Consider the following 72,089-nt stretch of genomic DNA (forward strand, 5'->3'; position numbering starts at 1 on the left):
TTCCAACAGTGATATATCTGGTGAATGTTTCTTCTGGAGTGCATTGGTGGTTTCAGTTTCGAGTGTCCCTTTTACAGTCCAATGACAGTTCTTAAATGTATAAAATTACATTGTAAATTGAGATAGCTACTTCTCCATGGTAGAACTTTTTTATTGTATGTATCATAATTACTTCAAAATTCCTTTGAAAAGTTATAACAGGGAAGAAAGAAAAAGAAACAACTGAAAAAAAATACATTGAACTTTGCACCTTTACCTAGCACATTAGTGCTACATAGGAAAACATTTATTTTTAAACTATTTTGAAAAGAAATAACAATAACTTAGCAAATATTTATACTCATTCTACTTTTAAATTTATTGCATTCATTTCAACAGACATATCTGTCAAGATAGCTTTTTGGTTTTCCTCTCCCCTCTCTGTCTCTCTTAATCTCTTCCATTCCTCAAATCTGAAAAGTTAAGATCATTTCCATTTTTCCTACTGTTGAATTAAAAGATGGCATCACATTCATGGTTTGAACAATACTTAATAAAAGGTCCTGCTCAACTTTTATTTGCTGTTCATGAGCTAATGCTACCATTCAGCAATAAACTGTTGAAAGTAATACAGGATTTGGGAGAACAAATGAATAGAGTGCAAGAAGTAGATAAGAAGCTCTGAAGGTAACCTACCTGGGATAATCACATACTCCAGATCTGATTAACAGTCTCCTGTCATAATATCCCCATTGCATAGAAATGTTTTGATATTAATTCTGCAAAGAACATCCTATTAACCTATCAGGTAAGCTAGGAAAACTATGTATTTCCTCTTACTGTTACAATAGTTTAAAAATGTAGTTGCTTGTGCAGTGGCATATGACAATATGCTTATATGGATATACTTTATGCATGACTTTGTCTTATTAGACCTGTAAACTAAATGTGTTTTTACATAGAAAATCAAAGGCTTGGTTCCGTATCAATTCTAGGTCAAGACTAATGTTTTCACTGTTGCGTTCTACATCAAGCATAAAATTTGCAATACCTCTTCTCTTAAATAAATAATACTAGAATTTACAGACTAACTAATTACTACTTGTTTTTCCTAAGAAATCCATATTCAGGATTGTAAGCTGAAAATTTTATAAATGAGTTGCAGTCTGGGAAGTATCATTATTTTTTGTCTTGACATTGCTCTTTGTCTGAATTCTGGGGAAGGGTACACAACACAAAACAAACAGCAACTTGTCTTTTCAATGGTAACAGTTTTTGCTTTGTATTAAGCTGACCATCTACAAACACAAACTCCCAAACAGTTATTATTAACTGAAAATCTAATTTTATAACTGTATTATGTGAAATTACTTTATCCTGACGAGCAAGGAAAACTGCATATCTCATATTCCATTTTCATAGCTTCTCTGGATAAGTTACTGTTATATATATATATAACTTATACCACAGAGTACCACAAATATTTTCATAAATATAGAGAATATTCATAAATATATGAAAATAGTAGTTGTGTTTGTATTTGCTTTCAGTAAAGAATTTTGACACCTTAGTGTACTGAGAACTAAATATGACAGGAAACTTCAATTTTTAATAAATAGCAGTCATTTTTTCTTTTTTTTTTCCTTTTTTTTTTTCTCCCTGATATTTATTGATAGCCATGGCTTTTAGTTTTAATAGCATTTTCTGTATGTTTTAACATTAAATACATAACAACAGATACTTGCCCAGATTTTTTTTCTAATTGCTTCATTCTTCCATTCTTTGTGACAAAACTATTGTGAAAAGCCTTCAACTATAGTCAGCATTTTTTTTTCCTACTAAAGTTTATCCTTTCCCAATAACTATTATCATTCAACTTCAGAGTAATTAATCAGTGGTGATATTCTTGCTGTTTCTGAAACCATTCAAATGATGCAGTTCTGCTAAAAAATACTAAAAATGGGAAGTTGGTGTGGTGGTTTTACCCTGCAAGGCAGAAGAAGTCTACCACAACCACTCTCTCACTTCTCCTCAGAAGAAGAAGAGGGGGGGAAGAAAGTATGCTGAGGAAAAAAAAAAGTGTTTATGGGGGGGTCACGCATTGAGATAAGGATAAATTAATAAAAGGGAAAAGGGAGAAGGAAAAAAAAAAATAGGTCATGTGAAAACACACAGAGAGAAAAAAATCTCTGTTTCCCATCAATGAACTATATTCGTACATGTGGAAGGAAGGCCTCAATAAACATCTCAGTTGTTTGTGAGGACAGACATCTTCACAAGAAGGCCCCCTCCCTCTCCTTCCTGTTTCCCACCTTTCATTGTCGAGTGCAACACCATGTGGTATGGAATATCCCTTTGTTCAATTGAGGTTGGCTGCCCTGGTGATGTTCCCTGCCCACATCTTGCCCACCCCAGCCTACTGGCCCTTGGGGGGTGGATTGGAGGAAGGGAGTTTTGATACTGTGCCAATATTGCTCAACAGACAAAACAGTGGTGTGATATCAATATTGTTCTAGATACATGTGCAGAGCACAGCACTGTATGGGCTACTGCAGGGAAAGTAAACTCCATTCTAGCCAGGCACAGTACAGCTGGTCTTACGTGTTATTAAGAAGAAAAAAAATGAAAATATTTGAATATTTTGACCAATATTTTCATTCAATCTTTTTTTCAATATGGCAAAGCTTTATTTTAAAGCTATATGAAATAATTTAAAGTTTTTGTTTATCACAAATATACACATTATCAAATACTTGCAAACTTGGTAAAACCTACTATTATTCTGCTGATATAATAAAATTAAACAATAATAAAAAGGTACTGTTGAAATTTTAGTACTTAAATAGTAAGTAATTCATCATTCTAAAATTTCTCTACGTTATTTCTTTTATTATTTTTTTTTTCAGTTGGGGAAAATATTTATTAATGTGAACCACTTTGGTTAACTGTAAAATTAAGTTAAAATTAACTACTGCATGGAAGGTTCAGAAGGCTTATTTTAACAATATTCATAGAATACTTCCTAATAAAAAAATAAAAATAATAAACAAAACAAAACAAAACAAAATAAAATAAAATAATTTTTTGCAAATGCAAATGTTCTATTCTCTTTTATGCATCCAGAAAACTGAGTCCACAGTTCTGTAGACCAAGAATAAGATGATAAGTCATGTGAAAACAATTCTACCTTCCTGGAGTTGGCTGTAACTGGTGGGAAATACTATAAAAGGACTCCAGTTGAGTTCATTATTTGGAATAAACTATACTTGGTGCAATGATTGTTTGGAGTTTATAAGACATTGGTATGAGATAGCTTAAAGATCTTTACCTACTTTGTAGGGCCTGTGCTCCCCTCCTTTTCCATGGGTATATGATTGAAATGAGGATCACCCAGACATGATTCCAACCTACTGATTCAAAGTGTCAGTGAGCTGAAAATGTCAGAAATTAATACTTCAGCTATGTTCTTGGGAAGACAGAAAATATTGTGTTAAATGGGATACAGTTGTCCAGAATTGTACTGAATTAGCAAGATTTGGTGTTTAGTACTAGTGACATTTTTTTTCATTTCTTCTAAGAATCTAACCGCAGTGTGAAGGTACCCATAGTTATCCTGAGCTTTGAGGGGAAGCTGCTGTCCCTTCTCTCTAAAACAACTGTCTTAGAACTCTAGAAGAAAAGTTTTTACTCTCTAATGTTTTCATTATTTAGAAAAGAAACTACAATAACAAAATTCTTTAAATAAGGAAAACTTGTATATATTTGGTGGAAAAGAGTAAAATTATAAAGAATTAAAAACAAAACAAAACACCATTTCCTGACTTCTTACAGTGTTAAGGAAAACTTGTATATATTTGGTGGAAAAGAGTAAAATTATAAAGAATTAAAACCAAAACAAAACATCATTTCCTGACTTCTTAGAGTGTTCTTGTGGGCTTACAGTGTCCTTGTGTTATTATTGTTGTCTCTGTGAAGTCTAGATAGTATCAGAACCCAGAAAACTCTCTTGCTTTCTAATTCACTGAGGTTTGTCTTTGTCCTAGCTCTTTTTTGGCAATGTCTTAGTGTATTCTCATGCTGCTGGCTTCCCCTCATTTTGTTTCTCAGTCAGAATGCTTCATGATGGATCCAGAAGCCTTCTCAAGCCAAGCCTACTCAGTTCTTCTCATGAAAAGCACACATACTTATCTGCCCAGACTCCAGCCCAGTGGGCAGAGGAAAGAATCAGGCAGTCTGATTTTCTGCTGCTCATCTGAACCTGGAAGTAGAATAGGAATTCCCTCTTTTGCAGCAGGTATTGCTTAGAAAACAAGAGCATATGGCCATGTTCCTTAAAGCTTTGGAGCAATATTATTAATATTGCATACAACCTGGCAAGGGAGAACATGAAAACTTATGTCAAGCATATACTTAAACTGCTTTTGCATTCCTAGCTGGAAGTAGGACACCATGTGTACCTCATGTAAAGTCTTTCACCAGAGATGAATCATCTTCTAGTACAAGGGATAACAGTCTCAGTATGGGTCTGCTACACTTCTTTCTTCTCCCTCCATCTATTCATTATCTGATTTTACTATTGCTGTAAGATACTGTATCTTTTGACATTTACTCTGTATATTTCGTAAGACAAGTCGTGTACTTTACTTATAAAATGAATGTGTTGAAAAACGATCGCAATCTTTAGGAATTTTAGAAATACAGCTTTCTGTATTTCCAAAGTTCCATCTCATTTCACATTTTTCTTCCAAAAGCCATGATGGGGTAGTGGGGCTGTATGTGGGGCCTAGAATGTGTGAGGCATCTTCAGTGAACTATTGATTACTGTGAGAACTGAGATATTTTGTACTTTCAAAGGGACAACCTGGACAAAACTCTAAATGAATCTGTTTGTAATTTCATTCATATTGATTCCATATGAAGCCAAGATCCTTTCATTATTTGTCACGTGTTTATTCCTTTCTAATAAGGTAATTAAGATAAGTAAGGCCTGCAATTGCACAATTTTTACTCATTGCATTCTCTGCTTAAGATTTTCAATGGGCAGTTAATATTTTAAAATGTAGTGCTTACAGTTCTTCAGACAATCTCCATATCTGACTGAATCTGTAGTCAGACCAGTTGGAATGATCCTGAGCTTTCAAGGAGAGTTAGATTAGAAGATCACTTAAAATGAACATATCATGTACAATCATTTTTGTTTCCTTTCATCTATTCATGTGATTTTCTCCTAAAATATTATTTTCTAAGCCTGTCTTTGTTGAGTTGTGCCAATGAAAGGAGAGTAACAGATACTCAACCATTTTATAGTGTTTATTTCAAAATAAGTAATGACACTGACATTTCCTTTGTGAAAAATTATTTCTAACTGTATTGTCATTGCCTTTGGAAACACACTAATACAGGTGCAAGGCAGGGAAAGAGGTGCAATGTGAAAGTTTTCAAGTAAGGTACTAGCACTGACTTTTATAGATAGCCAAGACTGTCCACACAGGTTTGACATGGAAGTAATTGATATGTAACTTCTCCAAAAATGATGAGGCAGATACCATCTTACTAAGAAATCTCCTTACTCTCTTTCTCATACTATTTCTCAGGTTTCTATAAACATTTAATCTTTTCTGTACAATGTGACAGAATGCCTGCCTGGGAGTCTCAGTGAAGGCTAGAATATTTTACTGAAGCAGCTTACGTCATGTAGCAGCTAAAGAATCTGTTTGCAGTAGAAGTTTCCTCTGTACTTTTATAAAGCTTATAATGATATTTTAGAGGGATTGCAGAAAAAAAAATAACAATGATAAAAAACAAACTTACATATATACTGTTCTGAAGGGTCTTTTTTTCGTACTGAAGACAAATTGTAAATGAGTTTGGTTGAAAATATCTTGTTGCACTTCCTAGGAGAAGCAACATATTTCACATATTTTGAATAGAAAGAACATATTTCACCATATTTTGTTAAACATAAATCTTAGATCATGCAGTCTTGCTCCCATTTCAGTAACATTATTTTGCGTTCTGATGTATTTTTGTATTGGCCTCCAATTGTTTGTGATTTTTGAGTAAATCCCACAGTATCATTCACCAGAGTTTATTTGCAATGCATGAGGATGAGACAGCAGAGTACCTGAGTTGGTTCAGAGCTTCTTAGCAGTACAGAGGAATTCAGTTTTATTGGTCATGCATTATTAGAATATTCCTTCCAAAGGAAAGGAAAGAGAAGTCAGAGGCAGAGGTGACTCAGGAAAGGGTAAAAGTCTTACAGAAGTGATCTTACTGCTCACACAGCTGCTCCATAAAAAGGCTGACCACTCAGAAGGATCGGTTATGCTGATCATCACTTTCTGCCCACCACTTTCTGTAGAGTTTTGGGGCTTTCTTTTTCTTTTCTTTGGGGCTTTAGTATCAGTATTTGTGGCAGTAACCATTTGGCTGTCTTTGGAAGCCCAGTGCCTCAGGCGAATTCTTTCTATGTCTAGCCCAAGAAATCTCTCCAGATTTCTCCTCCCATAGGATATGAACTAGTTGGCAGACTAAAAGTTTCTTTAGGTATCTACAAACCATGAAATAATAAATCTTATAAAACAATGTAGCTTCTATATCTGCAAAGCATTCAGGATACAGAACCACAAAGGAAACATAGTTTTTGTTTTTCCTAATACTGATGATGAAATAGAGAATGTTTACTTTTTTAATATTGAAACTCTTTTCAGCTTGAAAATTACAATTTGAAAACAAAAATGTAACTGACAGGGCAGGAAAAACATTTTACATTGACAAAGGATAGATGAAAAGAGAACTTTCTGAAACCTACTGGAATTTCATTTCATTTATTTATTTATTTAAGAATACTTTTAGAAAGTATTAGGGCGGAATTTTGAACATAAGGTAAATCAAGGAATAGCAGTTGTCAGGAATCCTAGTACTATGTATCATATAGTAGCATACTGTAGTCATCACACATGTAATGAAATGTTTCCCCAGACAAATAAGAATTTCACGTTTGTTTGGGTTAGCTTTGAAGAATGAAGAGTTTACAAATATATGCAAAAGCTCTGACTAAATCACCTCTTTCAATAAGGACAAAGGATGAAAATTACCTTTTGTAAGATTCTGTGCCCTCAAAATATGTTTGAATCTTATACACATGAATTATAATTCCTCTTGACAAACATATACAAATAAATCTGAATTTCTATTTCCTCACATATTAATAAGAAAGATTAATTTAATCAGTACAGGGATTTGAGCACCTCTATGCTTATCTCAGGCATAATGGAAGATCTTTCATGTTACACTGTTGGTGATTTGACAGCTTTTGTGGCTGTGGAACCCTCATAAAGGCAATTGTAAGGCAGATGGAAAGTTTTTAACATTTTTCTGACAAATAAACAGCTGACAACATCCCTTGATGGTTATGTTTATGACATGGATTCACCAAACACTGTCTCATTTTCTTGAAAATGTCAGCAGCTGGCACTGGGAACAAGCTGCTGACTAATAAGTCTAAATTAATTGCAGCCATTAATTTTAATTGGGATTCAAAGTGTTCCAATTTGGTGTACATTTAAATTACTAATTAAGTTTCATTCTGCATATATCTCATATGAAGCAATTACTGATAATTCATCTCTGAGATAAATAACTCAAAAGAAAACAGAAGAAGGCTTATGATTTCCGTCTGGAAATATGCATTCAAATTTGTCCCTCCTTTTATTTGTCACTTCTTAGTAAGACACTGTAAGGGCTTGACTGATTTGATTGATTAAAATAAAATCATTATTTGTATAAAATTAGAAAATATAAATACCCCATTTTTTGGTAAGATATATAATAATGCTTAGGTGTTCTTTTTGTTGTTGTTGTTGTTTGTTTTTTTTTGTTTTCTTTTGTTCTTTCCAACATTTTTGCAGTGTGGTGTCTCCTAAGTCACCTAAAAGTGACTTCATTCTTTTTCACCCTTTTGGAAAAATCAGTCATCCAAACATGGAGCAGAAACCTCTGTAACCTAGATGACTATTCAACAGACTTTGAATGAGAATATAAAGACAAACAATGTTTGTGAACAGTCCTCTGGCTGAATTATGCTCAGAAGAGTGTCTGAAAAACATATTTAAATAATAAGTAGAGCAGAAGATAACAAAGACTGAGATTTTCTAAACATTCCAGAGGCTTTAGTAATATGTTTTGTCCAAACAGTGTACTTGTATAAATAATAGTACAGTTTAGCACTGCAAACATCTGATCATATACTTTTCGTAATGCTGAGAAATGGATGAGTTACTTGAAGAAACCAACTAAGAGTAAAAAGGCTTCAGGTCAAGGCTTCAAAATGCTTGAAGGTATCTGGAGACACTCAGTAGAGCTAGTAAATTAGAAAGTTTTCCTTTCAGTTCTAAGTAACATTCAAACAGTAAAATCACAATAATCACTATGTACTGGATGACATAAGCCACCATATTACTTGCATATGGGAGTTTTATTTTATGATAAGGTATGGCAGTCAACCAGTTAGTCGTCCTCTTCAGTTTCCCACATGACCATTTTCTTATTTTGGAATCAAAACATATTTTATTTTTTTAAAAATCTTTTTTCATTTTATCTAGCAGGTCAGCTAAAAAATGTTGGCTGTCAAGCTAGATTCAGTCAAGATCTATAGGGCAAGATCAAGAGAGCAGTCAACATCAAATATCATTTTTCTACTTAAAAAGGAAGTAGAAGGAACTATCTACTTGCAAGTTTTTTTTTTTTTTTTTCAGTCTGTAACATTTACTAGAAAGAATGTTGAAAAATAAAACTTAAAATTAAAGAGGCTACAGATATCAATTACACATTCAAATTGTAAATATATTTGAAAAGTAGTTTTATTCCAGTTTATCTTCTGATGCTTATAGCTGGCAAATTATTTTGTTCTTTAGACAATTTTGCTACCTGTCTACATCTGTGGTGAATCCTTTTGAAAGTAGCCTATACTCAGCATTTACATCAGCATAATAGCAAAGCTTTCAATATTGTCACCTTACAGACAAGTCTGAAACAGAAAAGGAATTTTCATTGTTTTAGCAAGTAGTAGTCTTGACTCTTCCACAGGTACTAGCCTGCCACAGACATGAGAGAGGCATAACATATGACCTGTTTTTCTAGAGTGGTCTGATGTCTGTGATAATCCACACTTTAGTCTGTACAGTTCTTATGAGAGCTGAATAAAACAGAGAATATAGCATTCAATATCCTCACTTGAATTTTACATTTCTATATTTGTTTTAATTCTAACTTTCCTGTAACTCTTAGAAAAAGTTAGATGTAAATAAATTTATGCAATGATTTAGTACAAGGAATAAATAAGAACATATAGGAAAAATGAATAGAAATATAGATAAAAAAGGAAAATGTACAGTTTACAAAAGTTTCTCAGAGATGCACAAAATAGTTTTGTGACCAACACAGCACTAAAATAAATATAATTTCTCAGTCTAGTGAGTGCTATAGGAACAAAAATTTGAGTCTTTTCTTTTTTTTCTTACAGTATCTCTTCTATATACTCTTGAGTTAATGGTAGTTGGATTTAAGGAGGCATCTGGTCATGACAGTGTTTTCTGTCTTTTTTTTTTTTTTTTTTTGTGATTGCAGAATCATCTTTCTAGAACATATTATTTCTATACATATTTTTGATAAAAGCAGAAATTCCAAGCTTCAGAAAATTCTAGGGAAAAAAGATTTTTGTTGTTTTGTTTTTGTTTTTTGTCCTGAATGCTCAGTCCAACACAGTGCATTAGTAATTATTTCTTTATTACACTCATGCATACTAGAAATAAATGAAAAACTAAATGAAATGAAATGAAAAATATTATTAGAAATCAGATAAGAAACAACAAAAAAATTAATTAATTAATTAATTAATTTTAATTTAATTAGTTTTTTTAAAGTAATGCATCCTGCTAGCTGCAGTAAGAAATTCTGGTGTTATGTTAGATCTACTGCCATTTATGAACTCCTCAGATGTTGTTTTAAATCAATAAAAAGTACCTGAATAAATGCATGATAAATCAGAAAAAAAAAAAAAAGAAAAAAAATCACCTCTCAGTAAAATAGAAACTTCTGTTTGTTAAATATTGAGTCTGATTTAGATGTAAATGAATGGATACAAAATTAATTGTACTCAAAGGTCAATATATATAAATCTGTCAGAAAGATTAATCTTCTCTGGACTATGCAATGCCTTGAGGTACCAAAGTACCATAATACCAAAGGTACTTAGTGCCACTGGTACTAAAACTGTGGTAATGGTATTAATTAATTATACATTCAAATAGTGGCAGTGATGACTGTGAGTGAATTTTGTCATTATTCCCAATATACAATTTTATATTCCATTTCATTATTACATGAATTGTGTTTAAAACAGGTTTAAAGTTGAATAGTCAGAATTTTGAGGGTATGTAGGCGCTGTTTAACTTAGCACTGCAACACCTGAACAAAGATCTAACTTTTTTTTTTTTAAGCATAGAAACCCAAATTTTTATGTTGTTGTCACATCAATTTGTTTGTTTGTTTGTTTGTTTGTTTGTTTGTTTTTACAAAAGAACATGCAAAGTGCCATCAAGAGTTGCTGACTTTAAATCTTAATAAATCTGGACCCAGAACTCATGGTTTATTAAGTAAAACTGTGGAAATGGGCAGTAGCTAAGAACACTACATCAGAATTCATCCCATCATGTGATACAAGCTACTGAGTCTGAAAGATCCAGAAGATATTTGATCCAGCTTTGCTAGAGACTGCAGTGATCTCAAAAAATTTACTGCACTATTAAGCCACTAATACTGGCTGTTGTACTTCACAGAGTGCTGAGATTTTTTTCAGTTCAACTGTATGGTCTTTGACTGTGTTAAACTAATAGGAAATATCGTTTATTGTATTTCATTTCAACCTACATATCAGAAGGCTTTCAGAATTCATATGCAGATACTTTTATTTGCTATGGACACAAGCAAAATGCTATCTCCTGTGCACAAGATGCCTAAGGACCAGTGCTTCTGAGAGTGCTTTAAAAATTTATGCATTTCTTGGGTTGATGTTTTCTTGTATTTCTACAAGATGGTGCCTCCAGCAAAGTAAGGGCATGACTGCTGGTGGGAAAAAGAAAAAAAAAAAAAAAAAAAAAAGCACACAAAATATGGAGATGTTAATTTTTTAACAGCAGGGTCTTGCTTTGGAATTTATATCTACTTTTTAGAAATGTCATATGAAGGTGCCAAGGCAAAGTGTATGGTACTTTTATTACTCAGATAAACATTAGAAAATTGGTTAAATCACAGTTACAGGCTAAAACAAATTTCCTGTCAGACCCAGACAAGTCCAGAGGGGCCCAGAGGCTGTCCATAACACAAAGCCTGCATTCTGTCACAAGCAATATCAACCAACAGACTTACTAGGCTACAAGGCTACACCCGCTTTTGCTCTGCTATGTAAATCCCTATTCAGAAATGTTGCTTTCAGTTTTCTTTAGTTTCCCACAGATTAATTAACTACTTTGTTCTCTGCCTTGTCTCTTCAGTCCTTTCCCTGAGCCTCTGTTCCTCCCAGCTCCCAACACAGGCATACCTGTGCATGGATCTTTGCTTTTGAAACCTGCTGCTTGGGACAGGATGAGCTGGTTGTAGTGTTGATGCCCCTTCTTCCTTTTGCCTCTGTCCACACTCTGGACTGGATAGGTATTGTCTGCAGTTTTGGCAGTTTTCTAGAGCTCTAATTAATGTGTTCAGTAAGAGCTGTTGGATAACAGAATCAGTCAGTTCAGTCTGTTGATATTCACTATTTCTCCTTGGTAAACATTGGAGGAAATTAACTATGGTGTACGTTCAGCATTCAGTTTGAATTTTAATTTTATTTTTTTTATTTTTTTTCTGTACAGACATCTTTGACATTGGTATTACTGACAGAATTAAAAATATATAAATATATAATTTTCTTTCGAAGTGTAATCATTTTAGAAATCACCTCACAACATTCACTTATAAAAACACAGTAAGAATAACAAATAAGAATCTTACTTCAAATTTAATATCTTAACTGATATCAGTATAGAACTGGGAGTGAAAAATGCTAGCTACTTACAACTGGTCATCTCATATGAGTTGAATTTCTGGTTTATTTATTCAGTAACTCACTTTTTTTTTATCTCAAAGTTTTGAAGTAGAGGAATTTTTAATCAAATATAAGAACTAATATCTGATCCTGCAACATATTTTTAATTTCTTTGGAGCTAAACAAAGTATAGAGTAATTTTCATTATCAATGGTTAAATTTTGATCTTCCGGGATAAGTGTACTTGAGGGCTGGAAATCCTTTCAGACTATAAAAATATGTCTGAGGATTTTATATCTTGTATTTCTAAGTGTCTCATTTTAGTGACTGCAGACCCTTAAACACTTAGATCAGATAATGTTCTAATACTTTGGATAATTAAGTAAACAATTTGAATCTTCTGAGTCTGAAAAAATAAATGGAAACCGTAAGTGTTTTTTTTTTTTATTACTATTATTTTATTATTTTTTAAAAATATTTTTAAAGACTAAAATATTTCTAACTTGTTTTTTAAGTGAGTTCAGTGTAGAAGTCTTTTAGGCTAACTGAATATCTCTCAGGACAACATATGTATACATATATATATTCACATATATATGGACATATCTTTGAGAGAATAAGCAGCATGACCTACTGAGAGTTTCTCCACCCTCATTTTTCCTATAATTCAATTTTGGGCAACAAAGGATTTATTTATCTATTTATTTATATTATTTTATTTTATCTGAATTTCTTACTCCTATGTGAATTAGCAGCTTTTAGTTTCTGCTTCCTTAGGGTTTTAAGTGATATAAATAATGAAGGAAGTGATATAAATAATGAAAGTCTTAAAGATTCTCATTTTGGTCTTTCCACTACCCAGGATATGTAGCTTTACTTTTAGCCAAAAAATACAGAATTTACCATGATTTAATTTATATTTGCCTTCAGTTCCATAAATTATTTGACAGAAGTATATGTGTGTATTCCACCATTCTTCAAGGGAAAGAAAAAAAAGAGAGAGAGAGAGAGAGAAAAAGCTTTTCAACACTCTGATGGTTCATGTCAAACAGTAGTAACCAGGATCCTTCCTTTGATTTGTGTATGTATGACAACTTCTGAGATCTTATATCCACACACCTACCTTTGATGGGAAACACACAACAGATAAACACAAAACAGAGTTGTTAGGAAGTATATCAAGTAATATACTTGATACACTTAATATAAAAATTAAGATATATTTTTTTTTAAGATTGATTTTGAAAAATAGATTTATTTTTAGAAGAACAAAATTACTTTTGCTGTGTTGTTTCACATCTGTAGTCTATTCAAACTTTTGAATTTGGAATAAGAAAATAAAATTTTGAAAGTAAATGAAAATATACATTTCAGTGGTATGTATCTTATGTATACACATAGATAAATAAAGCAATACTATACTGTTAATTATAACCAGCTATGCAAAAAGTTTCAACATTAAGAATATCTTCCATAGTATCTGCTGGGTTTAAAGTAGGAGGATTTGATAGCAACATCATCTTCCTGGCTGAAATTTTATATTAATTTTATATTGGATTAATGTTAAATGTATGAGCATATTTGATTTATCAGTCAGGTTCCAGACAGCTAATTAAATGTTAATTTCATGATAGGCTGTCACATGCTGTTATTGCACAAAGTGCTTTGCAGATCCCATAATATAAATCATTTATATTTGCTGGCAACATAACTAGTCAGCTAACCAAGTCTTCCATTCCTATTTCCCATGCAGTGTCCTTATGTCTATACATGCTTACACATCAAGTTTTGGATGTAGCATTTGGCCATGAACTACTTCCTTTCTGAGATTTTTTACTTATTCTATTTATATCTCTTGGTGATTTATTCTTGATTATCTCTATTTGCCTTTAGAAACTCCATCAAAAACAGGAGTCCTGTATGCTAATCAACATTCAAATATGTTGTGGCATAGTTGGTGAATAGAAATTAGGAGACTTCTCTAGTGTCACGTGCAACTTTCCCCAAGTCCACTCCACCTTACTTTGCATCCCAAATGATGATTTTCATGTCCTTTTATAAAGCACACTGAGATCCATGAATAAAATCATTATCCAAGAATTTTAATCACAATTGACATTCCTTGTTCTAAAGAGCCAATAAATCTATCTAGAGACAGTGGAAAAAGAGTGAATACAATATAGTGATGAATGCAATGCATCCATACTCACAGTTGCTCATTGACAAAACAGAGCCTATTTTCCCTTGCTCCTGAATTTATCTACCAGGAAGCACACTGTATTTCACTTTTATATATTGCATTTTCAGAGTATTTGCAGTTTTATTGTACATTCTCCAGTAATACTTCTGAAAAAAAACTCGTCCCCTAACAGTTTGCTTACCTATTTTCTATAGAAAAAAAAAAAATATATATATATATATATATGCACATATATATGTATATATACTGCATACTTTCTATTCAGACACATATTTGCTGTCCTGGAGAGAAAATTTGCATCTGGAATTTACATTGCCTGTGAGCATTAGAAGTACCTGTATCTCATGAAAAGTGCCTCATCTTTTTCAGGACTAGACGTCTGTGTCTTTTTTTTGCTCAGGGTCAGCCATGATTGCGTGTATCTTCTTTCACTGATATTTTTGAGGAGTTGTGAAAGTCATTCGTATTTTTTGGTGACTGGCAGCAGTCTGGAATACATGGTTAAGACATGAATGAATCACTAAATCAGTGCATGAATTGTTTTAGAAATTTAGGTCTGTGTCTAGTACTATCAGGTGAGGCCACAGATTCTCAAATTTTGTTTTGTACTTTTTAGTAAAAGAATGGTTTGGCTTTTCCAAAATCTTCTGATAATTCTGAACATCGAATACTATCAACTGTAGAAGATTTGTAGGGGTGACTGCTAAATTTTCAAAGTATCTGATTTTTTTCTTATGCATTTGGCTTCCTCCGGAAGGGTATTTTTATCATACTTTGTCTACCTTGGAGGTTTGGGAGCCCACTCAGTTATGAAATCTTACAGGTTGAATGCCACTATAGAATCTGCTTTCAACTCTTGTCCACCTTTCTTTTCAACCAAAATAGACCAGTAAAAATTGTGTTTTCATCCTTAATTCATATCACATAGATTTAAGTTAAGCAAATATGAATATAGCAATAAAAACAGGATATGTATGAAAGGATATGCTAATCAAATCTTTCTTCAATTCTTTTTCTTTCTTCACAAAACATCTTTACAAAAAAAAAAAGGAAATTTAGTTTGTTAAAAAATTATAGTTGTGCTGCTAAATTTCCATTAAATTAAAAAGTACTACAGTTTCTGTTTCTTTAAGGTAGACTTAAATAGTAAGAAGGTGTACTATTACTGTTTAAATACTGGCATTGTGCAGGATAATTCTGAATCGAAATAAACTATACATTTTCTTTCAAATGTAATCCTGCTTTTGCATCACACGTGTAAGAGACTTGGCAAATGCTTTTAATAGTTTAAACAAGTTGTGTGAGTGCGTGTTTTCTTTTTCTTTTCTTTTCTTTTCTTTTCTTTTCTTTTCTTTTCTTTTCTTTTCTTTTCTTTTCTTTTCTTTTCTTTTCTTTTCTTTTCTTTTCTTTTCTTTTCTTTTCTTTTCTTTTCTTTTCTTTTCTTTTCTTTTCTTTTCTTTTCTTTTCTTTTCTTTTCTTTTCTTTTCTTTTCTTTTCTTTTCTTTTCTTTTCTTTTCTTTTCTTTTCTTTTCTTTTCTTTTCTTTTCTTTTCTTTTCTTTTCTTTTCTTTTCTTTTCTTTTCTTTTCTTTTCTTTTCTTTTCTTTTTTTTTTTTTTTTTCTAAATCATCCTTTTTTCTGGTTAGACTCTTGCTTTTAGTAGAAGGAAGCAAGCTGAATAAATAGCTTGAGGTCTAATGAAGTGCTTAAAAAGTGCTTACAAGCAAATAATTTATTATTTACACTTGTTTCAAATTTGTTAACTATTAGTTAAACGACCATATAATGTGAGCAAGATTTAATAATTCTGTATACAGATACTTTTCAAAAGGAAAATCTGTGAAGTATGAATGACAAATTATTTTGGGGTAAACCTATGAAATTTCAGACAAGAACTCCCAAATTTTGAAGTGTATCCAGACTATTTATGATTTTATTTTTATTTTTTTCTGAAAAGTCACATGGACATTTTTCTAGAGCTAGGCTTTTTGTCACACCTGCAGAGACTCATCTTTCTGTAGATTAAATATATCTCATGAACAGTGTTGTTTTTTAACATTTCCAAATTTTAACATGCTTCTGAAATAGAGACTTTTTTTAACAATATCTGAGTTGTAAGTTTCTAGAGCAAAAGGTGGTGGTGTTTCCTCAAGCAATTAATAAATCTTTTCAACTTGATCGGAATTCTGTAGATACAAAACCTTGCAAAACTTCAAGAAGTTGAACAAATCTATTCAAAAGAAATTGGATTTGTTTGCTTTTGTTGTTGTTGCTATTTAGTGCAACGCACAACATCTATCTCCAGGAAGTCCTTGATCCAAGACCTTATAGAGGGTAAGATTATCTTTCCTAAGATTCTACCTTTTATAAGGCATCTTATCTGTAAGATACCTCTTTATTTGTTTCTTAATCTCTTCTAGGCATCAGGCCCAGGTCATTACTGAAAAAAAAGGATCTTAGTTTCACTAGACCTATACTTCGACTCATAAAGCCCTTCCTGGGTTCATAAGGCATAATTTCAGACAGTATAAACACCAGAATTTCAATTCTTTATAACCATTGGAATGATGTCAGGGCAGATTGTGCAACACTCACATAACTGAAAAGTTAATGAATTTGTTAGACATTTAGCACTGATTATTTAATGTCTTTTGGTTGGAGTTAAGTTGAAGGTTTGTTGCAGGAATATACGAACCTTATTTTATTCAAGGTAATTAATTCCTCCTAGACTGAAATAAGTTAGTGTTTATCAAAAATAGTAATAACAATAATAATCAAACAGTACTCAGTTCAACCAATTACAACTGGCCATTTCTGATAATTAAAGAATTATAGTTTACGGCACATGCACCTAGTTGACTCCATTGTGATTACTTGTAGAATAAGACATTCCAAAGTAGAGCTATCAGCAGGACATATTTTTTATTAGTTCATAAATGTTCAAATGTATTTTTTTTTTCTCTATGGGAAAGTCTCATCAAAGCAAATGTTACGACAGTCGTTATAGGGTATTAAAGCAGGCAGAGGGTTGGGAAGGAAATGCTGTCAATGACTGTGTGACAGATTATCAATGAACAATTTGAGTTTAGGTCTGAAGGCTTATTACCAAGCACCTCTTTTTAATTTTTGTTGTTGCTGTTGTTGTTTTTTAATTATGCTGAAGAGTCAGTTGCTTTGTTCCATTTTTCTCATGGTGTTGCATGCTTTCTCTGATTCTGCTGCATATCAGACAAGGACTTTTTGGACAGATGGTGGTGTTGGCTCTGAGCTGTAATTCATATGCAAGCTCTGTCCAGAACTACATTTGTGCCATATGCACTGTCTTTTACATTCCCTTTGGAAATGGCTTTAAGTGCAGGAACAAACAAGATCTCAAAATATGTCATTTTTCCTCTCCCAGTGGTTGTACTAAACATACTTCTGCAAGGCGTTAATTCATAAGACATCTCCCAAACCTAATATCACATCTCAATAAGTGCAAGGCCAGCCTCAGCTGCTGAGGAAAGGTCTCCTAGGACAACAAATTATGCAAAAGATGAAAATTAACTTATATTAGGAGATGAAATTGAAATGAGATGTGTACATTTTAGCTTATGTTTGAAGCCAGATACACTTTATATGAATTGTCCTCCAAAAATCTGCTGCTCAAAAAAGTAGAATTGAACAGATTTAAGCAGGAATATTTTCCTCTTTATGAGCTTTAATACAACTAATTCTTTCTAGTAATGCCGAATGTGATGGTAATGCTTATGATAATACGTTGTACACAAAATACAGAAGACAAAAAGACAAAATAATCTCTTCAAACAGTGAATTTACAGTGCAGTTTAGATTCAAAGGGCAGAGCTTAAGGTTAACAGTAGGATCAAACAAAGGTAGGGCAGACAGGCTAAATTAAATATTGCAAATGCATAAAGAATCTACAGGATACAAGGTGCTGACTAGTTGATGTAACTGGGAAGAAATTTCCTTTGTGCAAATTGCACCGTATTTGGATTTTATGGAAGATTTTGCACTTTCTAAAAATCTTAAGTGGAAAGGTAAAGCAGACAGCCAACACCATCAAGTGAGACCTAGGATTAGTCTTTTTTTTTTTTTTTTTTTTTTTTTAATATAGCACCAAATATTTTAGAAGTAAGATGTCATCTTCCAGGTTTCTTATAGTTTATGGGTCAAATGCTTGACTCTGTCAAAAGAAGATTAGGCAATCCATCCCTGACAATTTCACAAGTCATTTGAACTTTTCCCTTATGGTGTAGATGAACTGCTGTGGTATTTCAACACATTTTTCACAAAGGCATCTGGTAGTGAAGATATAGCTATAACACCTTAGGGACAGTTAGTTGGGAATATCCCGTGGGAATCACATTTTTACAAAAAATACCTTTTGCGTTTTTCAGTCAGAGAACTGCAACAATATATTTTTCCTGTTCAGAGAGTTGGAATGATGGCACCCTAGGTGTCTGCCTTGGAAATCCTCAGTTTTATTCCCTTCAGAAAAAGATAATATAGTGCAGGGAAGATGGGTCAGTCAAAGCTGTTTCATTTTATGCAACCTATTACCTGGTAGACCTAGGCATAAAGAAGTGTCTTTTCTTTAGGCTTCCTCTAATATACCAGCACACCTTGAAACACAAAATATACCAAAGATGATGTGTCTGAATATTGGTATTTGATAATCTTATTCTCTTCCTTTAACAAGGAAAAAGAAAAGGGGTGTGGAGGTTTGGGGAGTGGAGCAAACAACAATTAAAGCTTCGTTTTCATGGGAAAAAAAAAAATGTTTTAAAATTTATATTGTAATCTGGAATGTACTGGAATATTAGGCATTTTAGCATGTAAAAGCTTGTAGAACAGTAAATATCATAAGGATGAGTTGGAGGGTAATCCAGTAATAGTTGTCCTTTTTGATAGCAGAAACAACATGTAAATTCCTATTATTCCACATGTATTTTCTTTTAATATATATATTTTACTTGCCTCTGAAAGCAGTAGAGCTCTATAAAGGAAAATGTTTATTTCCTTTCTTTTACTATTGTAATTTAAAAATAATATTCTATTGTAATAGTTTTAAATTATTATTTGCAGTACTTTTTTATGATGGTTTCTACCACTGCAAAATATAAAAGAAGTTTCATTTTAATGTGATAAAGTAACAGGCCAGCCAATAAGGAATCATTGTGGTTTTATTTAACAGGACTTTTTTCTTTTTTTAAGATGAAATGTTCCTTTCAGGTTTCAGTGAAATTATTATTATTATTATTATTATTAATGATGGTGATGATAAATATGCAAGTGAATAAATATGCACTATGTATGTGATAGCAAACATATTTCATGGTAACTGCCAAAGGTAACCTGTGTTATATTTTCTGTTTTTTGAATGCAGTAAGAAAGCTACAGCTGCTCTGTGCTACACACCATTTACCAGAGACTTTTTTTCTGGGCCAGAGGGAACTATCAATAAACCAGTGGGCTGCCTCTGAAAAGCACAGTTGGCAAAGTTTAATTGGATTCTTCATCCTAATAGAGCAATGGCATTTACTGCCTTTTATTAATTACAAGGGTCGGGAGGCACTATTTATTTATCTATTTATTTATTTATTTATTTGGGGTGGTGGTGGTATATGTTTGGTTTTTTGCACTAAGCTTTGTTCTAAGGACCTTATTATTTCACCTTGGTCAGCCTTATGGTGTCTGGTTTGCTCTCTCTTTGTGTTGCTTTGCTTGAACTATTGCCAAACCACCTTGATCTTTAAATATTCTATTAGTAATACTGGCATTACTCTGAATATCTGTCCTGGGAGAAGGGAAAGGAGTGTTAATGTTGTCTTTAAGGTACTTAAATTAACAGAAGAGGAAATGTGTTCCTCTTACTAATTTAAGTTATCTAAATCTATAAAGAAGACAACAGTAAAGAGATAAAAGAAAATGACATTACTTCTAGCCAGTCAGATTTTTATTTATTTATTTTTTTAATGCTGTTTATCATATATACCATACTTGTTTACATGTATTTTGGCTGCACATTTTTCCAGCCCACTTTTTCCTGATTGAAGAGGAGGAGGAAATTCATAAACTCAGATCTTTGAAGTGGCAAATATTGAAATAAATCACTACTTCATTCTTTTTGACAGGATTGTCCCAATTTTTTTTCAGTAGTGTTGATATTGTCTGGTCTGATGAATCCAGTTGTAACAATTTGAAGTGCTAGAAATATGATGGATCAAGGAAAATTAAGACCTTTTATTAATGAAAATTTCTCAGGAGACCATTTTTATTCTACAAATTAAAATCACAGAAAATGTGTTCTGCAGTTCTAGGTACTCTTTGAATGTGAATGTGAATCTACACATCATGTAACACACTCTCCTAAAAGAGAATGCAGAGAATGCAACTCTTTGATATTAATTTTTTCACAAAGCTGCTCAATGTAATGGCAATAAAATATCATTTTCTTGCCTGCTCTCTATAAAGATGGTGGGCAGGTTTTACCTGAAGAGATTTTTGTGAAAAGAATTTTTTTCAAGTATAAAATTAAGGTGCTTTGTTTAGATTTTGTGTGTGTGTCTGTGTGTGTGTCTGTGTCTTTTTAGCAGTAAATTTATATATAATAGATTTTTTTCTTTGATATTTTACAATGAATTTTATCTTGGGCTGCATTAATAGAAGTATTGCCAGCAGATTGAGGCAGGTGATCACTTCCCTGTACTCAGAACTGCTGAGACCAATACTGGAGTGGTCCATCCACATCCAGCTCTAGACTCCTCAGAGACATGAACATAACTAAGAGAGCACAGTCAAGTCCCAGATCATTAAGGGACTGGAGCATCTCTCCTGTGAGAAAAGGCCAAGAGAGCTGGGACTGTTCAGCCTGAAGAAGAGAAGATTCAGGGTGATCTTATACATATCTGTAGGGAGGGTGCAAAGACGACGCAGCCAGGCTTTTATTCACTGGTGCCCAGTGGAGGACAAGAGGCAATGGACACAAACTGCAATGCAAGATGTGCTGTCTGAACATCAGGAACCACGTGCTTTTTTTTTTTTGCCTTTTTTTTTTTTTTGTGAGGATGACTGAGCACTAGCACAGTTTTCCCAGTGAGTTTGTGTATTATCTGTCCTTGGAAATATTTAGAACTAACCTGGACATGACCCTCGCCAACCTGCTGTAGGTAACACAGCATGAGCAGTGAGTTTGCACCAGATGACCTTCTAAGCTCCCTGCCAACCTGCCAACCTCACCAATTCTGTGATTCCATGATTTTAATGGTTGAGGAAAAGAATATTATAACTGTTAATTTCAATTTTATCTGCTGTTTTGCCAATGCATGCAGCAGAAGGAATGAATCCTGAGACTTACCTTTCCCATCATTAGCTTTCCAGTTTAATTTTTGAAAAATTGAAGTGCTAAATCTTGAAAAAGAAAAAAAAAAGATTTTTTGTTTGTTTCTTTTTTCTTTAATGGCTCATTTGTTGTGTAAGAAGCTATGAAAATTTTGAGTGACAAAGGTGGTAAAATGACTGAGAAAAAGTCAAATTGCACCAGAAAGTACAAAGAAAATCTGTATGCCTCATTTCTTGCAATGGTTGAGAAATAAAGAGTAGACAGTAACTGTAAAGAAGTTTAAAAATCGTACATAAGTACCATCCACGAAGAGAGAAACTGTTTTGTGAGACACTCCATTCTTCGTTCTAATTTTTTGTTTGTAATCACTCATTCTAATAACTTTAAAAGTTTTATTGGAAGCCTTATTTTTTGTAGACATATTCCAAAGATCTTCAGCTGTGGTAAATGTACCTCCACCTGTTCAACTAAAATATAATTGTCAAAAACTTGATTTTTATATCCAAGGATTGAAGGTCAGTCCTCTGTCTGAAAAAGGCTGGAAAACTTTGAAGATATGTATTTAATTTATTCTGTTTTTGTTGTTATTGTAGTTTTAAATAATTTTGACGAAGCATAAGATAGCTGTCCAACTCATTTTAAATAACTCAATTTTAATGTCAGAGAGTAAGTTGCTGACATCATTTATAACAGTGAAATTTGGAGTATATCAACTGAAGTGAGTGAGTTTACCCCAGTTTTACTCTTGTGTGTTTCAGATCAGAGATAATGTTTAATTTATTAACCTGTAAAATGAGGAAGAAATTTGAATTTCTTGTATTTTGTGAGGAAGAATGTATTTGTTGAGAGCAGTATTTTATTTTATTTTCTCTGTTGCTACATGATTCTCGTATAACAGTGAATTTTCTGTTGCAGTTATCTTGTTGCAAGACCATCTTTTACTGTTTCATCAACCCTGTCTGAATTGCACTGTCATTGGTTTTGTCATAGGTGGATGCTTTTCTGAGGGAAGCTAAGAAACAATCTCCAAATTACTGTCAAAAATCCGGGTAAGGACATATAGGTCAGCTTGCACTCTCAGCTTTTTGTTTCCTCAAGTGTAAAACTATTGACATCCTTTTTAAAAAACCTTTAAAATGCCATGTAATTGAGGGGAAGACAGGTTTGACCCTCATCTTTGCATGGCACAGTGAATGTGGAGATCATATAACTGGAAAGCTAATGAGGACAGACAATGACTAGCTGGAGTCTCCCTTTGATTGCCTAATCTCTGGGAACTTTGCATGGTCTATGTGAAATGAACTAAACTTACTTTTAAAATATCTGTATATGGTATTCAAGATAAAATATTAGCCATCTAAATCCAGATTCAGTAACCAAAGAAATAAAGAAAAATGTACACATGTAAAGTAAATTCCTGCTGGTATTTATTTCAATCCAAGAGGAAAAAAAAAAAAATATATATATATATATGTATATATACATATATACTGTTTATACCTCTATAAAAACAGTGTAGTTGTCCAACAGAAAATGACTGGTTGCAAAATTAACTTAATGGCCAGAGATTTACACATACATAAATAATTTTTTTATCAGTCTGTTCTGGACAGTTCCAGTGTAACAGAAATTCAGGAAATGATGCTAATTAACTGCAACTGCAAGAGAGACAGAGAAAAAGAATTGATTGTTGTATTTACAGAATAGTTCAAATTAATATTTACTGCTGTTTCTGCGTAGGAATAAAGTGCACATGTTTTTGTGATCAACATTTTTCAAATGCACCTTATTTTTATTAGAACAGTAATGGTAAAGTCAGTAAAACCTTTTGATCTGTTGGATGGTTGCAAATTGTTTACAGAAATAAAAATTGATACTAGTATTGCACCTAGAAATTGATGGTACACAATATCACGAGAAAGAGTACTAGAAATTGAGAAATTGAGATTATGGGAGTACTGTCATAAAAATATACTTTATTATGTAGAGTATGTCGAAGTAAATTAAAGTCCCTTCATTGACAAAGTTCCAACAATGACAAAGGGAATAATGAATCTGGGAACTATTAAATACTGTACTGAGGGGTAAACAACGATTAAGAAACCAGTGAAGAAACTCAAGCTTCATGTACACTCATAAACTGCTTTGCTATAAACAGCAAACATAGAATGACCCACACAGTTGTACTTCAAATGATGCACTGAATTATATTTCACAGCATTAGACAAATTACCTTTATTTAAGCTGTAAGCTTTATAAATTCAAGGAAAAGTAGACAAAGTTATCATTAGCAATGTGTTGCAGTAGTGAAAATAAAATGGATAGTCGGTCAATGTGAAGCAGATTAGATTTAAAATTAGGAAAACCTTTCTGTTTGCTTTTCCTTGATATTTTAAAGATAGGCTACTCAGAATTAGAAGAAGAATTAATACTAAGAATTTAAATGATAAATGTTTGTAACAAAGAGAAAAAAATCAATCTAAACCTATGAAAATTATTTCAGAAAAGTTGGAAAAAAATATTTTAGTTAGAAAAGTAATAGGCTAGTGAAAGTAATGCTAATTTGGAAGATCTGTAAGCGTGTTGTAGCTGTACGAGTACGTAGGTGTTGATAGGAATACATGGATCTTAGAGAGAGTACAGTGAAATTTTCCTTACAGAAAGCAATTTTGTTTTTACAATGCCATTATATAGGCGATAATTATGAGCCATAAGGCTTCACAGCTCTCTATATATTAAGCAAGAGTCTCTGTAGTAAAGAGCTAACTGTTTGTTTGAAAGTGAAAGAGGAATATTAAATACATTGTTTTAGATGGCTAAAGTGTATTTTTTATATATCTTGATGAAAGTACATAGGAATATGTAAGTATAACGTGTCCCAGTTTGAGAAAAAAATAAAAAATAAATTAATTTCTTCTTTTTATTTTCCCCAGCCAGATTGTATTGTACTGTATTCTGAACAGTTCTGTTGGCTTCAGAGAAAAAATGTATGGAAAAACAGTTCTTAGTACAAATGATGTTGTCAAAACATAGTGTTTTCCTGTATTCAAGCACACATATTGTGTAGATAAATGATTGGCTTTTGCCCCTATCATCTGGAAATTTATGCTAGGCATGGCAGAGAATGTCAAACTCTACAAAGGAGAGTAATTAAAGGACAGGGAAGGGTCAAATATTCCATAGAATAAATGGTACAGTAAATTGACGACATTTTTGTCACCAAGAATACACTGATTCTAAGATAAGAAAATCAATCTGTAACAATTTCTGGGAATTTTAGCCACATATATATTTACGTATGTATATATATTAACTGTAGCATAAAACAAACAAACAAACACAACACCAACTTTTTTAGCTAGCAAGTACAGACAATTGATTGGAATACGCAGACTTTGATGAAAGTCCTCAGACCAAAAAGTAATAGGTAATATGGTAGAAATTAAATAAGCCTACCTGAATTAAATAGTTTAAATCACGAATAAATATTTTTTATAAATGCAAGTATTTTACTATTTCAAGGTGGAAATCAGGTGAAAAGATTAGCCTTAAACAGAAAAAAAAAGCAGATGGAATTAATTCAGAAGACAGAAAGACATTCGAGGAACTAGCTGAAGCTAGTCTTGTCAAAGAAATGTTTAAATTAAATTGAAGTCCTGGAAGAACACTAAGGAAACAAAGTTTAATTACGGGTGCTAAATTTCACACCTCACTTGAGTCTTTATTTGTATATAAATGCAGTGCTCATAGTGTGCGCTTGCAGCCCAGAAGGCCAACTGCATACTGGGCTGCATTAAAAAAAAGGAGTGGCCAGCAGATTGAGGGAGGTGATTGTCCCCCTCTGCTCCGCCCTTGTGAGGTCCCACTTGGAGTGCTGTGTCCAGGTCTGGGGCCCCTAGTGGAAGAAGGATGTGGAGCTGTTAGAGCAGGTCCAGAGGAGGGCCACAAAGATGATCAAGGGGCTGGAGCACCTCTCCTATGAAGACAGGCTGAGACAGCTGGGGATGTTCAGCCTGAGAGGCTCTGGGGTGACCTCATTGCAGCCTTTCAATACTTAAAGGGGACTTATAAAAAGGATTAAGGACTCTTTACTCATGTAGATTATGATCAGACAAGGGGGAATGGTTTTAAACTAAAAGAGGGAGATTTAGAGGTTAGAAGGAAATTCTTCACTCAGAGGGTGGTGAGGCACTGGAACAGGTTGCCCAGAGAGGTTGTGGATGTCCCATCCCTGGAGGTGTTCATGACCAGGTTAGATGATGCCCAGAGCAACCTGATCTAGTGGGTGGCATCCCTCCCTATGACAGGGGGTTGGAACTAGATAATCTTTGAGGTCCCTTCCAATCCAGGCCATTCTATGATTCTATATGTGTGTCTATTTTTTAGAAATAAATGTATTTTCTTTTTTTTTTCACCAGTAAGTAAGAGATTTGGGGATTTCAAAAGTTTCTAAGGAAAATATTTACATACTGTGAAAAAATCTGGAGAAAAAAAAAAAAAAAAAAACTAAACCAAAATCATCTTTCAGAATTTTATGAAGAAAATATTCACCCTTTGCAATCAGTTTTTCTATTTATTTTTTCTTTTTTCTTGATGAACGTGTATCCTTTTCCTCATGGAGGGTCAAGAGGTAAAATAGTCTTTTCTACTCACCATACTGTACATTCACACACACATGCACACACACACAGAGATGTCCTAACATCCTACCGACTGGTCATTCACAAAGCCACATGAGATCATACTTTCTTCTAGGGAGAGGTATTCTCCAAAAGCTTTTCCGTAGAGATGGGAGGAATGAAGAGACACTTCAACAGGCCAAAAATATTATCTTTTCCTATTGGTGTCCCTTTGGAAATGGTGATATCTATATATCAACAAGTGAAATTGCATTAAAGTAGTACTGTAGCAGATTTTCCAAGGGCTTTCAGAGCTTTGATCTGGAGTAGGGGTTTAATCTCTGTTGACTGGTTTCCTCTCTGAAGGAAATGAGAGAATCCACAAAGGTATCCAACATGGGGAGCAAAAAGGAGATCTGTGTTATACAGTCTCTTTGGGTTCACATGTGGTGAGACAGGTAACGCAACTGGAGTCCTGCACTGAAAGGATATAAGGTGTTTAGGAAGAACAGGGTTGGAAGAAGGCAAGGAGCGGGAGCTGATCTTACGTGGAAGAACAGAGTGGGAATAAGGCAAGGAGGAAGAGTTGACCTTATGTGAAAGAGCAGTGGAAATGCATAGAGTTCTGCTTTGGGTTGAATTATGAGTCACTTGAGAGTTTAAAGTTAATGATTAGTGGGCAGATCACCCTGGGTAGTGTTGTGGTGGGTACACTGATGACAACTTCCTGGCACAGATGATCAAGGAGATGATGAGGGGAGGTGCTCTGCTGAACCTGATACTTACATATAATGAAGTACTGGTGGGTAATAAGAAGCCTGGGGGCAACCTTGGCTGCAGTGACCATAAGAAGGTGAAGTCCAGTATCCTGTAAGGGGGTGTGATAAAAGGCAGCGGGAAAAAGCAGTATCACAACCTTGATTTTTGGGAGATCAAATTTAGGACTCTGGGGGCCTGCTTGGAATAATCCTATGAAATATAATCCTGGAGAGAATAGTGTTCCACTGTCAAACTGTGCAGAGATAGGTTTAGAAAGTCAAAGCCCACCTGCAGCTGAATCTGGAAGGGGGCATAAAAAGCAGCAAGAAGGGCTTCTGCAGGTACATCAGGGAGATATGTAAATGAACCTCTGGAAATGAGTTACAAGTTCAAAAATTATCAGACAGTATTTGACACAGACAAGCATATGGCATATGGCATATCATGTTATTTACGCATTTTGTCAATGTTTTGGTAAAGGGAAAGTTAAACTTTTCTAGACATGGAGTCAATCGTAGATAATAGGAAAGAAAGAACACTAAGTTCATCTTGTGAAATCTTTAGAAAATAATCAAATACTTAAAAGTAAAAATCCACAGAAACATTTCACCTTTTGCTGCTGTCTGGAGCACAAAATTTAGAGATATAAAATGCAGATGTTTTAACCTTGAAGACATCAGTAGTATATTATTTCAGAAAAGATCTTATGTTTTCACACTATCCTATTTTCAAGAAGCCATCAAGCACAACACTTGTATTAAACTGTAGTTTTAATGCCAAGTAGGGCTTCCCAAACTGAGGAGTCTGAAGCTTAGTGACGAGTCTGAATAAAAATCTACTGTATGCCAAGATTGCAGATGAATCATAGGATTATTCATCTTTAATTTTTAAGAAGGACAGATGCTAAACTTTAGAAAACAAATGAAACAAAAACAAACAAAAATAACAACGACAAAACACACGTGCTAGTAAGGGTAAACTGGCAAACTGTGAAAACAGAATATTTTGATTCCTTCAGTCAAGACACAAAGCAGTAGTGAAAATAGCATGCTTAACAAGACTATGGCATCTCCCAGTGTTTAAATGAGATGGAAACAATCACAAACAGAGTACCTGAAGAGTTCACCTCTTCAGACAACGATCGCTTTGAAGTCATGTTCATCTTTTAAATTGTCATGCTGGGTGGCTACCTGTATCACAGACATCCTTTTTAGACCTGAATGGAAAGTAGAAGTCAGGGACATATAGTAATGAGATTCCCAATATCGTCTCTAGTTTGCCTTAGATTATCCAGGTTGTTGCACCGAGGTAACTTGCTGAGAGCAGTGCAACAACTGCTACCTCCAGACACACATATATGCTAACATTTTAGAGCAAAGAAAAAATATATTTTTTACATTGAGAAGGCCCTCTTAATGGTGCTAAAAAAAGGTATCAGTTTTTCAGAGTAATGCAGTTAAAGTGTCATTTCAGTTGTAGCCCTGAAGAAAATTATCTACATTTCCTATCAGACAAAGAGGTTTCATATTAATATCATTGCCTTGTTCTAGTGAGCCATAGGGATTTAATGTCCATAGATAATTTAAGCCTTTTCTTAAACATCTGTGTCAACAAGTTATAAAGAAAACAGACTGGTGGCCTGATAAAAATATACACCACAAGATTAAACCATTATGCAAAAAAAAATATGACCACCCACAGTTTAGAGTAGCCCAAAGCAGTGTATTACATTGGCTTGACTTCAGTAACAAGCATGGACATATACGAAGTTTGTGCTTATTCAGCCTCTAAATGTATAAGAGAAATATCCATATATTACATAAGTGTACTACAGCCAACCAATGGCTGTCATATAACAGGAAACAAAAAAACAAACAAAAACAACCAACCTCCTGTGAACAGTACAAACTGCCCTGTTTTATGGAAGGATTAGTTAGAAGTTATGAAGTCCATGTTTAGATGAGTGTGAAGGGTTTTTTTTTTGTTTTGTTTTTGTTTGTTTGTTTTTGCCTTCCACAGAAAAGTAACATTTATTTGTAAGAATACATTTACTATCAGACTCACACTGTCTTTCCATTGTATTTTTATTTATTTATTGAAAAGTCATCACACAAACCTGCATTAAGAGCATTGTGTGAGTTCTAATTAATGTACAAGAATCACAAATACCTTCATTTTAGTATTCAGTTTAAATTGCACTGAATTCTTCAGCAGATATAATGTTAATGCTGTTGGCAACATCTGTTCCACATAACTTGGGAAAGCCCACAGTTTTTTTATTATAAAAAGTCAGCATTATTTTAAGTTAAATCAGGAGATGTGAGACAGTATTTTCAATACTCTCTATTAATGATTTCCCTGACTTCACAGAGGTTATTTTTCCTTTGACTTTTCACAGGCAGACCAAGAAGCATCTTAGTGAAAGAACAAATTGAGCTTATCTGGCCTCCAGCCAGATAAGGAAAGAGTTGGAAAACAGTTTGCAGATTAGTCTGGCTAGAGAAGGGAGAAAAGGTCTATATAAAATTGTTAGACACTTGACAATAACTTTCACCCTGCTGCCAAAAGCATGGAGACACAAATCTAAATGGGATAATATAGAATGTGGTTCCACTTTCTTGAGTTTTGATGGAGTGGTGTGGTGAGTCTTTGGTTTGGTTTCATTTTTTAAGTCTTCACTTTTTACTTCATTTCCTTCATTAAGTTTTCACTTTTCACTTCATTTTTTGTTTTCACTTTTTAAGATGAACATCTTCCTGAGTACGTGATGCAGTCCAATGTGTAATCTGAATGTTTTTGACAACATGCAGCCATCCATATAAGCAGGTAATCTTTGTATTTCAATTTTACTCCAGCTAGTTAGGAAAGAAGGAAAGGAGGAAATCAGTGGTTCTGTGGTCATTTAATTATCTCTGTTTTTTGCTGATACATAGTTCTCAACAGCCCTGTAAATTGGAATGCTAAATATTAATTCACAGATTAAACTATTAAAATGTGATAGTCTTTAATTTGAAGATGACAGACTGAGAAGTTTACTCAGAATAAACCTTTACCAGAAAACTTACCAGAATAAACCTAACAGAATAAACCTTGCTTATGAAGGAAGCATGTGCATATTACCTATCAAAATCAAACCAGAATACAATTAAGTCTGTAAATAAAATATCTGGAATTTCTGCTTCTCTGTGTAGCTATTCTTTTCCTTTTGGAGAAAAAGTGTATGGTACATTATGAGAAGTACAGTAGAGAAAAGACTATTTTTCTGAAGAAGAAAGGGATTACCATCTCATAAATGAGAGACTCTGCCACTCTTGCTGGCAAGCTGTGAAGGGCCACAGATCACTCTTGTAATGAAATCTGAGCTCAGTAGGAAGAATGTGTCATTCAGAAAGATAAACTCTTACTTTGTCCTCAAGAACAGTAGCTGCTGCATCATAGCAGCATTTAGGGACTGCAAAATTCAGGAGACATTCTGTAAATCATTAGGGACTATAGGCAGGGCAGCAGAATTGTGCTGCTTGCACACATTTACCAGATGAATACAATTCTGAATGCGTTGGTCATAACTTAAACAATTAATTCACCCTATGATACTTGTAATGACTCAAAACCAGGCACCTGCTGAGTTACTGTTAGCATTTCCTTTGGAGTTTGGACCATGAATCATGTAGTAACCTGCATCCTGATTTGTTTCAGCTGATACTGAACCACAGACCTGGCTCTTTGTTGTTGTTGTTGTGGTTGGTAGGTTTTTGTTTGTTTGTTTTGCTGTTTTTGTTTTTTCCTTCCTTCCTTCCTTCCTTCCTTCCTTCCTTCCTTCCTTCCTTCCTTCCTTCCTTCCTTCCTAGCTTCCTTCCTTTCCTAGCTTCCTCTTATGCATAAGATCTTGTCATAGGTTTTTATTCTATTTTCCTAGACAGTCAGTGAGATCATACCACTCTGTTCAAGGCCAGGATGTGTCTGTTCACAATGACAACTCCTTGAAAATGTCCAGTCCATTTGAAGTAAAAGTGGTTAGAACAAATATTGATGAACAAGCAGAAAAAAATATGTAAGTATGATTGTGAATCTCTACTCCCCAAAGGGGTAAAAAGAGCAACAAATCATTTACAGTTCCTTTGGAATTTTTAAAATTACCTTGCTACTTTTCATACAATGAAAAGCTTTTGCAATTTGGAGAACCAGGGTAGTTCATTTGTGTTACTTGTTAAACACAATAAGACAATGCTGGAGCCTCAGAGAGGCTCTGACAAGAAGCTGAAGACATTCCAAGTTCAAGGCAAAATGTCAGAATGTTCACTGTATTACTCTAAATTAAGCTAAATTAGGTAATCCAAGAAAAGTGATAAACAACTATAAATATGTACATATACATGTTACTATCCACCATATACCAAATACCTGTAAGTTGAGCACATTTAATAATTAAAATTTTGGATTTACCATAAAATATAATTCTTGGAACGTTCTAACACTTTTCACGTTAAGAAAGGACAAAATTTTAAACATTTGGAACTAGATAATCATTAAAAAGACAGACTGAAAGGAAACTTGAGGCCAGACACTCCAACCTGCTGCTCAGACCAGGTTGCTTAGGCCTTCATCCCACTGGGCACTGAAAATCTCTAATTTAGAATCATAGAATCAAAGAATGACCTGCGTTGGAAGGGACCTCAAGGATCATCTAGTGCCACCCCCCCTGCCATAGGCAGGGACACCACCTACTAGATAGGTTGCTCAGGGCTTCATCTAACATGGTCTTGAACACCTCCATATTTCTTTCCATAACTTTATAAAACTGAAAAGAAATTCAAATTTTAAAGACTTTATTACTTTAAGAGGTAATGTCTCCTGGTGTCATCAAATTTAATTGGCAAACTAAACTTCCAGAACTCCACAAATGAAGCTGAAAGGTCCCTCTGTGAAATGAACAGCTCTCTTTCACAGCTGATTTATTTTTTGGAACACTCAAAAACAAACAAGCAAACAAACAAAAACACAGAAGTGAGTTACTCATGAAAAGATAAAAGTCATGTAATCTCTTTGAAAAAAATAATCAAACCAAACAAAACTATATGCTTGCATAGATAAAATGAACATACTAGTAACTGGGCTGTGATTTTTTTTTGTTTGTTTTTGTTTGTTTGTTTGTTTGTTTTTCTAATCACAGAATCAACTAGGTTGGAAGAGACCTCCAAGATCACCGAGTCCAATCTCTGTCCTAACACTAAAGTCCTCCACTAAACCATATCACTAAGCTCTACATCTAAACGTATTTTAAAGACCTCCAGGGATGGTGACTCAACCACTTCCCTGGGCAGCCTATTCCAACGCCTGACAACCCTTTCAGTAAACAAGTTATTCCTACTATCCAACCTAAACCTCCCTTGGTGCAACTTTAGCCCATTCCCCTCGTCCTTTCACCAGGCACGTGGGAGAGTGGACCAACCCGCACCTCGCTACAGCCTCCTTTAAGGTATATTTAGAGTGCAATACGGTTGCCCCTGAGCCTCCTCTTCTCCAGGCTGAACAATCCCAGCTCCCTCAGCTGCTCCTCATAAGACTTGTTCTCCAGACCCCTCACCAGCTTCGTTGCCCTTCTCTGGACTCTCTCAAGCACCTCCATGTCCTTCTTGTAGCGAGGGGCCCAAAACTGAACACAGTACTCGAGGTGCGGCCTCACCAGAGCCGAGTACAGGGGGACAATCACCTCCCTAGCCTTGCTGACCACACCGTTTCTGATACAAGCCAGGATGCTCTTGGCCCTCCTGGCCACCTGAGCACACTGCTGGCTCATATTCAGCTGACTATCAACCAATTCTCCCAGGTCCTTCTCTGCCAGGCAGCTTTCTAACCACTCCTCTCCCAGCCTGTAGCGCTGCTTGGGGTTGTTACGCCCCAGGTGCAGGACCCTTGTTGAACTTCATGCAGTTGACCTCAGCCCATCGCTCCAGCCTATCCAGATCCCCCTGCAGAGCCTTCCTTCCCTCAAGCAGATCGACACTCGCACCTAACTTGGTGTTGTCTGCAAATTTACTGAGGGTGCACTCGATCCCCTCATTCAGATCATCGATAAAAATATTAAAGAGAACTGGCCCTAGTACTGAGCCCTGGGGGACTCCACTAGTGACCAGCCTCCAACTGGATTTAAATCCATTCACCATGACTCTTTGGGCCCAGCTATTCAGCCAGTTTCTAATCCAACAAAGCGTATGCCAGTCCAAGCCAAGAGCAGCCAGTTTCTCGAGGAGAATGCTGTGGGAAACGGTGTCAAAAGCCTTACTGAGGTCAAGGTAGACCACATCCACAGCCTTTCCCTCATCCACCAAGCGCGTCACTTGGTCATAGAAGGAGATCAGGCTCGTCAAGCAGGACCTGCCTTTCATAAACCCATGCTGACTGGGCCTGATCGCCTGGTTGCCCTGCAAGTGCCGCGTGATGACACTCAAGATAATCTGCTCCATGAGCTTCCCTGGCACTGAGGTCAAACTAACAGGCCTATAGTTTCCCGGGTCTACCTTCTGGCCCTTCTTGTAGATGGGTGTCATGCTTGCTAGCCGCCAGTCGACTCGGACCTCCCCCGATAGCCAGGACTGCTGATAAATGATGGAAAGCGGCTTAGCCAGCTCTTCCGCCAGTTCTCTCAGCACCCTCGGGTGGATCCCATCTGGTCCCATCGACTTGCATACATCTAAGTGCTGTAGCAGGTTGCCAACCATTTCCTCATGGATTATGAGGGCCACAATCTGCTCCCCATCCCCTTTCACCAGCTCAGGGTACCGGGTATCCGGAGAACAACTGGTCTTGCTGCTAAAGACTGAGGCAAAGAAGGCATTAAGCACCTCAGCCTTTTCCTCATCTCTCGTCACTAAGTTTCCCCCCGCATCCAGTAAAGGATGGAGATTCTCCTTTGTCCTCCTTTTTGTGTTTATGTATTTATAAAAACATTTTCTCTTATCTTTAACAGCAGTAGACAGATTGAGCTCCAGATGAGCTTTGGCCTTTCCAATTTCATCCCTACAAATCCGTACAACATCTTTATAGTCCTCCTGAGTTGCCCGCCCTCTTTTCCAAAGATCATAAACCCTCTTTTTTTTCCTAAGCTCTAGCCACAACTCTCTGTTCAGCCAGGCCGGTCTTTTTCCGGGCTGGCTCGTCTTCGGGCATGTGGGGACAGACCACTCCTGAGACTTTAAGATTTCCTTCTTGAGGAGTGCCCAGCCTTGCTGGACTCCTCTGCCCTTCAGAAGTGCCTCCCAAGGGACTCTGCCAACCAGTGTCCTGAACAGCTCAAAGTCAGCCCTCCGGAAGTCCAAGACAGCAGTTTTACTGGTCCCCCTCCTGACTTCGCCAAAAATAGAGAACTCTACCATTTCGTGGTCACTCTGCCCAAGACAGCTCCTGACCACCACATCTCCCACCAGTCCTTCTATGTTTGTGAAGAGAAGGTCCAGCGGGGCACCGCCCCTGGTAGGCTCACTATCCAACTGTGTCAGGAAACTATCTTCCACGCTCTCCGGAAACCTCCTAGACTGCTTCCTTTGAGCTATATTGCATTTCCAGGATATGTCTGGGAAGTTGAAGTCCCCCACGAGGACAAGAGATGATGATTTTGCAACTTTTGTCAGCTGCCTGTAGAATTCCTCATCCATCTCCTCATCCTGGTTTGGCGGTCTGTAACAGACCCCCACCAGAATGCTTGCCTTGTTGGCCTTCCTGCCGATCCTAACCCACAGGGACTCAGCCTTATCATTCCCAGTCTCAGCCTCGAGTTCCACAACATCAAAACGCTCTTTTACACCTGTGTGATCAATGAAAAGCTGTAATTTAATCTTGATATTTTATTATGCATGTTATCTTTTCTTGCTGCAGGGGAATAGTTTGTTTTTGCACTTTTAGTATTGTTTCTTAAAGGAATGGACACATATCCTTAAACATTTGAACAAATGAAATAACACATCAGTTCTCATAGAATCAGAGAATCGTAAGATCATAGAATATCCTGAGTTGGAAGAGATCCAGAAGCACCATTGAGTCTAACTCCTGGCTCCACACAGGACCATCCCCAAGTCAGACCACAAGTCTGAGGCCATTGTCCAAACCCTTCTTGATCTCCAGCATGCTCGCCATGACCACTTCCCCAGGGAGCCATTTCCAGTGACCAACCACCCTCTCGGTGAAGAAACTTTTCCTGACATCCAGCCTGAACTGTCCCTGTCCCAGCTCCATGCCATTCCCTTGGGTCCTGTTGTGTCCCCAGAGAGCAGAGCTCAGCACCTGCCCCTCCGCTCCCCTCATGAGGAAGCTGCATGCCGCCATGAGGCTTCCTGTCCGCCTCCTCTACTCTGAGCTGAACAATCCAAGTGCCTTCATCCACTCCTCATACATATTCCCCTCCAGACCCTTAGTCATTTTTGTAGTCCTCCTTTGGACACTCTCTAATAGTTTAATGTCCTTCTTATGCTGTGGTGCCCCGAAATGGAGATGTTGAATGAGGTGAGGCCACATCAGAGCAGAGTGCGACAATCCCTTCTCTCAGTCAGCTAGCCATGCTGTGCCTGATGCACCCCAGGGTACGGTTGGCCCTCTGAGCTGCCAGGGCACACTGTTGACTCATGTTCAACTGACTGCTAACCAAAACCTCTGGTTTTCTTTCTATGGGGTTGCTCTCCAGCCTCTTGTCCCCCAGTCTGTACTGGGGGTTGCCCCATCCCACGTGCAGAATCCAGCACTTGCTCTTGTTAAACTTTGTATTTTTGGTGATTGCCCAGCCTTCATATTTGTCAAGATCTCTCTGCAAGGCCTCTCCTTTGCAAATACAGTTTCATAATGCATGTTTTTTTCCATTCTGCTGTTGTTTCTTCTTCACTGAGTATCATGAAGTATTGACACTTCAAGTCTGTGACTTTTTCTTCTATGTTACATGGAATAATAGTTCTTTCTTTTGATATGTTATAAGGTTGTGTTAAGTAAACCAGATTCTGTATGTCACACTATTTTAGGATTCCTTTTAGAGATAGTCTGACTCTTGGCTGAAAATATATATATGCATATTTATAAATAAATATATATATAATATATATATATTGTAGATGCTCTTTGAGGACAAGAATTAGAATTTTTTTTTGGGGGGGGAAATAGATTTGAGAGAGGGTGATAAAGGCTAGGATCTGCTAGGATCTGTGATAAAGGCTAGGATCTGCTGCTGAAAAACAAAAACCAGAAGTAGTTAATGATGCAGAATGGACTGGCAGGTAGGGCGTGGGCCAAAACATTAAGGACTGAAAGGCAAGGATAATGTGATTAAGTATGGTTATTTGGTGAACTTGAAACAAGGAAAGAGACTGAGAGAGGACAGGGAAATACATGACCTTAACAAAGCCAGTAGCTAAGGAGGCAGTTAAGAAAGCATTCTCATCAGAGGTTTAATAAACTGTGCTTGCAAAAGAAAATATTCTAATATCAGTGGAGTATGTTTCTATCCCATAACACTCCAGATTATTTGGATTGAATATATTCTCACTAATTTAATGTTTTTCTAATACCATTTTATTTCCCCTTATTTTAATGAGAAAATTAGATAAATATTTGTGTATATCAAACACAAATTGGTGGATTTAAAAATCTGTTTTTATTAAGTACTTAAGCCATGACCTTCTTCAAGTACCTATCAAAAGACTATCTTTATTTTCAGGTGCCTAAAAGTTCTTAGTTCTTTAAATGTGTCATGCAAAGATGCAATTACAAGACTTAAAAATCCTGTTTGAGAATCCAGACTTCAGTATCCAGACATTTCCCCCTGTTCTTCTATTCAATAACAACACATCGGAATAACCTTGTGGTAAGTGTTGCTAAGCAATAGTAGTTCTGGTCTGTTCTAAAGTAGTTTAAACAAAATGTCTGACTACATGCTACAGAGTTGTGAACACGGTTAGCTCCAGTAATCTAAATAATTATCTAAAATATTTTTATACATTTCATTTTTTAAATAAAAGGTAAAGTAAAAAGTAACTACGTTTGTTTGGCATATAATATGTAGAGTCAAATTCCCTAGTACAAGTAAAATGGCACCTGAAGTGAAGTAAAAGTTAATTATAATTGACACGTAAGATTCTGGAAAAAGCATTTAGTGACTTAATCTGTTAATATAAATTTAATAAGAGAATCCCCACAGTGGTGTGAGGTAGAGAATCAGGAGGACAAAAGTGAGAAAACTCATGGGTTGAGATAAAGACTGTTTAATAGGTAAAGCAAAAGCTGCATGCTCAAGCAAAGCAAAATAAGGAGTCCATTCACTACTTCCCATTGGCAAGCAGATGTTCAGCCATTTCCAGGAATCTAGGCCTTCAACACAGCTAATAATTACTTGGGAAGACAGACTACATAACTCCAAATGTCCCCCCTCCCACCTCCTTTTTTCTCCTAGCTCTTATTGTTAAGCACAATATTATGGGATATCCTTTTGTCCAGTTAGCGTCAGCTGTTCTGGCTGAGTCCCCTCTTCTTGGGGCACTGTGAGAAACAGAAAAGATCTCGTCTCTGTTTAAACACTCTGAAGAAACAACTAAAATATTGGTGTGTTATCAACACCATTTGCAACACAAATCCAAAACATAGCACCATGTGAGTTTTTTTCTGATTCTGTCCTCCATTTAGATAATTAGATAATTTATAATTAGATAATTTAATAATGAGGTTTAGATAATTCTGGTAAGTTTTGCATAAATATGCAAGTGTTTGATTTACATTCAATGATTAACTGAAATGTTTGTTTTCTCCCTAAGTTCTCTGATATTTTGTCATTTATAATTCAGGAAAGAGCCTTTCATTAAGTAGATAAAAACAGAGGCCTGTCTTAATACCCTTGTATTACTTTACAAATAGCAAAATTGTAAGGAACCTGCACTGGTCTTGGTAACTGAATAAAAGAAAAATAAATAAATATATATCAATAATTATACAATACAAAGAATAGATAAATATTTTAATATAGGCATGGTGTGGCACATTCTTGTCCTACAGAAAAATTATATGTATGTAAATGATAATTATGTGCCTAAGGAATTAATAAAAATAATAATAAAAAAAAAAGTCAGAAGTTAATCTGAATTTTAAATCAAGACTAAAATTTGCTTCAGAGAAACACTAATAGAAAAATCACCTGTTAGGAATAAATAAATAAATAAATAAATAATCTTTCATAATTTACCTAATTTCAACTACTAAATTTATAGAAGGGCTTGGGTGTACTCAGATGGGAAGCCTGAATGATCCATCCAGGAAAGAAAAATGCTTTCTTAGGATGTTAGATCCCAATTCTATAACCTCAGTTAACAATCCTATCTTAATATAAAATAAATAAATATTTTACTTTATGGTAATTTGACATTAAATATTTTACTCTAACCTTTTACACCTGAAAAAACCCAAACTCATTGATTCACACTTCTGATAATTCTTGATCATCTAGCTTTCACTTGACCAAACTAGAAATTGATTTAAACTGATTAATTAAATTATTAATTTATAATATAATCTGATTAATTAATGATAAGCTATAAATCTACATCAGTCCATATTATTTGTCCTTAACTCCAATTTATACAAGGGGACTTTCAGGAGGATAATTCAGCTTTGGAAATAAGATTTTTGGATGCCTTCATCCCCAGAAGTAAACCAAGAACACAGATCCAGCAGAAGGCTTTTGAGTTTCCTTAATTACATTTTTCCTGTTACAAGGTGACAAAATACTCCATCTTTTACTATTTCCCTTTTTCATCTTGCACATATGTATGATGAGATGATGAGACATACATCAAGATATCAGTTATTGCATTTCAGAACTGCAATCTGGAATATTTTGTTCTTCTCATATCTGTGAGCAGCATACAGAGAAACATTTTTCTAGGTTACATGAAAGAAACCAGGATCTTTCCAGAATTTAGTTATCTAAATATTATTTTATATTAGTTGGAATAATTATAATATATTAATTACAATAAGGAAGTGCTAACTACTCAGTTTCAAAGTATATTTTCAGCTTGTCTGATTTAGATTGGATACATACATGTTAAAGCTGTGATATGCGCTTGATTTTATTTTTTTAAATTAAATATGATGGTTTAATGTTCTGCTTAGTGGTCATAACAAATCTTCAGTGAGGGACTATTATTTTAATGCAAAATAAACAATTACTTTATTGTGAAGCAATGCAACCTGAAGAAAGGGAAAATAAATTAAATATTTATTAATCTAACATGGAATATATTAAATTTGACAACACTGCCAGGAGGCTTGCCTATGCTACTAACCTATGAAAGGCAGACAACAGAATAAAAGTGCAAAAACATTCACAAGAACTTCAGCTGAGATATTCAATAATTCAGTTTTCCCTAAAAACCAGATAATCTAAAAAGGAAAAACATTTTCTGAAAAAGCAATGGTATATATCATCCTGAAATAATCCAAAAGGTTTTGCCAATTCATAGAGCTGAAATATAACTGTTTGGACATTAAACAGATAAAAATAAGAACTCTACAGAACTCTACAGAAAATAATGTAAGCAGGTATGCAAAATCCATATTCATTCTACACGTTTGTATTGCATGAGCAAAGTATGCATCAATTCTCCGTCTAGGAAAATTAATTCAATTTCCAGTGATTATTTATATGGCAGTGTACATAGCCATATAAAAACTTAAAAATAGGTCCTTTAGGAACTCCAGATTCATATTAAACCTAAATCATATGGTCTGTCATGATAGAATATCAAGAAACTGCATTCACTAGTAGGTACTAGATGTAGATAAAGGAGAGAGAACTACTAAGATCATCTGATCATATAATTATTTAGCAATGAGTTGCAATGAAGTCTATCCAACAACATTTACGTTAAAAAAATCTTAATAAAAAAATTTTATTGAGAAAAAATGGTTTTGTTCTTTTTCTATATTACATATAGTCTATAATCACTCACTGTACTTGACTGCTTCATCTATCCAATCTTCTAGGTCTGAATTTGTAATAAGGGTACATTCTTCTATGCTCTACGATATACAACGTATATTGTTTTATTATTTTTTCTATACTCCTATTGTAACTATTAAAATTATCTTGGCTAAGGCACAACCCTGAATATTGTCACTGAAAATTACAGGATTTTGTTATTAGTTGATGATCTTGAGTCCAGACATGCAGCAGATTCATGTTGCACCTATTCCTGCATTACTTAATGATGACTTGCTACACAATGTAACCCAGCAGTGAAATTAATGTTTAGCTTTTAAAATAAACATAATAATCAAATTTCATTTTGTTGCTTTTTGCAGAAGTGACTTCCTATATTATTTTAATGAAATAAGTATGAGAAGCATATAGTTTTAAAAGAATGTTTTAACATAATTATTTTCCAATTTACATTAATTAATTAATTTGAACTATTTTAAATCAATACTAAATTTCACATGGAACTGAAAATGTGATTTTAAGAGATTATTTAGGTGAGGGAAACAGATAAAGGGCTACCCATGGTTATACAACAATATTAAAATTCAATATCCTACTGATAAAACAGTTAATGAATTTGAACTGGTTCTTTCAATAACAGTATCTGACAATTTAGCAAATGCCACAAAGTCATTTCATCTCTGTTGTCAAATATATCACAACACTGATTATATAATTAAAGCCCTAAGGGGATGCCTTCCATCCTAGTTTTCAAACTTTCACCTACAATATAGCTTATTTACAGTATCAGAGAATTATTATTTTTTTATTATTATTTTTAAAGACTACTTTTTGAAGAAAAAAAAGTGACAGGTTACTACTTCAAGTTATCTTTTATCTTTTTAGTATTACTTATGAAAATCTATCTGTATTCTTCAGCACACCTAAAAATTCAGTGATACAGAATACTCTGCCTGATTTATGATTGTTCAAAAATTTCAAAAAAATTCTGGAATATATATTCATTTTTGTTAACTTTCATCTCTTTTATTATATATAAACTTATTTGAAATAGCTGAAATATCTGCTTTCATTTTTCTGCAAAACCTAGATTGCTGTTTATTATTCCAATTGACCTTGTTCCTAAAATTTGGTATTATGGTTTCTTAAGCATAGAACAAAACACTTTTTCTCAAGTCTTTCTCAAGTCTTACTTACCTTTCACATTTTTCAGCTCCCATATACACATACCCAAGGACTTTTGGACTTTATTCATACCAACAACGCCAAGTCCTTGTCCACTGGGCTGCTCTCTATTCTCTCATTGCTCAGTCTGAATTCATGTTTGAGATTGCCCAGCTGAGGTGCAGGACCTTGCACTTGGCCTTGTTGTTCACACAGGCCCACCTTTTGAGCCTGTTAAGGTCCCTCTGGATAACACCCCTTCCCTCCAGTGTGTCAAACACACCTCTTAGCCTGGTGTCATCTGCAAACCTGCTGAGGGTGCATTCAGTCCCAGGGCCCATGTCACCGACAAAGATGTTAAACAGTACCAGACCCAAACCAGACTGAGGGACACCAGTCCCTGAGGAACACCAATTCATTAATTTATTTGTTGCATCCAATTTATAGAAAATATCCTTGAATTTCTACCAGTTTGTTATACTTAAAATGTCATGGGCAAAGGGAATATGTCACATAAAGCCTTAACCAGACTATTAACAAATTACTGTTATCTCAGTGGAAGCTGTGCTTGTACTTCTTATTATATACATTTAAAATAAAATACACATAAACTTTTTAGTAAATACCCATTTTTCTGGTGTTAAGCCTATCCACTTCTTCAGTCAACTTGGCAGATCACTGTTTAGCATCAGTTTAGTATTGGCATCCCGAGTCCTTCAACAAGTAGATTAAGAGGTTGAGATTGATGGTTTCTTCCTTCACACATTAGGACGTGTGGTGATTTTTGCACATTTGCACATATTTTACACCTTGATCTTTCTTCACTGGTCTGTAGGGCTAAGTTACACCCATAATTATTTCTGATGTTGTGTTTTACCATGTTGGAGACCTGTTGTTTGTTCTCTTTGATATCTCTAAAGCCCCCAAGGTTTCTTTCTTTTGGTAAATGAAAGTTGGATAACTTCCAACAAGGGGAATACCTGGAATACAGCCTCTTAATATCTCTGTGGATAAACAGTTGGACATTTGAGACTAAAATAAAATGAAATACAAGTTAAAAATATAAGTATCTTTTTCAGTCTTTGGAGCCTGTGTAGAGTTTTTCTGTTGGCTCCTCTACAGTTACATAATTTAGAAGCTTATTCCTATTAATCTTATTGCTATTAATGTATTAATCACTATTTTTTCAACTGGATGCTAAATTCATTAAAGGGCATAGAAGAGCTTTTGTACATTCTAGAAACCAAATTACTAAGAAAAATATTAGTAAAAGATCTTCTGAGCTGAACAACACTAATTTTCTAAAAGATGTTTTCTAATTATAACATCATGTATGTAAACCACATGGGAAATATAGGAATTCCATTCAACTTTCCTACCACATTACTTCTAGAAGGAATGGTATTTGTAATGAAAAAATAATAAAATAAAATAAAATAAAATAAAATAAAATAAAATAAAATAAAATAAAATAAAATAAAAAAAATAAAATAAAATAAAATAAAATAAAATAAAATAAAATAAAATAAAATAAAATAAAATAAAATAAAATAAATCCTTCTTTCATAAGATGGGTAGCTACACATATTAGGACAGCCTATTATATAACTGAAAGAATAAACTTATAGTGGTCATTTATAAATCTTGATATAGAATTTCAGATGTTCATATTGCCCTTTTATTGCCTTACAAATATCTGTGTAAATTTATGAAATTTGTCAAGGGAGTAAAATCAAGATTATCAGGAGCCGACAACAAAAGCTGACATGGTCAATATAACATCTGGAATTGTGTCTTTGCAGCATCTCACTGGTGATAAGTTTAAATTAAAAATTGGAAGAGTATTGTATCATTCTAAGTTGTTAGGTTCAATGAGTTAACCATAAGTAGCTAGACTAGTTGATGAAAGCTGTAAAATTCCCTCCAGTATAAAATAAAAGGGCACTCAGGAAAACCAGGTGGTGATCTTGTTCAGCTGGAGATGTGCATCCACAATAATTGCACATCACTAAGTAGTGTGATTTAAAATAAACAAACAAACAAACACAAATAAACAATCAAAAAAACCCACCCCCAAACTTTATTTTTAGGTCAATTAGGCCCATAGAATATTTAGACATTATTTTTGACAGAGTAGATATATTTTGTTAGTTCTGACAGAGGTGTTTCCAGTGAAAGGTAAACTCAGTTATAGTATTTGTTTTTCTGGAAAGTTCCTATTTCTACTCTTTTGAGCAATAACTTATGAAGAGGTTTGCTTCCCTTTAAATCATCTCAGTAAACACGAGAAGAGTCCATGTATGTGTCTATGTGTGTGTACATATAAATGTATGTATTCTCAGTGCAATTTATTTTACTCAATCCTTTGGCAAAGACAGCTAGCTTTTCTTCAGGGATCCTTCAAGAGTGTCAGTGACTATGCCAACTCTTCGAGAATCATTTTTTCTTCAGGAATTTACTCTAGGTATGTAATTTTTAGAATGTGAACCAATATTAAAGTAGGTAGACAAAATATGTGTAGAGGCATCAAAGCATTTTGATCACAATAAGCTCCTTATAATTTGTTGGCTCATCTTAGTATTTTCTAAATAACCTAAAGTAGATAGAACATGCAGAATGCAAGATCACTTATCATACATTTGTTAAAAAGAGTAATGTTCCAGCAGTGTTTATTAAATAAAAGCTTTGCTCGTGTATTATAAATAAACAACCTTATAAACCTATGTAATGGTACCATGTGGTGGTCTCTTCTCAGAAGTTATACAGTGGCATTATTTTCACAGGCGATTTAAAGGTGTGTGCAGCTTTTAGAGTGAAGCCATAAATTTTTCAGTAGGTAATTTTATTTGCTGCACAATGCTTATCTTATGCTTACATTATTAAAGCACTTTTTTTTTCTATGCTGTGCAATAGAGATGTCTTTCACAACCTAAATAAATATTGAAAACAGTCACATCTTCCATACAAGCAGAGGAAAACAAAGAAGATTACATAATTCAGACTATCACAGGTAAGTTGCTCTTTTCTGCAGAAAGGTCAGCTATTGTAAGACTTTTAGTACCTCTTAAGGATAGCCTTCTTCCTTTGCTTCAACATGATTCTGATGTTAAACACATCAGAAAATGCACATAGTTTTTGCATAGTTCATGATTTTTTATATGATCCTAGCTTTTTTCTCATTATTTTCCAATATAGATAAAACTACATTAGCATCAAAAAAAAAATGCTACAGCATATTACATACAGTAATATTTTTCTTTTTCAGGTTTGAGATGAGAAAAACAATGTTTTTAACACATTTTGTCCATTATCATGAAGAGATAGACTTAATGTTGTGTAAAGATGTTTGCTAAAATATAGATCATATTCTATTTTTTCAACTTTTTCTTAAATCAAATATACATAACTTCATCCATAAAATAAATGAGAGCAAAAGATTACTGATGTGCATGCAATATAGATATATTATAAACCAAGACTGTCTTTGCAATCTCATGTTCAAGAGAGGAAAAACTCTGACTCTTTAAGGTCACTTGGGAAAATCCAGCCTATTTCTTTCTGCCAAGACTACCCTGCTATTATTTCCTGTCTCACTATTCTCTCCACATATCCTTGTTACACACAGATCTATACAACAGGAGACACCTGAAAGTGCATGCTCAACCTAAAGAGGAGACTTCAGAGGCAAGTGGGGCATGGAGATACCTAAAACTTTAGCCATTTCTAAATGTTTAAGTGGCTGCTGCAAATACAGAAGAATATTTTCTTCTTCATACACATGGATGACGGAGTTGTAATGGGCTTATTTCAACAAAGGTAATTCCAGTGAGACATTAGGAAAACCTTTCCACTTGTATAACATACTGAATATACTGACTGAGAAGTTGTGGAGTCTTTAACCACAGTAAGTTTAAGAAGAGATTAGACAAACACCTTACAGAAATAGCAAAAATATTTGTGAGCCTCATTCAGGACATGGGATGATTTTAGTGATCTTCTGACACTCTTTCTAGTCATATGGCTTGTGAATCTGTGACTGAAGCAATGATATCATGAACAGAGAATAGGAAACTGATATGGAGCCCTGCACATTCTGAAACCTCTCAACAACAGGGTATTTATTAAGTCAGATATGACACTATGACAGTAGCGAATGAACCATACACACTTTCTACCAGTGAAGACAAAACAAAAACCAAACAAAAACAACAACAAAACACAAAAAGTAATGTCCATTCCCTCCCCACCAACCACAACTCAAAACACACAAGAAACAGAAGCTTAAACTGCTAATCCTATCAGCTTTCAAATTCAGCTTTGCCACTTCGTATGTCCCTGAGCATTAAACAAAATACTACTTGTATGACCTTCCCTGTCTAACCACAGCATTTTGTAACTATGACCAGTAAAGAAAGGTAAAAGGATAAAAAAAATAGTATCTGAGAAAGAAGACTCTCTTTGGCACGTCCTGCTTTATTTCCAACATACTCTGTACAAATACTGTCTGTTTTCAAATAATAATTACGTTCCTTGATTCATAAACTTGCAGAAAATGACATTCATCAGAATATTTTAAAAATACAATAGTTAATGTTTATGAACTATAAAGGAACATATTTACTGCTGATTGAAAACAGTCTTTTTGCATCTAGCAAAAAAATGCTTAATTATAACAATTATAACAATTTTTTTTTCTTTTTCTTTTTAGTACAGGAAGGTCCTTTAAGGTAGCATGAGGATGAAGTATTTAGTTAAATATGGAAAGATGGTGTGGATGCCAATACTGATCTTATATAATTGGTTCAATACCTGTATGAGAAAACTATTTTATGTACACAACATAGCTGTTTTTATTTGTTTGTTTGTTTGTTTGTTTGTTTTAATTATTATTATTATTTTTCAAATAAAGATCGTATTTCAGACTTGGAAAACAGTTAATGGTATGCATAATATTCATAATAAATGCTAGATAAACACAGTAACTTGCAGAAGGGCACTGTTTCTTTAGTAGCTTTAGTTGTACTAAAGAAGTACAATGAGACAGATTATAATTTAAAGACATTAAACCAGAATAAATCTACTAAAGTCAACATGGAATACCACTGTTAAGAACAGTATAGCAAAGGCTATGTGAGACCAGCATTCAACAAATGGATTACATTGTACTATCTGAGATATTTTAAATAGAAACTAATTTTTTTTTCAATGATTTACATGAATCATGAGACTATTTTGAGCACATTTCATATGCCTAGTATATTATTTTTGAAGCTGCTTTCTTCTTAATTTTATAACATTTTATCTCTGCCTATAATTTTCTTGAAAATAAACAACATCAGTTCTTTCAAGGTTTTCAATTCCTTTCAAATAGAATTCTTTAATTGAATTTTATTGTTATATTTCTTTTAATTTCAAATGTTTAACATTTTCATTTTCTTTTACAGATGTAAATCTTTCTCTGATTCTTACTGGTTTCATATGCAATTTTAGGGCATCCTATAAAAATCATGCCTCAATCCATCAGACTTCCTATTGTCAGAGTCTGTTCTCTATTTTAATGTAAAAGTCAATTTCTAAGATAACTTGGATAAAACTAAAAGAACTATTAGAAATAAATAAAAATTAAACATTTATATTACAGAAAGATCTAATAGTTTTGAATACCATTTATATAGTAGCTGATTTGAATCATAATTGATTAACTATACCTCTTTCTCTCTTTCTCTCTTTCTCTTTCTCTCTTTCTCTCTTTCTCTCTTTCTCTCTTTCTCTCTTTCTTTCTCTTTCCCTTTCCCTTTCTCTCTTTCTCTTTCTTTCTCTTTCTTTCTTTCTTTCTTTCTTTCTTTCTTTCTTTCTTTCTTTCTTTCTTTCTTTCTTTCTTTCTTTCTTTCTTTCTTTCTTTCTTTCTTTCTTTCTTTCTTTCTTTCTCTCTCTCTCTCTCTCTCTCTCTCTCTCTTTCTTTCTTTCTTATGTTTGCATGTGCTTCAAAGGAAATACATCATCTTTAAGGATTGAGTCTTTAAGGATTAAGTCATTTTACTGATGTTAGAATTTTTCAGAAATTACTACTTATTTCCATTTTTTGAGCAAATTTGAACATTGTCTATAGGAAAAGAAAAAAAAAAGAAAGACATACAAGTCAGAGTGGAGATGAAATCTCATAATTTTAAAATAAATAAATAAATAAATTACTGTGAATGTACTTCTGCTGGAAAGCTGTGGAAGCCAGTGGAGTTATTCTAGACATTAAATTTGTTCTTCTGTGACATATGACTTCAATTACACAATAACATTTTAAAAGGCTCAATCACTAAAATTCCGAGGAAGGGAAAATTACACAAAAGGAAAAAATAAAAAATAAAAAATAAAAAGAGTTCAATATCTTCCTTGATATTCAAAAAAATAATATTGCCTTGTAAGTAGGTGTGCTGTTCTTCAAGGTTCTGCTGAAAAACTCTATGACTGTTTGTTAGGCTTTATTCCACTTACTAAAAAACAGCACAACATATTGTTTCAAACATTATTTCTTAATCTAACTGATTCTGTACTCTTCTTTGATAGCAATAACAAGAGCCATTAAAGGAGCTAATTAAGATATGACTCCCATTTGTAATGTGATTTATTATTTAATATTTGTGGAAATCAACTTACTGGTGTCATTAGGAATAAGATGGAGCCAAGAAATGTTAGTATTCACAATATCTACAGCAACTGGGAATGCAATGGCACTCAGATAATAAAAACATCTATCTTGCAGATACTTGTAACTGTCTTCTGTGAAATCGGGAGTTGGTAAATTTTGAATCTTCTCAGTAGTAAAAATTTCAGATACATGATTAATTTGACTTGTAGAACGTTACCTATGCACTAAGACTGCATATAAATTAATTCCTACTTTTAGAAATATAATCAAAGAATCAATATTTTTTATTAATGTTTAAAACACTCCAACAGACCTACTTGTTTACACTGATGAGAAAATTTAGCAAAATTTATGTTTCTCTGAGAGGAAAGTAGAAATAGGCTTTGAAATAGTCCTTGAAATTTTCTATTTTGAATTATTTCTTTAAAAGTCTATTTCCAAAATGATGAAATTGTTATATCTGACTCTTTTGTTTTGTTTGATTTTGTTTTCCCAATGGCTTCATCTATAATCTCTGTGGTATAATCTCTGTGGTATAATCTCTGTTCCCTTAAAAATGTTTCCAGTATTCACATCAAAAAGTGGTGCTGTCAGAACGTATTCAAACATGCCTACACATGAACTACTAACCACAAAGGGGTAAAATAATACGTTTCCAGGACCTACAGAAGGTGAGTTTCAAAAGGCTCATGTCACTGGTAGGTAGGAGGAAGACAGGACACTCAAACCTATTTATTCTGTGACTTCGAATTCTTCTTGAAGTTGTGGAATTTTCCTGGGCAACCAATTTGTGTCATCTAATGTTTATTTAAGTATTCTTATTCAAGCACAGAATTGATGTTGATAATTACCTACACGAAAAATAGGCTACAAGATCAAGAAATCTTAGAACTTCATGACACCGAGGGCACTTCAATGTTTCCAGTTAGGAAAGGTCCAACAGGTAAACACAGAGAGTTGGACATCAGCAACAGTGTCACGACCCACTGACAGTTTTTTTATTTTATTTTTTTATTTTTGTTAAACTGCTTTGATATTGTCTCAGACAGATTGTTCAACTCTTTGGACTACAGATATATCTATGCTTCAGACCGCTGTTTACTGTTGGTATGCTCTACACAGGTAATATTTGCTATTTTTGACATGTATTCATGGCTAAATGACCATAAATACTAAAATCCCAGTTTGAAATGTGTTTCATTAGTACAAGAGTCACAGTTCAGAACATTATATAAATTTACACTATTTTTTAAAAAATGCTACATTTTTCATATTTTCATAATACGCAATATGAAGTAATTACTTATTACAGAAACATGCAAAATGCAGTATATCACAGAAATGCTATTGATTTAGCATATTTCAGAGGAAAAGAAACAAGAAACTAGAAGCTCACTACCCTATCGTTGTTTCTTGGATAATATATGAACCTTATATATTTAATCCAACTCAGTCTTAAGGTTTTAATTTAAAAATGTAAAACAAAACAAAGAAACAAAAACAAACAAACAAAAAACAACGAAATATTACTAGGCAAAGAGCTACAAGCTTCAGAAATTCTTTTGATTTTCTAAATGTGTATCAACACCTAAGTCAATGCCCCAGTACTTCTTGACAAGATAAATTAGTCCCTATGAATAGTCGTAATGCTTCAGCTAGATGGCTTCCCAAAAATAAACTAACTTGCTTATCTTTGCATGAACTGCTGTCTGAACTCTCCTTGACTTCTCATTTGTTATTTACAAAATAACTCTATACGTAAATTACTGATTCAACTGAAGTACTAGATTCTAAGGTTTATTCATTACATCTGAAACATTGTAGATCTACACATGCAGAAATTAAAAATATAGTTAGATCTCATTGTGTTACTACCAACATTGCAATACTTCTTTTTGATGACGACATATGTTCTAGAATGACACTATTAAAAAGGACTCTGTTTTTTATTTGTTTTTGTTTTAAAGTATATTTCTATTATCTGTTATGTAAAAGCAATTTAAAACGTGACCCAAGTACAAATGTAAAGGTAAGAAAAGTACCTCTCATTAAAAATCCCTCCAGTTCTCTCTCTCTTATTTCTCAATTCTCTGTGAGGCAAGAATGAAGATCTATTAATGTTTGACTGTTACGTATATGAACAAAGCTTCTGTTTGTAAGGGCTTCAGTTGAAATAGTCACATATGAAATTACTCAAGTGCATAACAACAGGAGAGTGAAGATTGGTTCAAGAACTATAAGATTAGATTGTAAATACGAGAAAATCAGGGGTTGACAAACTGAACAGATTTCTGAATTTTCTATGGAGATTTTTCTTGAAATAGGAATAAATATATTCCACCTCTACTTGTTTGCTGAGGTATGCCGGCTCCTGTTGTCATGATGTCCTTTTTTTTCCTTTATGTGGAGATCAGAAGTAGAGATGAAATACACCTAAGTATTCCTCTTAATTCCTCTTCCCTGACTTAATCTAAGTGTCCTCTTAGATTTTGTATGCCTACAGTATTAGCTTGAAAACTTTTCCAAACTGCATAGCTTAAATAAAGCCATTGAATCCAAAGAGGAAACGTCATAGAACATGGCACTGTAGAAATAGATAGTACATATTACACTGAAAGTATTAGATGCTCAGAAAGTTCTCTAACTAAAATTGGCATCATTTTCAGAGGAATTAGTTAATAATGACAGAAACAGCAAGTTTTTCTACTGTGAAGCAAAATTTAATTGAAGCAGAAATGCAAACCTTAAATCTATCTGTTAAGGAAAACCAAAAATTGCACATATATGCATTATTGACTATAAAAAGATTCAGATATTTACCATGCAGTCTTTCTAGAGAGATTTGCAATGATGATAAAGTTGAATCAAACCACTTATATAAATATCTGTATTAGCAAAAGGCAAGCAGTGTTGTCAAGCATCTTCAAACAGACTAGGTTTCTAATAAGGAGAATAATGAGAAGACATTTTGACTTTAACTGAACAGAAACAGTTTGTTCATTGAAGTGTATCAGGAGAGGTAGTGTTATTAATCCTATAGTTTTGATTACACCCACATACATTCTAACTGCACAGGGAAGAAATCTGACAACAAACAAATTACAAAGTTCTGCAGAAGTAATTTATTCTTTGCTATGCTTTTCATGCTTTTCTTCTGAATCTAATGGTATCTGCCACCCCACCCCACCCCATCCCCCGCCCCCAATATGTCTGGGGAACTGGGTAATGTCATTTCCAAGTATTGTCACTGATCATGTTTTATATAGAAAATGATCACCAAAATGATGCAGTGTACAAAGTGAGAAAGGATAATCCCAGCATTTTGCAACTAGTAAACTAGTACAAAACCCTTTGTAAGTGCATCTTCAAAAATTTTGTGCTGATGGAATGGACAAATGCAGGAGAAAGCAGGCCATATGCACTAAAAATGCAATTTGCATATTTGTTTTGCATACTTATATTTCCTGTAATTCTTCTGCCACTTGTGGCCCATTACATATTTCTCTTTTGGCTATAGCTAACTATAATTTTCCAGGTGAGAATCTCATTTTTCATTGATGTACTGTCACCACGGTTCTATCACTGTGAAGTATAAGTAATAAATGTTACTGTCTTTCAACAATGCATAGGTAGTCATATACAAAATTAAAATTACATTGAAAAGAATATATGTAATCCTAGGCAAGTATTGGCATGCAATTAGTAAATTTTTATACTCAAGGTAAAAAAAAAAATAAAAAACATCAAAGATAAAGAATTGTTTCATGTTTGAGGATGTTGACATCTGAATTTTGAGATCTGAAATTTCAGAATTCTGTACCTTAAGTAAAGAATTATTAGTTTCCGTAAAAATAGTTTTCAGCATATTTCCCCATCTTTTCTGTCAAAGGAAAAGAGGAGAGGAGAGGAGAGGAGAGGAGAGGAGAGGGGAGGGGAGGGGAGGGGAGGGGAGGGGAGGGGAGGGGAGGGGAGGGGAGGGGAGGGGAGGGGAGGGGAGGGGAGGGGAGGGGAGGGAAGGGAAGGGAAGGGAAGGGAAGGGAAGGGAAGGGAAGGGAAGGGAAGGGAAGGGAAGGGAAGGGAAGGGAAGGGAAGGGAAGGGAAGGGAAGGGAAGGGAAGGGAAGGGAAGGGAAGGGAAGGGAAGGGAAGGGAAGGGAAGGGAAGGGAAGGGAAGGGAAGGGAAGGGAAGGGAAGGGAAGGGAAGGGAAGGGAAGGGAAGGGAAGGGAAGGGAAGGGAAGGGAAGGGAAGGGAAGGGAAGGGAAGGGAAGGGAAGGGAAGGGAAGGGAAGGGAAGGGAAGAAGGGAAGGGAAGGGAAGGGAAGGGAAGGGAAGGGAAGGGAAGGGAAGGGAAGGGAAGGGAAGGGAAGGGAAGGGAAGGGAAGGGAAGGGAAGGGAAGGGAAAAGCCAGGCACGTTTTCTTTTGGCTTACATGACTGACTTTGGTAGATACTTTTCTGTTCTTCTATTTCTCCTCATGTCATACTGTATTGTCGTTTTTTGTTTGTTTTTTTTTTTTCTCCTTAGAAGTTCATTTATCCTTTTCAATAAAACACATGATAACCCTTCCTTTTGACAGTTATTCTCATGCTTCTTTCTGATCCTCAACGGTTTTGAAAATCTTTGCCCTGAATTAGAAAACATTCTTATCTTACATAGGGCAATATTATTCTCCTCATCAGATCAATTTAACTTCTGAAGAACAGACTATGAAAGACGTACTACTACAAGAATATGGCCATGAAAATTCAGACTCTCAAGGGGAATTACATGTGTTTAAATGACCTGCTGAAATGTTGTTAAAGTGCACTACGTTAGTTGTAATTACTAAACAACTATTTTATTGTGTGTCCATAATACTGGCCCAGACGCTGAGCATTCTTGAAAAATCATGTTGCGTTTCAGATCAACACCCTCAAATTTCTTTTGTATAGTTGGCTGTCCTTTGATAACATAGGAGGCAAAAAAAAACTTTTCCTTATATTTATACCATCCTGTTAAGACTCACTTCTGTAGTTCTGTCTTAGATAAATCAAGAATAAAAGAAAATTGTTTATTAACTTATCTTTTTTATTTCAGTAGTTTCTGGTGCTGGCTGCATCAGTTTTGTTTTTACCACACTACAATGACAGAATGCCTACAAAGTAGTTTATCTTCAAGTTAATCAACAGGAAAGAAAAGAAGAGAAGGAAAATATTTCTATTTAAAATTTCTCCATAGAAAGAGTAGGTCTGGACAGATTGCACAGCTGGGCATCTCAGACAGTGACAGTAATTTAATCTAGTTAAGAGCTTTGTAATTTATTTATTTTTAGCTAACAAATAAAAATAGATACAAGGGTCCCACCTACATTCTTTTAAACATCCTATATGACAGCACTAACTTCATTGAAACTCATTAAATCCCAATGTGTAGATATGACTACTGGACTTCAAAATGATACTAGTCCAAAAAAACTACTATCCAAACTTTCAATTTAAATTCCCTAATTATTTCATGTATTTCTTTTGAAAGTCTCTTCCCATTATTCTGATGCCATAGCTTAATAGTCTGCAATGAAACCATTCTCTAAAATCAGTTGCTACACTTACTGGAGCTGTTATCAGTCCCTGAGGATGTGACTGTTCTCTGGCTCACAAAGTTAACTTTATCATTAGAGTTATTTCTGGTGCAGTAATGTTCTGCTAAATTTGTCTTGAAAATGTCACAAGAACCCTTACCATTAAAGAACGGTCTGTTTGCTGCTGTCCTGATGACTACCAGTCTAAGGAAATTTCGTCACGTGATTGAAAGCCAGCACTGAATAAACTGCAGGTTTTCCCCTTTCTTTCTTTTTACCAGGAATGTGCAGTAGGCCGAATTATCCAGTAATCATAGCATTGTCAGAATATATGGAGTACTTTTATTCAGTTCGCAATCCAACAAAGGCTTTTTTAGTCATTTTTACTGAGTTAACTGGCCAATTTACATCTGAGTTCTTTATCCATAATATTGGCATACCAATTGTTTGTTATTTCATAAATACATTGTGAACATAAACAATATTAAATTTTAAAATGTATTACCACCATAGATCCATGGGATAACTAAATCATCTAACTAGGGGGAGACGGCCTTTATTTCAAAGCTCTGCTCAAAGCCAGGTGAGCCCTGAGATCACAGCAGATTGCACAAGGCTTTGTCCAAGGATGGTGGCTGTGCAAACTCTTTAGGCACCTTGTCCCCCTGCCTGATTGTCCTCAGGATGAAAAAGTTTTCTGTTACATCCAGTCTGAATGTCTCTTGTTTCAGCTTATGCCCATTGCTTCTCATGCTACTACTATGCACTGCTGTGATGAGTCTGGTTCCATCTTCTCGATATCATTCTCACAGGAACTGAGTGGGATGTTGTCCTTGACAAAGACATTTGAAGAGGTAGAGGTCTTAGCATATACCGGCTGTAGCACTCCACTTGTAGTACAAGGTACAAGACACGTACTACTCATTAACCACTCCCCTTAACCAGAATCTAACTGTCTAGTCCTCCAGAGTATAACAGCTCTGCTAACGTCAAGGTAAATTATAAGGCAATCATGCATGATTTACCCTTAGTAAAGCCATTCTGGCTTATACCAGTCACTCCCCTCTTCTGCATGTGCCCAGAAATGAGCTCCAACCAGACTTGTTCCATTATTTTCTCAAAAGCCAAAGTGAAGCTGACTGGCCTACAGATCCCCAGATTTTTTTTGATTTTTTTTTTTTTTTTTGAAGCTGGGGGCAACCTTTGCTATCCTCCATGCACTGGGGACTCCCTTGATATCCACAACCTCTCAAAGATGATAGAGAGCAGCCTTGCTAGCACTTTAGCTAGTTCTGTCAGCAGCTTTGCACAGAATTTTATCCACCATGAATTGTCTCTGGAAATTGAACATATACTAGAAATAAAACAGCAATTGAACAGCAGCATATTGAACAGATAGAAAAACAAAAGAACAATAATACCACACAGGATTATACTATCAAATTAGACTTAAATGTCATTTAATTGATTAGTTTTCACATTTGCTAGAAGAAAATCAGAAAAAAAAAAAGAATGTTGAAAAAATGATAGAAGTGTGAGTCACACTGCTCTTTTGTAATAACAAATCAGACAAGTCAGTATATTTGACATATGCTGACTTCTAATTTCAGAACAAGCTGCCAGAGGAAGAAAAATATTAAATTAAAATTAAAAATTAAACTTTCCTTCAGTCACCTGGGTATTACCCAATTAAGTCACCTACTAGTAAAGAAATCCTATGTGTTTGAAAAAGTACGTGTTCTCAAATAAGACCAGTAGTGACACATAGCTTATCCAACTACTACCAACGTGTGAGATGGAGATGTTTAGATATCATCACAACAGATATAACAGCTATATATTTTCCTTTTCCTTTTCCTTCTCATTTTCCTTTTTGTTGTTGTTTGCTTTTTCAATAGAAAGAAACAAGACAGTAAATGAGCATGGATCATACCGAACAATCATTTGACTACATCACTGCTACCTTTTTAAGAAGCAAAAGTGCACACTACTGAAGTAAGCTTCCTCCTTTGAAACTCTCTTGCTACTAAGTGACTGTATTTTCTTTCCTGCACTGTCAGAAAGGTAACAGAACACAGACAAAGTTTCAGTCCCAACAGTGATGTTCATGCTGTTCTACTACCTTCTGTAAACAGAGTACCAATAGGGTTTTAGCTAAAAATTAAAACAGAGTTACATTGAGTCAACTTTGAATTTGGCTCCCAATCTTTGCTCTTGACTCCTTTCTAGTAGAAGAATGTGTCAACCACCTTGACCCGCCAGATGAGTGGCCAGCTTTTCCAACTCAAAGTCTTGTGTTGCTGAGAGATTGAAGACGGGTAGCTCATGCCTTAACGACCTGGAGGAAGGAGATGCTCCAAGACAGTCCATAGCCTGGAAATACTAAAGGTCCTTCAGATGCTTAGCTGGGCACAGAACTAGCTAACAGTGCCACAGCAGGATGCAAGTCTTACAAACAGGTTGGTGCATTTCTTCCCACCTGCAAGGACTTATCCAGCAGAGTCTGTGCTGATGAAGCCAGAAGCATGTAATGTAACAGTAGCTATATCTGAGTAGTTATATCTATATTTCCAACTTCATACAAATCAAACTGTGATCAGTAGATGTGACTAGAGATTTACCATCCCTCCTGTTGAAATTTCTTCTCTGTTCTGTGTTAACCAGAGCTGTTGCAAAATTTTAATACCCTTTTCACCTTCCCCCACCTAAATTTCTTTTCTGTAACAGATCTCTTTTCAGAGGTAAGCATCACACTTCTTGTCATAGATATTCACCATGAGCTTCTCTGAGTGTTAAATCTAGAAGGTCCCCTGTGGCTTTCTGGTCCTTTGCCAAACCTTCTGTCATGGCAGGGATGTCTCATGCAGTGCGACAGGCAATGTGTTAAGCTTTGGGACCATGGAGTGTGTGCTGGATATACTATACTACCACAGGAGGAATTAATTCAATTTGCCTTCATTTGATGCTAATCACACTTTCATCTGCTAGTTGCGGCACTGAGTACCTGTAGCTTACAATTTTAATTAACAGTACTGTTATAGCTGTAACTAAGGGAATATCAAAAGTGTATATTCAAAATTCAGTTGTACTTTATACCCTTTAATTTTACAGGACACACTATCTCCTCCAGTTTTGAGTACAGTACAGGAATGGTGTTCTATGTTTGCATCTTCACATAGATATACACCACAGCAGGAACATAACTTTAGTGAAACAAGATACACAGAGAAAAACTAAGGTTTTATGCATGCCATAGGAAAAGTTTAGTTGCAGTTAGCTACTTCAGAACTGGCCTTCTAAAATTAGTTTGAATATGACACAAAAGAATAACTTCAATCATTTCAGAAACCTCAGTATTTCCTCAGAAAACTAACCCTCCAGAAGTAATCATTATTCCACTCTTTTAAGTCTGTCCTTCAACTGCCCACCTCAAACCCTGAAGCAAAGAACATAACCAGGAAAAGTCAGAGCAAACAGGTTCAGAACACTCTGTTACAAAGCAAGGAAAGAACAAACAGCTATTTTTAAGTTCTACTCAGTAAATTAATCTTCCCTTGTTATGTAACTGAAATAATAGTCACACTGATGAAACATAATTTGTATTTATAATAAACAACTTCTGGTTATTGAAAATGCTAAGTTTTTATTTGCTGTGTAATCAACTATGGGTAATTACCACTCAGAAGCAAATATTACTGCTTGCATATTTTATGTATAAATATGTTATAATAGATTTTAAATTTTGTTTTGGAATATTTTTTTTTTGAATAATTAAGAAATCTTCAAATATTTTGCTTTGAAACAAATGATATAGTACTACTCCTGGCAAAATATTCCACTGTGATACTCCAAAGAATAAAAGATCATTTCTGATCTCTGAAAAACAAATAAGTGATATTGTTTGTTAAGACAAGAAGGTAAGAAAAATTACTGAGCTGTTTGGGAATTAAAGTACCAAAAAAAGCTAGTGATTGAGGTCAGAAAGTTGTCATTGCAGCATCAGAAGCACATTTAATTTCAGTCTTTCAATTTCATGAGTTATTCATCATCCATGTTTTTTCACATAGAATAGGAAAAAAAAAAAAAAAAAAGACCTAATTTGTGAAGTGAGACATTAATACATAAGAAAAAGAAGTCACAATCACTTGGTATGCTTACTGAGGTACAGATACATGGCCTTTGCATCAGACTTTGGCAGTATATTGAACCTCTTTAAAATAAAATCAGTTTATGTTTTCTTACTGGCCAGGGCTGTGCATGCATATATTTGTTGAAGCAGTGGGAGATATTACAATCCATGAGAACCTTTTTTAGTGTTTAAGCATTCTGCTAAATAGGAATGCCTTAATTAAATTTCTGCTTGCAGAAGGATGTAGAACTCATTTCTATTCAAGGGATTATAGAGGGCCGTAAATAGGTGTAAATACCAATCTTGTTTGCAAATCTAGTTTCTAACCCAAGTCCATCAGGGATTCATGAGAAACCAATTTATTTTATCTAGGCTAACAGGCTATAGAAGTATTTGACAAGCACATACACCTTGATGACAAGCATTGGAGCAGTATGGATAGAACACCACTGTTAATGAGCTCTACTGGAGGTTAATTTTGCTAGGGCATATTTTTTTCTGGGAAAGAAACAATAACAAAAGAAGAATTTATGAGGGTCATACAATTTACATGTGTCACAAGGCAAAATATTATGACACTGAAAAAATAATTCCATATATATTAAGATAATACTATCAGTATAATGGTTATAATGCAAATGTGTTATAACTTCTCAGCAAATTTGTTTGATTTTGCTCTTTTTTGTGTAGGTATCCTTCAGCTGCATCTTGTCACAGAAAATTAAGTCCAAAGATAGACTGGTGCCGAACCACAGCCTTTCTGCTTTGTGTTTGTTCAGAACCTAGAAGAAACAGGGTTTAGGAATCTGACTTGGATTACAAAGTATTATGGATAATTGGATGCTAAATAAAAAAGAAAAAAAAATACTCTTTCACAAGTCAACAACAGATAGATCAGCATAAAATGCTACTACCACATAGCTATTCTATAACTACAGGAGCTAAGTTCTGGCAGATGCCCTCAGCTAACAGTTGTGTTAGTTTAATAAGTTATCAGCCACTAGACATTTGCTATTCTGCTTTTTTTTTTTTTTTTTCCAGCTTCAAAAGCTGGACATCTTCATGGTAATGGTACCTAATCTTCCACAGCCCAAATCAGACAGTGTTAATGTCAACAATTTCAAGAGGCAACTCAAGCTAATCCATCTGATTTTCCCTGAATTAAAAAAGGAGGCAGGTCGCCACAATGCTCTCCTGTCAGAGCTGTAGGGTAGAAGCTTCCTCCTGTAGAACAGCTAGGACAGGCTGCTTAGGCATCACTATTTTAAGCAATTCCAGAATAGAAGACAATCACTGTGTATGCAGTTTAAACTAATGCAGCTTAAATACAAGTTTAAATACAAGTCTTGGTGAAAGCCATTAAATCTCATGTAATTAATCTGATCTGTGATCTGAAGAACTGGCAGAAAAGAAAAGAAAAGAAAAAAAAAAAGAAAAGAAAAGAAAAGAAAAGAAAAGAAAAGAAAAGAAAAGAAAAGAAAAGAAAAGAAAAGAAAAGAAAAGAAAAGAAAAGAAAAGAAAAGAAAAGAAAAGAAAAGAAAAGAAAAGAAAAGAAAAGAAAAGAAAAGAAAAGAAAAGAAAAGAAAAGAAAAGAAAAGAAAAGAAAAGAAAAGAAAAGAAAAGAAAAGAAAAGAAAAGAAAAGAAAAGAAAAGAAAAGAAAAGAAAAGAAAAGAAAAGAAAAGAAAAGAAAAGAAAAGAGAAAAGAAAAGAAAAGAGAAAAGAAAAGAAAAGAAAAGAAAAGAAAAGAAAAGAAAAGAAAAGAAAAGAAAAGAAAAGAAAAGAAAAGAAAAGAAAAGAAAAGAAAAGAAAAGAAAAGAAAAGAAAAGAAAAGAAAAGAAAAGAAAAGAAAAGAAAAGAAAAGAAAAGAAAAGAAAAGAAAAGAAAAGAAAAGAAAAGAAAAGAAAAGAAAAGAAAAGAAACAAATAAAAACCATTCAGCTTTTAAATTTCTGTGCTCCCTTGAGAAAACTTGGTTTTACCCTTGACCTGAGTACAGCTACAAAGGTAAGATTTCTTCAGCTTTGCTGAAATTTTTCAATGCTTTGCATATGTCACTGATGTCTATACTTAAACTTATTTAAAGGCATTCTTTTACACCTCTGTAAAACTGACTATAAAGTGCTGCCATTGAGATACGAAACATTTTAAACAACTAAACTACAAAAGTATTCATACCCTCTATTTCAGTGGATGATCTTCCACACCTTTCTTCCACGGCTGACTTGTGAGGTCTTTTGAAGTCTAGAAAAGTTTATCTGATTAGGTTCTTTTTCTGTGGCATATCAGGTAAGAAGTACCTTACATATAGAATAGGTACACTTTACTAGCTTTCCTCATGCCTTTGTCTTGCGTTTTGAAACATAGCTCTGAGAGGAAAAGTGCAGAGGAATCATAAGCCACCTGATACCCTGAACTTTAAATCTTCTCCATTATTTATCAGGTGCGTTTGGTAAGCTACATGTGACTGGACTTCTGTCAGCCTCCTGCTATATCAGAATTATCACAGTGGCTTTCCTATTACCAGAATCTACATAATCTACTGTTCCCCCCCCCCCCCCCCCCCCATTTAATATTTTATATTACAGTTATTTATTTTTTCTAGCTTTCCAGATGAAGTTTTTTTTACATTCAGGAAACCTGCGTGGATTCTGCTTTGAAATTTTAAATGCTATTAGAAACTTCTGTGAATCCAGTTCACAGAAACTACATATGAATTCTTGCGAAGAAGTTAGGCACTTAGTAACTTTATGCACTTTATACCAGATAATTTGAGTATCTAACTGATAAAACAGTAGTACAAATTCTCTAATTCAGCATTGTCAAAATATCAACTCATGTGCTGTGTAGCCTGACTTCAAAGGTGTAGACTAAAATGTTTACTAATTTTGAAGAAAACTCTAGTAATTTAAAACTGTATTATTTCATTTCAGTTGCCACCACACAGTAGTGGGACATTATGATTTACTGTAAAAGGTTGCAATGGCTTAGCAAGAAGCAATAAAGGTATGTTTTTCTACTAGTATCCTAAACATTTATCAGAAAAGTTTCCTGTCTCTGAGCCTGCTCAGCTTTGTTGTAGTCTCAATATTTCCTGAGAATGCAAAGTTGGAAAGAATTTTTTGATGAAAACAGGATTTTATTTTAATTTTCCAGTTCTTCAATATAAAAATGGTTCATCTAAAACTGTTCATTTTTGATAAATTTTCCACAAAACCAAGAAGGGACACCCATGGAAAACCTAGGTGGATTCTTGTTCAAATACATCACTGTCACAGAATTAGTGTTTTCTGATTCTGCGGTTATGGGACAGTTAGATTTTCTGAGGCTCCAGGCAGGATGGCTATTTTTCTGTGGAGGGAAAAGACATTCTTTTTGCATTTTTTTTCATGTATATTTCTCCAAAGGTTCTTTAGGAAGTGAATGAACAGGAAAATATGTTCTTCAGTACAACTTTATCATCTTCATAGATCAAAATTGCTTAATTTGTGCTTAGTGTTGAAACACTGATGTATTTAAATATTAAAAAAATACGTACTTTGTATGCTAATTAAAATACATTATTATCCCTAATTAATGTGCTATTTCAGATTTTCCATGTTATGGTAAAGGACAATGTTGTGAAACAATTTCTTAAAGAAGATATGGTAAATTATTCTGCTTTTGTCTTTTCAGTTCCATTCAAACCTTTTCACAACATATCAAGTAGAAATTACCAATAGATTAAAATCAGTCTGTAGCATAGCATGCGACTTACTTTAAATGAACACTACATTACCTGACTATTCTGGTTTTCATGTTGTATGTCTTTTTATTTATTTTATTTTTATTTTTTTTTTTTTTTTTTTGATTTTACAGTATTTGAGTTACATGTGCTAAAATTCACATGTTCTCAAAGTTAATGGAACACATTTTGGATGTAACATATAACTAAGTATCGATCTGTCTATGGGACTTACTTATTTCACAACTTCCTAAGACATGCTGAAACTGCATTTTTACCTTGCCAGAGAGCAAAGCCCTGGTCCCCAGGCCAACTAAAATTTACTGGCTTGCATCCTCACTGTCTACAGTGTGGGACCTGGAGCAACCAATCCTCTGAGTAGAACAGAAGTTTAACCAGTCAGCATCTAATTGCATTTGGATTTCATTGACACTATGCAAAGATGATGTGCTTTGGGGAGCCTGCATACACAGTGGTTTTGCAATCTTTCCACAGTTTGCAGCTGCTTTAATAACACCCCAAATTATGAGTCAGCAGTCTTTTATGTTTAAATGTGATATTCCTTGTGGCAAGGCTAAATTTGTGAATGTCTGTATGAAATATTTATTTTTCACTTACAAAGACTTAACGGATTAAGAAAGAACTTTCTGCTCTGTACTAATGAATATACAGTTAACGTGCTGGCACAAACACATCCTAGGTAAAGTTCTTTATAGTGTTTCGTTAGACAATACTAATCTTCTATGCTTTTCTTCCTTCTTCTGTGTTGCTATCATTCCCCTCTCCCCATCAATGGCCTTAAGCGGCCTTAAGACAGATGTAAACACTGATGGGGCAACTTTAAGGATGCAAAGGACACAAGGAAAGGAACAGATATATGCAGTGATATTTCTCTGCTGTAAGTGCAAAATTTAGGTCAACAATAATAGTTTACAGCCAGTGAAAAAGAAGGGAAAACTAGTTCCTTCCTCTTCTGGCCAAGAGCACTCATTAAAGTGTGAATTAGCTTTTGGATTTCCCATGTTCTTTTATTGTATAACCCTACTTCAAAATTGCACTTTCTCTCTCTCTCTCTCTCTCTCTCTAATCACAATCTCTTCTATGCAGAAGATGAAGCACAGTAGCAATCAAATCCTACATATTTGAAATAATAATTTTTAAATTAATTTTGAAGTGAGATCCAGGGGAGACTAATGAGCTAAGCCTGAAAGTGTAAAGTCACATAAATGCTTAAATTAAACCAATGTCTGTAATACTGTCATGTCTTACAGAATGATGTATTTCTGCTTCTAATAATTATATGTGGAATTGTTTTTACCATTTTACTGTATTGATTAACTTTACTTTTTTTTTTTTTTTCCAGAAAAATATAAATGAAAAGGCAAAATTGGTTACCGTTATTATATATACAATACTCTACAGAGTTTGGAGAGGGGAATTTGATTTATTTAAATCTTCTTCAGTCAAAAAAAAAATAAAAGTAAACTCACAAAAGACAGGCCTGTGGACAGAAGAGAAACTACTGTATGCCCTTCTTTTGATTTAGATATTGCTTACATAATTAAAAATCCTGTTTGTTTGAAGTTAATTTCAAGAGAGGTTTTTTTATATCCTGTTGCCATTTGATTAATCTCCACGTTTTAAATATAATCTTTCATTGATTTTGCTTTATATGCAATGAGACAGAAATATATATATGCATATTTTTTCTTGTTTCTAATTTGAACCAATGTAGTGTCACTCCACAAAAGCAGTTTTGACCTTTCCCTGACTGCTGGAAGTGATTTTTCCCATGTGTTTGTGTGCTGAAACAGAAAGGCAAGCTCACAGGGAAAGCTGCTTACTATATGCTTAAAGCTGCTGTTGAGTATCAAAGACTTCTGAAAAAAGTAGTCTTTAGACTAGCCTGGTAGTTCAGAAATGATATTAAAGGTTAGATGCCTCTCTCAACCTGTGATTCCTGCCATGGTACCAAGTATCCATTTGCTGAACCAGCTATTCATGCTTTCTGGCAGACCTCTCTTCATTTGCAGCCTTCTGCCACCTCTGTTTCCTTATCCTCATGCTCAGGTTGGTGGTAAGAATAGCTTATAATGGGAAGGAATCATTTACAAGAGGAAGTGTTTCAGAAACTCAGCTGGGTGGCACAGAAATCATGAGAAGCTACAGGCATTTAAAACCTGGCAGGGAAAACAAGAGTAAGAGAAGAACAGCAGTGCTGGAGAAAGACTCGTAATAGAGATCACACTGATCTTGAAATGACCTTAGTATCCTATCAGGAGCTTGTTGGATTCCCAGATCTCTGTGCTTCTCATAAAAACTGTTGCACTTCTCTGTGGTGTACAGTGCATTTAGCCAATGCAGATGCTTGTGGTAAGGACATACACTGCCTGTACAAGTGCATGGATATGTGGGGCTTTGATGTCTTGATATTGTTGCTTTATGTACCTGATATGAGCTCACAGACTTTGTACTAAACACACTGTCATAGCTGTGGCTGCCCTTGATGTAATCAAACACCAGATAGCAATATCTAAAAATAGCAGTTTCTTTGGCTGAACAACAGCTAGATCAGTAAAACAAATATTCAAAACAAATGACTTGAGGTTACAAAGAAAGAATAGAGTGTGGTGTCTCACTGGCAAATTGGAAGGATATACTGGTAGAGGTGTGAAGTAGTGATTTAATTTTAGCTTTCCTACTAAGCCACAGTGTATTACATTACATAATTATATGTTATGTATTTATTTATACATAAGTATAACAAATTTAATACAGAGAATAAGATATATAACAGTAACTTAGTAAACTATGCAACAAATGCAGATATCTTACGGTAAACTCAGCTTTAATTATGATAGGAGGAAGTAAGGTGACTGGAAAGCCTAAGAGAATTCCCAACTATTTAGTTAACCATGTAACAACTAAAGGAAACATTGTCAATAGAGACATAATCCACTTATATTAATTAGTAACACTAAATAGATTATAATAGAGTACAATTTTATATTAATGACAAGCAGAAAAAAATGTCTGCTCAAAGATGAAAGTTCATTTGGCACTAAACCTATGTTCAAAGGCTCCCATCTACAAATTCCATAAAAAACATTTTTGAAACTTACAACTTAAATAAAGTTGAGCAAGATTTCTTCACCAATGCACTTGCCAATTTTAATGCTTTCTGGAGGAAAAATAAATGTTCTGTCCCATTTCTTGTTTGTATTGAATTATTCTTGATTGAATGTATTTACTGAATTCTGTAGAAATCTCCAGATGTTGTTGCTTGTTACTCTATTATTCCATGCGCACATTAATGACTTGGATGTGTTATAAACAGGATACTTATTCAACCTGTAGAAGATACTATGTAGGAATGGAATCAAATAATAAAGGATAAGATTAAAATTGAAGAAATTATCAGAAGCATCCAGATTGTGATTCAGTAAATTCAAGGACAAAAGTATCACACTTATGACAAATAATTATACAAGAAAAAGGTGGGAAATAGCTCAGGTCAGACAGCAGATCCATCAAAAATGATGTGAAGCAGACAGTGTTTCATAAATTGAACTCAGGATAACAGCAGAGAAAAATAAACTTTATATTGAAAGAATTAACACGAAAATTGCAGTGTAGAATGCATGAAATCATATTGATAGTACTGGTAAGGCCTCAGCTGAAATGTTATTGTCATGACCCAATACACTCTTATGTAAAACTGTAGGAAGTTGAAAAAAATAAAAGAATGAGAAATCTGAGAACGTACATGTTGGAGATGATTTTGATACAAATTGGGTTTGTTTAGTCTAGTGTAAACATATACAGAAATATAATGAAAATTTGTACACCCAAATGACAACAGTAAAAAAGGAAGGCAAGGAACCATGCCTCCATATCCATGTGCATCATGGATATGGCCAGAAGCAACAGGTGTATTCTATAAGGGGACAAGTTTGTTATTGTAAAGTTATCTAAATTTTGTAAAGGTTTCCTTACAGAAGCTGAACAGATAGCTTGGAAAGGTTTAAGAGCTGTGTATGAAAACAACTCTCAAGTATGGACTAGATACAACTGCACCTACTTTGAGACAGAACAATCCTGTAGATGTTTCTTGGCAATCTTTTTAGCTCTATTTTCTGTAACGAGTATCACACTGAAGACTTTATGAACAAATGCATAAACTGCCATATAGGGGAATATAAAAATGCCTTTGATTTTCAGTCCTTAGCTAAAAAATAAAATAAAATAAAGATAGCTCCTTAAAATGTTTTTTCATTAGATATCATTAGAAGAATTTTTCCTCCAATTCAAATTCAACAGGGTTGACTCTCAGAACTATACCTTTCATATTGACTGTTTTAATCAAATCAATTTTGGCCCCACAGACTCTTTTAGCCAGGCTGTTCTTGATTCATTCTCTGCGGTTATCCTGGTTTTGGCTAGGATAATTTCCCTCCTAGTAGCTGGTATGCTACTAGGAGGGAAATTTCCCTACTAGTAGCTGGTGTTTTGGATTTAGGATGAGAATAATGCTGATAAAACTTTGATATTTTAGTTTTTGCAGTACTTACACAGAGACAAGGACTTTTCAGCTTCTCATACTGCCCTGATAGCGAGGAGGCTGGGGATGCACAAGGAGCTAAGAGGGGACAGAACCAGAACAGCTGACCCAAACTGTCAAAGGGATGTCCCATATCATATGGTGTCATGCTGAAAAATTAATATGGGGTGGCTGGTCAGAGTTCAGGGGGACCGTTGCTTGGGGGTGATCTAGGCATTGGTCAGTGGGTGGTGAACAACTGCATTGTGCATCACTTACTTTGTGCAAATTATTATTACTGTTATTATCATCATTATTATTTCTTCCTTTTCTGTCCTATTAAATTGTCTATATCTCAACCCACAAGCTTTTACTTTTTTCCCCCAGTTCTCTCCTCCATCCTACTAGGGGTGAGGGAGTGTGAGCATATGGCTGTGTGGTGCTTAGCTGCCTGCTGGGTTAAACCACAACAGCAGTTTACCACCTCAGTAATACACAATTACTTTTATGCATTCCCAGGGAACCACACAATCTCTTTTTTACATCTTTCATAATAGTGCTTTTTCTGCATCCCTGTAATGCAAACATATCAGCTGTTTGAGTTCAAACCTACCTACCTAGGAAGACGGAATGCTTTTTTTTCATTGTCTGCATCACCTACCCTGCCTCTGCTCACAAGGGTAAAGGCAAAGGGCAAAAGCTTCTAGCTCTTTGCCATTCCTTCTTCTAATTACTAGCATTCTTCTGTCTATTTTTGTTTCTGTCACTGATCTGATTTTTCTCTTCTGATGATTTAAAGCCAGGCATGGTGAGCATGCTTTTATTCAGCAGAAAATATGAATTATAAAAGATATATTCTTCCAAATAAAATTGCATAATTTTGACCTTAACATAGTTTTAAAGGAATGTAACTACATATTCCAGTTGAATTGTTTTCAATTTATGCTAGTTCATTTGAAAGAAGAATCAAACAGTTTATAGTACTTCTCTGATTGCCATACAAAATATATGTGCCTTGTTACACACTTACATCAATTCTCATGATCTGTCAGGAAACCTAACTTAAGAAAGAACTGAAACAAAATCTATATATGTGTGTGTATAAATATATATTTACAAATTTCACTACTTAATTCTCTGAAGTATTATTAAGTTTTATAGTGCTTTAGAACAATTTTTCTCAAATGACTGATTCCTTCTAGACAATAGATGACATTGTTACTCTGTGCTATATGCAGTTCTACCTAATTTGCTTTACTTTTATAGCACTGCAGTGAAAAAAAATATATAATTTGGGTTCCCAGCATGATTCATGCTATTGTGTACTCAAAGTTAATTTAAGATGCACATGTTAAAGAAAATTTTATGTACATAGTAATATATACATTATTTTTTCTTATTTATTAAGAACTAACCATTTATTAGCATGAAGTATTGTTGATGAATACATTTAGTAAAGCTTAATTTAAAGTTTAAAACTGCCTGACTTGTCAGTCTTCTGAACACTCTCATCAGAATAATCTCTAATTTCCTAACTGATATAACAAGTACCCCCTTCTCCCAGTAAATTCAGTTATTACAGTGGACTGAGACCTTTGTTCTTGTTCTTTGGTGATTACCGTGCCATCATGAGATACACAGTGCAATGGCAAACGATTCATTGCCAATGTTGCAATAGACTGATGTATGCAATATCACGTTTTCTTTTTTCTTTTCTTTTCTTTTCTTTTCTTTTCTTTTCTTTTCTTTTCTTTTCTTTTCTTTTCTTTTCTTTTCTTTTCTTTTCTTTTCTTTTTTCTTTTCTTTTCTTTTCTTTTCTTTTCTTTTCTTTTCTTTTCTTTTCTTTTCTTTTCTTTTCTTTTCTTTTCTTTTCTTTTCTTTTCTTTTCTTTTCTTTTCTTTTCTTTTCTTTTCTTTTCTTTTCTTTTCTTTTCTTTTCTTTTCTTTTCTTTTCTTTTTTTTCTTTTCTTTTCTTTTCTTTTCTTTTCTTTTTTTCTTTTCTTTTCTTTTCTTTTCTTTTCTTTTCTTTTCTTTTCTTTTCTTTTTTTCTTTTCTTTTCTTTTCTTTTCTTTTCTTTTCTTTTCTTTTCTTTTCTTTTCTTTTCTTTTCTTTTCTTTTCTTTTCTTTTCTTTTCTTTTCTTTTCTTTTCTTTTCTTTTCTTTTCTTTTCTTTTCTTTTCTTTTCTTTTCTTTTCTTTTCCTTTCTTCTCTTCTCTTCTCTTTTCTTCTCTTTTCTTTTTTCTCTTTTCTTTTCTTTTCTTTTCTTTTCTTTTCTTTTCTTTTCTTTTCTTTTCTTTTCTTTTCTTTTCTTTTCTTTTCTTTTCTTTTCTTTTCTTTTCTTTTCTTTTCTTTTCTTTTCTTTTCTTTTCTTTTCTTTTCTTTTCTTTTCTTTTCTTTTCTTTTCTTTTCTTTTCTTTTCTTTTCTTTTCTTTTCTTTTCTTTTCTTTTCTTTTCTTTTTCTTTTTCTTTCCTTTTCTTTTTCCTTTCCCTTCCTTTCCCTTCCTTTCCCTTCCTTTCCTTTCCTTTCCTTTCCTTTCCTTTCCTTTCCTTTCCTTTCCTTTCCTTTCCTTTCCTTTCCTTTCCTTTCCTTTCCTTTCCTTTCCTTTCCTTTCTTTCCTTTCCTTTCCTTCCCCTTCCCTTCCCTTCCCTTCCCTTCCCTTCCCTTCCCTTCCCTTCCCTTCCCTTCCCTTCCCTTCCCTTCCCTTCCCTTCCCTTCCCTTCCCTTCCCTTCCCTTCCCTTCCCTTCCCTTCCCTTCCCTTCCCCCTTCCCTTCCCTTCCCTTCCCTTCCCTTCCCTTCCCTTCCCTTCCCTTCCCTTCCCTTCCCTTCCCTTCCCTTCCCTTCCCCCTTCCCTTCCCTTCCCTTCCCTTCCCTTCCCTTCCCTTCCCTTCCCTTCCCTTCCTTCCTCCCTTCCCTTCCCTTCCCTTCCCCCTTCCCTTCCCTTCCCTTCCCTTCCCTTCCCTTCCCTTCCCTTCCCTTCCCTTCCCTTCCCTTCCCCCTTCCCTTCCCTTCCCTTCCCTTCCCTTCCCTTCCCTTCCCTTCCCTTCCCTTCCCTTCCCTTCCCTTCCCTTCCCTTCCCTTCCCTTCCCTTCCCTTCCCTTCCCTTCCCTTCCCTTCCCTTCCCTTCCTTCCCTTCCCTTCCCTTCCCTTCCCTTCCCTTCCCTTCCCTTCCCTTCCCTTCCCTTCCCTTTTTCTGCCAGTTCTTCAGATCACAGATCAGATTCATAACCTGAGATTTAATGGCTTTCACCGAGACTTCATCCTTGGTCTTTCACTTTTCACATGTTTTAACTGCTGTATTTCTGCAGCTAATCTACTGTTTCATCAACAATTATCACTTAAAGAAGGAAAACTACCTTCTGGGGTATAACAACTTTTTGCAGCCATGAGCCCTCTTTGTAGTACAGATATTCTCAATCAGATTATGAAACACCCACTCTAATTCATGATGGCCTTTTGTTCCTAAATCTCAAAGAAATCTAAACCAACTATTTAAGAGAGAAAATACTGGACAGGGGGAACAAAAGGAAAAGAAAATTTGGAAGAAGAAAAGAAAGGAGAAGAAAAGAAAATTTGCTGGTTGCACTAGTTCATCCTTGAAAAGCAAACCTCTAAAAATGTAAGAAAAACAAGAACTTTAAAACAACAACAACAACAAAACAGTTAATAGAGCTGGGGAAACAATAAAAGTAAGAAGACCTCAAACAACATTTCAGGTTTGAAGGAAAACACAGCAGCTGGTATGAAATAAGACTAGCATGCCAAATCTCTCTTCTGATAATCTAACTTCATCAACTGATCTTGTAAAAACAAGCCACTTCTCCCTTCCAACCTCCTTTGCAAAAGTAGTTTCCAAGAGTAAAACAGAATATAAAATGCAACTGTCAAGCAACAGTTTCATGGCACAACAAGTTTTCATGGCACTAATGAAAACAGGCTAAGGACCTATTATTAACTAAGATAATTCCCAGACCTTATTTCATTTGCTGACTGTAATTAACACGTGTGATCATTACAGGAACCAGGCATAGAGCTGGCATTCACTGTATATTGTAAATTTCAGTGGGAAATCTAAGGACTCTGCAGCTATCTGCCTACCATTTTAAAATTTAAAAATGTGTTAACATTTATGTTTACAAATAAAATCTGATGGTTTTCATAATAATTTTAGGCAAAATGGCTGTCTGAAGAGAAATCCACATGCATACAATTGTTTTGAGTTCCAGTATTTTTTTTTCTACATAAAGTGTTGCCTTGTTATTTGCCATCCAATGCATTTATGATTGTGCTGCTGATGTAACCATCTTATGTATTTCATGATGATTTGATCAGCTTGATAGATTTTTTTTGTATAACACTGACTGACATCCTATTATGTGTTAAGATTTACAATCATATGTTTCTCAGTTTAAAGAGTAAAAAATTGCTTTCTACTACAAATCAATCAGTTTTCAACAAGCACATGCATACTTTCTCAATCTGTTTTAGCTTTTCCAACATATTAGTAGTTTGTTTCTGTCATAATCCATTAACTTAGACCCTTCAAGTACAGATCATCTCCCTGAAAATGGTTGCTAGTATCATTGATGATGGATTTTTTACAGCTTTAGCAACCTTGTTCTTTATAACAGACCACTAATTAAGAACCTATTAATTATATTGTTGTAGCACTAATTCTTAGGAGGTACTATTAATAAGAATGAATCAGATTAAAAAAAAAAAAAAAAGCCCTAGAGATTTTTATAATGTTATAATAGGAAAGGGGTAAAAATTTTCTTCATATCTCTTTTCTTTTTAAATCAGAGGCTCAATTTTATTTTTATGTTAGTGGGCACAGGCTCCTTACCATTAGAAAACAAATTTATTTTTTTAAGAAAAGGTTGTCAGAGTGAATTAACCCACTTATCTCCAGAATTCAGTTCAATCATTAGATTATATTTCAAGTAAAAAATACTTTCTCTCTTTATAAGATGGTATTGGCCAGAAAATCTGTTGAGACAGAAATTGACTGTACTGCACAAATGACTTGTGAGAGTTTATGCCCAAGAGAATTTACATTCCAAACAGAAAATTATCAAATATCAGGAAAAAATTATATTGTTAGACGACTGAAAAACAGATTAGCAAATACATTCAAAAATCATTTTTGGCAGAGCTTACTCATCAATGTTCAGAACTACAATACTAAAAACTTTTCTGTCACCTAACCTGAAGTTGCCTACAGTCCATCATCCTCTAACCTTATCTAGACTTTGCTTCCCTGGATATCCAGATGATCTCACTCTTCACAGTATTGAATACATCCATACTACCACATCTGACACACTGCATATGGACGCTTCTCCACTGGCAATCTCCATCAGTCTGGCAAAGCACTCTGTTGTGGACCAAAGGCCTAGGGCCTAGAACACTTCTCTCCTAGAATTATGCTCCTTTTACTATGTTACTGAAAAAGCATACATATCCATATGTTTTTCTTTAAAGTGGATTAGATGATAGAAAAAAGACATACTGCTCATTCACCATCATTATCTTCCTGGGAAGTGGATCCTTGCCAGTTCACCACCTTCTGATAACTGCTCTCACAAAGATATCCTTCTGTGTTTTACAAGAAATTAGAAAAACTTCTCACTTGTCACAAGAAAGGTTACGAGACTTAATCCTTCCTGAATAATAAAACTAATCCATGGAGAAGTAGAGAAATCTATTCTGGGATGATTAGCTTTCTCTCTATATTCAGTAGGGAGTCCAGACTCCAACTCTGCATTTCTGGATTGTATTTAAGTCTGGGCACAGAAAAATCAGTTACTCCAAATGTAACTGTGTCCTAAATTCTTTTATGGGTCTGAAGAGAGGGCATGTATTAGGTGCACCTCAGAAATGGCAACTGACATTAAAAACAACAAAAAGCTATAGTTTCTCAACAAAAATATGATCTTCTTTCCAAAGGTGTCTGGCAAACAGTATTCAAAAAAGAAATCAAGATCAAACAGGCTGGGTCAGAAGAATCAGCAAATAACTCATAGGCTACTAAAAACTCCCATGTTTACCAACCAACAACTGAATTGAAGGTTCTCCCTGTGGCACTGTAAAGAATTCAAAATATGTGTTTATAAGCAGGGATGCAGAGGAACTCTTTAGGTATTCCTGTCCCTCATTTATTTTTATTGTCCAAATAATAATTGCTTGCTAAGAAAATACATGTAGTTGTATTTTTATCATAGGTATTGGTTTTTATTTTTGTTTTGTTTTTTACTCTTTGAAACTTCATTATTCCTGTACATATTAAGAGCACTTCTGGTTTTACTCCTTGTTTCACACAAAGAAGAAACAAAAAGGAGGAGTTGTTCACCCCGCATTACATTTTGATATCAACTCTTTCATGTAAAAA

The 72,089-nt window shown here is 34.5% G+C and overlaps 1 long non-coding RNA gene across 1 annotated transcript; it reads left to right on the plus strand.

Moving 5' to 3' along the window:
* The first annotated feature begins 22,445 nt into the window (after nucleotides 1-22,445).
* LOC125183748 (uncharacterized) lies at nucleotides 22,446-31,199 on the plus strand. Its single transcript, XR_010828972.1, has 3 exons — nucleotides 22,446-22,653; nucleotides 29,727-29,808; nucleotides 30,899-31,199. It is a non-coding gene; the product is annotated as an uncharacterized lncRNA (long non-coding RNA).
* Nucleotides 31,200-72,089: the final 40,890 nt, after the last annotated feature.

Source organism: Anser cygnoides, chromosome 2 (genome assembly GCF_040182565.1).
Source record: "Anser cygnoides isolate HZ-2024a breed goose chromosome 2, Taihu_goose_T2T_genome, whole genome shotgun sequence".
In the NCBI taxonomy this organism is placed as follows: Eukaryota; Metazoa; Chordata; class Aves; order Anseriformes; family Anatidae; genus Anser; species Anser cygnoides.